Source organism: Chrysemys picta, unplaced genomic scaffold (assembly GCF_011386835.1).
Source record: "Chrysemys picta bellii isolate R12L10 unplaced genomic scaffold, ASM1138683v2 scaf251, whole genome shotgun sequence".
NCBI classification, from domain to species: domain Eukaryota; kingdom Metazoa; phylum Chordata; order Testudines; family Emydidae; genus Chrysemys; species Chrysemys picta.
In genome coordinates, this window is record NW_027052958.1 from 9,827 (window position 1) to 81,639 (window position 71,813).

Consider the following 71,813-nt stretch of genomic DNA (forward strand, 5'->3'; position numbering starts at 1 on the left):
TTGGAGGCGCTCCATATTAGTGACAAGTGTTACACTTTTGTAGAGGGTTTAAGCCTTGCTTTAAAAGAGAGAGCAGTGAAACTTAAGTGTCTCCTTATCGGGGTGGCCCTTTGCCCTCCAGTGGAGCCATCAGGTTCAGAGAGTACTCTGAGTGTGACACCATCAGTACAGAGCACACCTCCCGAGAAAGGCAGACTCGAGACGCGAGTTCACTCTGATGGCAGAGGAGGGCAAGCTCGTGGCAAGGACAGCTCTCCAGGACAGCTTGGATGTGGCAGACTCATTAGCATGATACATGGCATCTGCCATATCTATGAGGAGAGATCTGTGGCTGCAGTCGTCTTGTCCTTTGAGGGGGGGTCTCCTTTTTGGAAAACATGGACGATAGGCTGCATAGTCTAAAACATTCCAGGGCAACACTGAAGTTGCTTGGAATCTACATATCGGTGACAACTAGGAAGCAGTTCTGGCCCCAGCAGGCTCCCAGCTATCAGAACTTCATATCTCTGTCCCCCAAGAAAAAGAGGCAGGAATTACAGGAGGCAACCGCTGCACCATGCCTCTCCCCCACCCCCCATCATCTGCAACAGCAGGTTCTTCTGAACCAACAGCCCAGTCTAACCATGCATTTTGTTGGGTTTGTCAAGGACGGCATACCAATATTACAGACCAATTTGTTCCTACCCCTATCTTTGCCAAACATCTCTCCCACTTTTTTCATGCGTGGACTCAGGCTGTTGGCTTTTCTTCCACCCCATTGCTCTCCCCCAGGAGCTCCAAAGTCAGCGCCCACCAGTTTGGGATTTATCTTTCCTGCATGGACCTTTTCTCTTAACCCTCTTTTCCCCCCTTCATCCCTGCAGCATCTGCCTCAGCCTAGTTCTTGCGCTGCCGAGCGAAGGGGCCGGGAAGAAATGCTGAGCAGCTCACCGAGATGAGGGTGCAGCTGCCCCTGGTGCTGGAGCAGGCTGGGTAGAGGGAGGGAGGGTGGGGGAGATGCACCCAGCAGTTGGGATACACTGGGGGAAAGAGAATGAGGAGGGGAGCGGGCGCCAACACACACACACACACACACACACACAAGCGGAGAGCAAGGACACACACCCACCCACACACAGAGTTCTCGAAGCACACAACTGCACCCAGAGTCAGGCACCCCATGCCTGGTGCCTGAGACCAAGTGACAGAGCGGGGGCACAGACACTGCATGAGAACCAGGCACCGGGGCTGAGAGTAGACAGGCCCCCGCCCACACTGACAGAGGGAGGGATGTGGATATATACACACACACACACCCCACCGAAAGACACAGACACACTGAGATTGTGACAGACTCACCTCAGGGACTGGCAGCCACACACAGAAAGAGGCTGATACACGCACCTGGCGCCTGAGTGAGTCTCACACACACAGACGGTGATCACACCCACAGATAGGGTGATCTTTCTGTAAGATTCTTACACACACAGCCAGGGCCATCACACAAAGAGACAGGGTGATCTCACACGCACACCCTCTCCCTCTCTCTCACAGGGTGATCTCTCTCACTCTCACACACACTGTGATCGTTCACATCCCTCCAGTGACAGGGAGAATGCCAGGCTCTGCTCCGCGTGGAATCTGAGCTCAGCAGCAGCAAATCCGCCCTGGGTCTGGTCCTTTTCTCTCTCTCTCTTTCTTTTTCCATTTGGTCAAACGGCACCTACACAAGCCGTGAAAAAAATGCCTGCCCGTGAAGCGAGGAGAGGGCGCCGGGTCTGTAAATAAGAAGTGAGTACTGGCACAATAGCGTGCGTTTCTAGATCAAAGTCTGTCTGAATGCTGCATGCTCCCTTGCTTTCCCAATGCCTCCTCGCAGGAGGGACTCAGGGCTGCTCAGTCCCCCTTCACCCCTTTCCTTCCTGTGCCTCCGTCCCAGATTTTGCACGCTCGGTTAAACACCCGCCTGGCTTTTGTTTCTAACACTTCTCCTTTGTCTAAGGTGGGTGTAGCTCCCCCTGACCGGGAGGGTCAGGCTGGGCTCTGGGCTCCCACCCGGACCATTTCGCCGGCCAAACCCCGCTCTGCAACGATGTCTTTTGCAAGCGCTTTACATCCAGCACATCTTTGCGAGCTGGCTGCTGGGGAGAGGGGGAGAGGAAAGGGGCCAGGGCCCGTTCTGGCTGGAGCGTCCATGCTTTGCTCCTCTCGGGGGTGTGAAAACGTCCTTGTCAACTGCATTATAGATGGGTGTCAGCAGGAGGCTGGGGAAGTTGATGGGAGGGATGCAGAGCATCACTGGGTGGATCAGTTTAGGGCGCCTCACAGCCGTCCTGTTCGCCTTTGTTAGCTGCATTCAGCGGGCTGCAGGGGGAGTGTAGCAGGAGAACTGGGGGGGCAGGTCTGCCCTTCTTCATGGTGCTAGGATGTGTGTGTGTCTGTCTGCAATTGTCGAAGCCAGGCAGAAAGAGGAGCAGTTTCCTAGTCTACAGCATGAGGCTTGGCGTAGCCTGAGGTGCCCCCAGTTTTGGGTTTGGACAGAGGGTCGTGATAATATAATAGGAAAAATTCCCACTGGCAAGCAGAGCTCTGACTGAAAGAAAACGTGATGGCTCTCCCCTCCCCCCCCATCACAAGTCGTGTCAATCCGAGGAGAGAGCACAGCTTGAAGGAGCAGTTATTAAATCAGGCGTCCTTCCCAGACTTAGCCTCACACATCGATTTTTGTCCAGGGGCATATCAATAGCTTCATACAGTGTTCCATGCCCACTACACTTGAAGGGTATTTGCATGCTGATCTGGTGCTCCCAGTTAGTTAGAACCAGATTCTAGTTTTCTAGTAGCTGAACAGTAACTATTTCATAGCCGTGCACCGAGGCACGAGCGGAGCTTTTTCATTTGGGGCTGCCTTTTCATCCTCTAACCCTCCCCTCCCTCCTCCCCCCCCCCCCGGGTTCAGGTCCAGTATATTAATTTCCTAGGTCTGCCTTTCTTCTGACCTGTATTGCATGATTCTTTTTGAATGAGAGTTCCTGTAACCCTGTAGGTTAACCTCCAGCGGGTGTTCAAGAGAAGATCCTATCCCTGTGGAAAATGACACTCCCTTCCTCCTCTGGGGGCATTCCCAGCTTCCAGAGACCTGGGAGAGAGACTTTTGAATCTACATTTAGAAGTAGGCTTTCCTCACAACAGCTGAAAGTGGTGTTGCAGCCATTCAAAATATATTAATAATTTTAAATATTGTATTGTTGTTGAAATCTTCCCTCAGGGGACCTTTAAGTGTACGTGATGTGGATTATTCTTATATAATTACTAGTGTATTTACTTGTAATCACATGCGTTATGGGGCCACTCGACAACACACGCAGGTGATCATTACTGCGCCAGTGGGTTTCTTGTAGCAGTAAACAATCAAATATCCTATAATAAGATGATTGACTTTTCCAACAGGCATGCGCATGTGTTCCTGGTATTTCCTAAAAGGGTTTAGCCAACACTTTCAAAGTGTTAGAATTAATAATGAATCATTTTTATAGTTACCTGTGTGGGAATTTGAAAGTGAACTGCAAATATTCTAATGAGTGTCTGAATGCAGAGTTGAGGGTATGTAAGACTTAAGGAAAGAGTCCTGTTTTCCTGATAGTTTTTTAACGCTGACTAAAATGTAGTCTGAGAAGCATATTAGCAATGCCTAAGATTGTTCAAGATGTGAGGACGCTCTACAGAAAAATATCTTTTTATACTGATTCAAAGGAACAGAAGAAAATAGGGAAAATACTGCATGTTAGAACTACACTTGCAGAGTATTTATAGAGGACATATATATAGTAAACAATGCAAGTGTGTGTATGCATGCATGTGTGTTCATATAAATAGCATATTATTAGTCCTAGCAGTAGCTGAAACCAGTCATTCTGTAGTAATAGAACATGGTGTACAAGTGAAATGCATTTATAACACAGCTATCTATGAACTCTATTTTGAATTAATAGGATCTCTGTAACCTCCTGGCAAGAAGGGTGTACACCTCTGTCCAACGCTGTGGGCGTTAACATTCTTTTTCTGTTTTATTAGTGGCGGCACCTGACTTGCTGGATCCCAAATCTGCCACTCAGAACTCCAAACCACGGCTATTGTTTTCTACAAAACCCACAGTGCTCTCGTCACGAGAGGAATGTGATTCGGCTATTAATGTTATGAAATGGAAGACTGTCTCAATGATTTTTCTGCTGGTTGTTGTATATTTAATAATTGGAGCTACTGTCTTCAAAGCCCTGGAGCAGCCACGTGAAACTTCCCAAAGAGCCACCATTGTGATTCAGAAGCAGACGTTTGTATCTGAGCGTTCCTGTGTGAATGCATCGGAGCTCGATGAACTAATTCAGGTCATTCATGCAAAAAAGTAACTTGTTCCTATGTTTTAGAAGAATGAATTCTTCTATAGCAATGGTTCTGTAATAAATGGGACACCGCTGTATCAGCATTTGAGCTGCAAATGTAGCAAGAAGGCTAACTTAAGACAGAAAAGTTGGCAATAGCATTTTTAAATGAGGCTTCAGCTGAAAAGTCATTGCTAATTTTTGTTTATATTCAGTGTGCATTATAGACAACTTTTAAATTGAAGGCTCCTGTGCTAATTAAATGACTATTCATTAGCACTATGTACAATTTAATAGTTCACAAAGGAATGGGTGTATTGATTGAGCCTTACTTGCTTTGTCTATATTGGGAAAGCAGAGCATTGCCAACCATTACCTTAAGAAAGTTCAGATTTATCATTACTTTAGCAAACAATTCTCTCTTCTAGCTGGACGTTTATTTCCACAGTTTTTTGTTTTAAATACAGCAAAATAATATTAGCTAGCTATTGCCATTACAAATCTTGTTTTTTTTTTAATTTCAACATCGAAAGGCTAAATCCTCAGCTGATAGAAATCAGCATCACTCCGTTGAAGTCAGCTTATACCACCTCATGATCTGGCTCATCATATTCTCAGGTGTTTCAAATGGCACCGTGAACTCAGGGGTTGTACCTTATGACTGGAGAATTGCAAATGTAATACTTCTATTTTAGAAAGGGGAAAAAATGTGATTTGGGAAAGTACAGGCCTTTTAGTTTGGCCTCAATTGTATGCAATTTTGAAAGTAGTTAAAGACATAGAGGTAAAAAAGGCAATTGGGATAAAATACATGTTTTTACAAAAAGGAGATCGCTGAGAAGATAACTGATTTTCTAGACAAAGGAAATGCATTAGATGTAATCTACCTGGATTTCAGTAAGGCATTTGATTCAATTCCACAGGAGAAATGATTAGTTAAATTGGAGAAGATGGGGATTAATACAAGAACGAAAGGTGGGTAAGGAGTCGGGTAAAAGGAGACTACAACTGGTCATACTGAAAAGTGAACTGTCAGGCTGGAGGAGTTGTTGAGTTCCTCAGGAATCATTCTTGGAACCAATCTTATTTAACATTTTCATTAATGACCTTTGCACAAAAAGTGGGAATGAGCTAGTAAAATTTGTGGAGGACACAAAATTGGGATGTATTGCCAATACAGAGAGGACTGGAATGTCATACAAGAAAATTTGGATGACTTTGAAAATTGGAGTAATAGGAATGAGATGAAATGTAGTGGTATAAAGTGCAAGGTCATGCACTTAGGGACTAACAGTTAGAATTTTTGTTATAAACTGGGGACGTATCAGTTGGAAGCAACAGAAGAGGAGAAAGACAGGGATGACTATGTGCTGTCAATATGATGCATCTGTAAAAAAGGCTAATGCAATTCTAGGCTGCATCAGGCGAGGTATTTCCAGTAGAGTTAGGGAAGTGTTAGTACTGTTATACAAGGCACTGGTGAGACCATATCTGGAATACTGTGTGCAGTTTTGGTCTCCCATGTTTAAGAAAGATGAAATCAAACTGGAACAGGTGCAGAGAAGAGTTACTAGGATGACCAGAGGCCTAGTCTGAGAAGCATATTAGCATTTATATATATAACTAACATATTAACCAATCGTGGTGGGTTGGTTTTTTTGGTAGCACGGGAGAATCTGTCTCTCTTGTGGGATTTGCAGAATCTAAGTTTTTTGCAGCTGGGAGTGGGATAAATATAAAAGAAACAATGCAGGAGCAGGTGGGAGTAGATATTGGAGGCAGGATGGGAGTGGGATTAAAAAAATAGTCCCATGTAGGGCTTTACATCAGATGAGTGAAGTTTTGGAACATCTTTCCAAGGGGAGTAGTGGGGGACAAAAATCCTAACTTGTTTTAAGACTGAGCTTGCTAAATGCCCGGAGGAGATGGTATGATGCAATTGCCTACAATGGCATATGGCCCATCCGCAATGGCTATTAGCAAATATCTCCAATAGCACTAGACGGGGAGGGCTATGAGTTACTAGAGAGAATTCTTTCCCAGGTGTCTAGCTCAGGGGGGGCAAACTTTTTTTTGGCCTGAGGGCCACATCAGGGTTCAAAATTGTATGGAGGGCTGGGTAGGGGAGGCGGTGCCTCCCCAAATAGCCTGGCCCCTGCCCCTATCCACCCCCTCTGACTTCCCGCCCCCTGACTGGCCCCCTCAGAATAGCCGACCATCCACCCCCCCCGCTCCTTGTCCCCTGACTGCCCCCTCTAGTGACCCCCCCACCTTAACTGCCCCCCCCAGGACTCCGTCCCCTGACAGGTCCCCCAGGACTCCCACGCCCTATCCAACTGCTCCCTGTCCCCTGACTGCCCCGACCCATATGCATACCCCTGCGGTGTGACTGCCTACGGCAAATGGCAGGGTGGGGGGCAGTCAGAGAACAGGGGGCATTGGATGGGGTGGAGACTCAAGGGGAGGGCGGTCAGGGGAGGGGGAGCGGGGGAAGTGCCGGGGCTCGCCTACCTGGCCGGGAGCTCGGGTGCACCGGACAGGACGGTCTTGTGGGCTGGATGTGGCCCGCAGGCTGTAGTTTGCCCACCCCTGGTAGAGATCAACCTCCCTGAGCCACCCGCTGCAGCCCTGGCTTCAGCTGCATGTGTAAGCGGGGCCCATAGCAGGCCGCCTGTGCTCACAGGAAGTGTGCTGTGCTGGCCCCAGCCTGCACAGGTCACTGGCCAGTAGGAATAGATTTGCGGCAGACACTCCATAGCAAGTGCCAGCAGGTCACTGTTTCTCAAGCCCTCTTGTGCACACTCCTCTTTGGAAAACTGTCTGTTTGTGTGCAGGTCTTTGTTTAGCATCTTCTGACTCCTGTTGCACTGTTTTTTCTTGTGACTGCTGTCAACTGTTGTAAGAAAACTTCTTTCTTTGTAGCAAATGGCAAGCAATTTGGTCTGCTGGTAGGATGTTATCTCTTTTTCTGGTGCCACCTTGGATGACTTGGCTCCATGTCTAATTGGCAGCCGGTATCAAGTGGAGTGCCCCAAGTGTCGGTCCTGGGGCCGGTTTTGTTCGATATCTTCATTAATGATCTGGAGGATGGCGTGGACTGCACTCTCAGCAAGTTTGCAGATGACACTAAACTGGGAGGAGTGGTAGATACGGTGGAGGGTAGGGATAGGATACAGAGGGACCTAGACCAATTAGAGGATTGGGCCAAAAGAAACCTGATGAGGTTCAACACGGACAAGTGCAGAGTTCTGCACTAGGATGGAAGAATCCCATGCGCTGCTACAGACTAGGGACCGAATGGCTAGGCAGCAGTTCTGCAGAAAAGGACCTAGGGGTTACAGTGGATGAGAAGCTGGATATGAGTCAACAGTGTGCCCTTGTTGCCAAGAAGGCTAACGGCATTTTGGGCTGTGTAAGTAGGGGCATTGCCAGCAAATCGAGGGACGTGATCATTCCCCTCTATTGCACAATGGTGAGGCTTCAACTGGAGTACTGTGTCCAGTTTTGGGCCCCACACTACAAGGAGGATTTGGAAAAATTGGAAAGAGTCCAGCGGAGGGCAACAAAAATGATTAGGGGGCTGGAGCACATGACTTATGAGGAGAGGCTGAGGGAACTGGGATTGTTTAGTCTGCAGAAGAGAAGAATGAGGGGGGATTTGATAGCTGCTTTCAACTACCTGAAAGGGGGTTCCAAAGAGGATGGATCTAGACTGTTCTCTGTGGTAACAGATGACAGAATAAGGAGTAATGGTCTCAAGTTGCAGTGGGGGAGGTTTAGGTTGGATAGTAGGAAAAACTTTTTCACTAGGAGGTGGTGAAGCACTGGAATGGGTTACTTAGGGAGGTGGTGGAATCACCTTCCTTAGAGGTTTTTAAGATCAGGCTTGACAAAGCCCTGGCTGGGATGATTTAGTTGGGAATTGGTCCTGCTTTGAGTTGGACTAAATGACCTCCTGAGGTCCCTTCCAGCCCTGATATTCTATGATTCTATGACTTGTCCAAAGTCTTTACAAGTTCGTATGATTCAGGTTCAGTGATGTACACTTTGTATGAAGGAAAAAAGCTGATATAAAATGAGCTGGGTTGCGGAAGAGTGGTAAAAGGCCTTTCCACGAGGGCCCTTCAGAAGATTCAAGAGCTTGAAAGTCAACTAGACAAGCTTAAAAAAGAACGACAGAAAAGACAGTTTCAGCTTGAATCGCTGGCGGCAGCTTTGCAAAAGCAGAAGCAGAAGGTCATAGTCTTAATGCACCATGTAACTTTTAATACAATTTTGTTCTGCTCATATCCATTCAGAGTGCTGCTGCAAAGATTCCCCTGCCTGTCACTTTGACCACGTCATCTCTCTCGGCGCCCCTCCATTCCTGTTGCAACAAACAAGCTGCTTGTCTTCACTTCCTAGCTCCTTCATGGCCTACCCCAACCTAGGCATCCTTTTTTTCATTCACTATTGAAATGTCAACTCCCGCCTCTGACTGGCCCATAACACATACATTTTGTTAAATTTTTAAACACTCACCTTTGTGTTTTCTCCCATGCTGTCAACTTGTGCTTGGGAAGAGCCCCCCATAACCATCTGCAAAGTCACCTCATCTTCTTTCAAAGTCCTCCTTACAACTCTCCTTTGCTGTGATGCCTACAAAAAACTTGACAACAGTTAAGCTGTGGTCTCAGTACGCAAGCTGCCTATCCTAGTGACCAATGGTGTCTCATTGCTTCCTTGTACTCTCCCCTTTTTCTTTGTCTTGTACTTAAATTGTAAGCTCTTTGGAGTAGGGACCGTCTTTTTGTTCTATTTGTACAGCGCCTAACACAGTGGGGTACTGGTCCATGATGAGGGCTCCTAGGTGTTACGGTAATAGCAAACAGTCACTTATACAATGCATCTAGAATGCTGTGCAAACGTTAATCTTATGAGGCACAGTGGAAAAAGTATTTTTTTTTAAATACCTTTATGTAAATTGTTTTGATAAATTGATTGTACAGGGTGCTTTGTAAAACAAATTATTTCTACAAATGGACATCTGTGAACACTATATAAAAATATAATTTTTGTAAACATACCGAAATTGTCATGTTGATAATTTGCACCCAGTTTCTCATATCAGATACTCACTGGTATTTTGTGAACGATTAGCTCAACTTTTTTTGTACCCAACAACAGGCTCATTCAGAATTTACACCAACTTCTCTATCTGAGCGTGGTGGTTTTAAAATATTGGAGTACGTTCTATTGTAATGGCTTATTAAAAATTGCTGCTTTTATTTTCATGGATTCTTAGGCCAGAAGGGACCACTGTGATCATCCATTCTGATCTTTTATATAACACAAGTCACAGAACCTCCCAGAAATAATTCCTAGAGCAGATCTTTTAGAGAAATCTTGACTTAAACATTTAAAAATATTATGGACAACAGTAAGAATCCCCCACTTAAGCATCATCAGCATAGTTTGAACCCCAAACCTTCATCATTGTAGCACAGCCTGCTATCGCTTGAGCTAAAAGGACATAACTCTTAGGTACAGAGCTTCCAATTTAATCAGGGCTTTAGTCACAAAAAAGCCATAACACCTAGGTTGATAGCTGATAAGATTAATGTCTGCATAACATCATTGCTGCCATCAAAAAATTGACATACCGGTAAAATGTAGACTACTCACTAACAGTTTTTGTGCTAATACTCACCCTGTGAGCGGTGATTGACACCTGTGTAAAGTAGTGAAGGGAAATGACACTATCCCACTATCCAGGCCTTGCTGTGTATTCAGTCTTAAACTGTCACTAGCCTCTTGCTCTGGTAGTACTTTTTTGGGACCATTCTAAGTCCAGTATCTCATAAACTGTCAGGGATAGGAATGTATGCCGTATACTTTGCAAAGGCTGGGGATATCAAATCTGTTTTCCAATGCTACATAACGCAACACAGATCATGAGAGAGAGGATCTTGAAATTGCATTATTCTGATTACTATCTTGCATCCCTCCTTCAAATCAGACATGGCTGTTCCAGCTGCTATCTTGAGGAAACGCAACTTGAGCATTGATCTCTTACTCTAGTCATTCTGGAAATACTGGTTGCTAACATGGACAGATTTGAAGGGAGAGGAGCAAAATGATGATCAGAGTCATATGGCTTTTAAGTTTAGCTCTTCTGATGATGTGCAAGGGCTGTAAGCGCTTTACTGGTCAGGATAGGTGCTTTTTATAGCCAATAAACTCTTCCAAGAACAGGTGTGGGGCCACTGATTAGAGAAATCATTTTAATATTAATACCTAGGTGGAAATTAAATGACTTGTGGTGATTATGTATTTTGATTTTAAATGTTACACAGGGAAGCCTTGCGATACGGATATTGGTAGAATAGCAATATAGCTTTGCGTGTAACTAAAATGTTCAGTGCTGTCAGGGCTTTGAAAAGTAGTGAATAAAAATATTCAAATACCGCTTTTTTATAAAGCAGAAATTGTTTATTTTGTAAGTGCTCTCCACGCTTCACTCTGAATAAAGATGTGTATTCCCAGGCTTGATCAAAATCTTTATATATATATATATATATATATATATATATATTATAATTGACTAATTAAATTAGGTTGAAAATGGAAAAAAATGAAGGAGCAACACTAAAAAGAGAAAACCAGAGCTTGATGGAATTGTGTGATAATCTTGAGAAAACAAAGCATAAAATTTCATGTGACCTTCAAGTAAAAGAATCACAAGTTAATTATCAAGCGGGACAACTAACTTCAAGCAAGAAACAAATTGAAAGACTAGAACAAGAACTTAAAAGGTGAGACCAAACTGTTCTGCTTTAACTGAAGTGTGGCTGTTATCCCATTTAAGTATTATTTTGCTTAGACATGTAAATGACTGTCAAATTACTGTCTTTGTCCACTTTATCTTACTTTAAATGTACTCCATATTTAAATAGACGTTTGAGTTTGTGGCCAAAATTTTCAAACCTGGGTGCCTAAAACAAGGTTCCTGAGTCCCACATTGTTATACTTATAAGAAGCACAAGGGATCGTTATAGGGAAGAAGGCAGCATGCCGCATTTATTGAGACTACAACAGTTAGCATATGCTTTTCAATCTCTCTCACCGGGGCCGGCTCTGGCTTTCTGGCTGCCCCAAGCAAAAAAAAAAAAAAACCTGCGGCGCGGCCAGAGCCAGGGTACAGGGGGACTCCTGCCCTTGCTAGCAGGGGCAGGGGGAGGGAGCGGGGGGGAGAGAGAGAGAAGGGGGGTGCCCAGGGCTTCAGCGGGGCGCTGCCACACGGCCCCTCCCGCCATGCCCCCTGCTGGGAGGCTCCGCACCGCTCCGGTCGGCTGGGAGGGAAGGACGCGGACTGCCCTGCTGGGCTTGCTGCAGGGCGCTCCCGTCCTCTGCGCCGCCGCCCCCTATACAGCGGCTGGAGCGGAACAAACAAACAAACAAAAAAAAGCAGCCGTGCCGCCCTACGATTGGGCCGAATGCCGCCTCCTACTAGCTGCCGCCCCAAGCACCAGCTTGCTCGACTAGTGCCTGGAGCCGGCCCTGTCTCTCACACACACACATACTGTGCACACAGTCCTGCCAGTTGATGTTTATAGTTATCAGTCCAGAGTCTGGATCAATCTAGTGGCCAGCCAGATTGGTCGCAGAGGGGAGCAGGGCTCTGTCGGTCGCGATCCAATGCTCCGGGAGTGTGGCAAGACGAACCCCCAAAGTCTTATGGCCAAGCACCCTCTTCTTATACTCCTTTTTCTTTGTTGAAGTCTATGGATTTTGCTGTGTCACTTTGTGACCGGGTTACTTCTTAATTGGTGTATCTTTTGATGTAAACATTCCAATACACCTCCAAGAGAGTCATCCTGTCCTGGTTCCGATTTAATCAGTTGTCCTTAGGGGTGCCAGCCTTCACCTCAGGGTTGTCAATTTGCCCTTCCTCAATCATGGATACGTGTTGATGGTTCTTTGGCATCAACAAATCTTGATAAGTGTCTTCGTTCCTCCCTTCTTGACCATCTGCTTAACAATGGCCTTCCCACCAGGGCCGGCTCTAGGCACCAGCAAAACAAGCTGGTGCTTGGGGCGGCACATTTTTAGGGGCAGCATGGCTGGCGCCAGAATGCCGCCCCTAAAAAGGTGCCCCGGTCGCCCTAGCTCACCTCCGCTCCTGTTGCCATGGCGCGCGAAACAGCTGATTCGCGCGCCGCTACTTGCCCTTCCTCCCAGGCTCTCAAACCTGGGAGGAAGGGGGAGATCCCAAGCGGCCATTTCGCACGCCGCTGCTCCCCCTCCCTCCCAGGCTTGGGCACCTGGGAGGGAGGGGGAGAAGCGGCGCCCGCGCTTCTGCAGTGACCTGGAAGTTGTCCTTACCTCACTTTTATATGCCAGCGTGTTTCTTCACAGCGCCACCTGTTCCTGTTCCCTGCTACATTTTACATGACCTCTGTCATAGTGAGCTGGGTGCTATATTCTGGAAGGACCTTACCTCCTCCTTTTAACTCTGTAGATACTCTGTGTGTTCTGGTGAGGAGAAAGAAATCCCTCCCTGGAGCAATGGATGAACAAGAGGTATCTGGCCCTGACCAGGAGCGGGACAACAAGGAGGGATACAGCAAGGCGGGTGACAGCCTGGGGCTATTTCATACCTAGCCATGACACGCACCAATATGTTTCCTCCTTGGGTGAAGGGAGATTATGGTAGGTGAAAGTGATTATCGCATTAAATAAACGACTGAAAACGATTTTTACTGGGAAGGTTCTAACTGCATCAATAGCAGAGGCCGAGAACGGAAGCAAGTAAACACACATGAGTTGGCGCTCCATCAGTTGGTGTCTTGTGGTACTTTGAGGTACAGACAGAGCAGCCTGTTAATTTTTACACACAAAGCTTTCTGGTTTGTGGGCACAATTTCACAGAACTTTTTTTCAGTGAGTAGTATGTAAGACTTGCCCAAACATTATGTTGAAGATACGCTTTGGCCAGCCCACCGTGATATGGCACATCCCCGTGCCACTTTTCCAGGACCTCTGAGGGGGATCATTGCAGAAAACAGCATGACTGCATACTTCCATGGGCAGACTAAGACCTCTTAAACAGCTCTTTCTTTGTCACTTTGGGCTCATCAAGGAGCATGACTTCCTGAAATAAGTGCAGTTGTCTTGATGAAATACTATCCTTTTTCTATATCAGAATGAACCCCATCCCCTCCCCAAGGCATTGGGTTAAGAAATCCTGATCTACTCTTCATGTAAGGTCTAGCACTCATTATGCTTTAGTAATTTGGAGGCAATCCACATAGTTATGCTGTACAGGGTGGGAAAATCTGAGTAGCTGCGACAGTTATGTCAGGGAAGGCTGCCTCCCTTCCTCTCCACCTAACAGTTCTGTGTTTATCACTAACCTTGATAGTGGGGCTCTCCTCAAGATTCTCCCTAACACCTCCACAGCTGTCTGGTCACTGTCAGAGCCAAGAGGAAGCGCACAGAGAAGGACATGCTCTGTGAGGTTATGCAGGTCTAAAAGTGAAATGCAAGGGCAATGAGGCAGGGGTGTGAACTGCTGCTGAAGGGAGGGAGGACAAAAATCAAAAATAAATGCTGCTGCTGCTGACCCAGCTGCTCAAATGAATTGTTGATCAATTATTGATTAAGAATCTCACTGCATTAGTTCACCCACTCCAAAGCATGGATAAATATGGGGTGTTGGCAGGGATATAGACACCTCATCCCCTTGTGTCAGTTCCTGGTGTTTTCTACTCCCATGGACAACATGTCAGGGAACAAAGAACTTTGATTACACGTACAGTCATCTGTGATGCACTGACATCCAGGCTGCGTGTTGTACTTGTACCTAGTCAAATTATATAGCTAGTAAAGTCAATTATAAGTTATCTTTTTTTTTTGTATGTCTAGCATGCCGTGGTGGTAATAACGTACATACTTGAAAGTTGGTTTAACTTTATTGTGACTTTTTGGTATTGCGGTGCTAGAAAGTAATATAACCAGAAAGGCTTCCATACCTCTTAAAAAAAAAAAAAGGAAAAAAAAAGTCAATGCATGTATATTACAGAAGTGCTAGCCTTTATTGAGTCTAGAAATACACCACCTGTACTATGCTGATTGAAATAACTGTCAATTAGTCCAGTCATTTTCCATACTTCAATAACAAATTCCTTAAAAGTAATGTATATCACAGAAAACACACCTGTTCTATTAATAGTTTCATAGAAACAGGATTAGGCCATTTCCTACTGTCGAAGTAAGCTTTTAAGGCTTCCTTTAACTGAACTGTGTTAGCAATGCAACTGTTAGCTAGTCTATTTTAGATCCAGCCCGTCCACCTCACTCATCCACCCTGGCAATAGGGTCTCTCAGATAGTGCTGCATGCGGTGCATTGCATAAGAACTGAGAATGTTTTACTTGTTGATATGGAGCTTTGGCATGAGACCCCTCCACCTATCCTGTTGTCTTCCAACTCTGCCCACTTCACATTCCTTCTTCAGCTGCACAGGTGAGAGTCAAATCTTTCCTTGTTTCTGTCTAGCTTGCTAGTAGATGATTTCTTAAGCCAGAGAATTAAAGGTAGGCAGTTTCCATAAACTATGATTGGCACAGAAATGTCATTAATTCCAGTTGGATGGAGTGGGGAGTCTGCTTTCAATATGTCAAAAAGCACAGTGTTTCTAAAGCCGTGGTTGTCCTGAATTTCTCTGAACCAGCCAGTGTTTGTCAGTAACGTGTCCCTTCTGACCTACCAAAGCCTGCATAAATTTTGAAGGTACCTTTTTTTTAATATGCTCAGAAGCTGGGAAGGGGGAGCACAGAATGGGGATGCTTTTTTGTCTTGCATACCTCAGTGATGAGTGTCCTTACCATTGATCTTTTTTTGTAACACCAAATTGATTACCCCACTAATTGATAGCAAACTGGTGGTGTAAGATTCCATAGGGCAATCACCACTTGTTTCCCCACTGTAAGGGCAGCTCTCGCCTTGCTGTTTCTGTGCTGGGGGAGTGGGGTGAGCTGAGCATGCAACTCTAGGAATGAACTTCTGTGTCTAAAAGTTCTAGAACCACTGATTGTCCCACCACTCAATAGACAGGCTCAAAACTCCCACTCCACCAAATATGGTTGTTCCATGAATAGCCTCTGCATTTATTTTCCAGTTAGACTCAGTTGAGTCTTTGAATGCTGAGTCTTTGGGAATGTAACACTAGAATGCCTATCCAGAGTGCAGCATGTTTTTGCCAATACAATTCAATGCTATGCTCCAAGAGTGGTGAGGAAATTGAGGCAGGGAATTGCGTATAGGGTTTTATTATTTTTTTGTCCAGATCTGTATACTTATTGTGCTTGCCAACAGAGAGTGGTTTTTGGGAACCCTTGTAAAGTCTGTGTGTCTGTGTTCAACTACTACATATCATTGAAGAGGTGAACTGTGTACCCAGAGTGCCCACAATGTTGAAGCTTTGGGAAAAGGGTGTGTTTCAGTCTGCGGGGTCAGTGCTGGCCTGGGTGCTTAAGACAGCTAGGTCGTCTGGTCCTATTTCTGGGAAGTGGAATTAGGAGCCTGTGCCCTGGAAGTGTACCAGAGAAGCCAAGGGAAAAGGCAGTTGTTGCAGCCTATTCAGGCCAAGGGTAGCTTAAGAGCACAAATCAAGCATATTGGGACCCAAACACAGCAGTCTTGTGAATGTCCAGCAGAGGGAGCTTTATCAGAGCTGTGACTGGATAATCATTGTAATTGCTGTTCATCCATGTGTCCTTTTTGTGTATAATTCTTTTAGTTTTCAGTCTTCTGAAATATCAAACCTTGAGTGTATATATAAAATATAAACAAACTGTCTCTTTCATATAAGAACAAATTTAAACAACAACCCAATATCACTAGAAGTGAAAGTACAGATTCCAATATTTATTTGAAGGTGTCGTATTGTCATCTAGAATCATATTTTTAGTGATATATCTTTATTATGCCTAATTTTATATTTCTTGAGGAACCAAAATTGCCATTCAATGTGCATTTGGGGCTCTTAAAAATGTATGATTGGGCCCTATTTGTTTCTGTAACTAATTAATTGCACTTCCAATTCTCTTTTAAACAGGTACAAATCTGAACTTGAAAGAAGTTAGCAAACATTGATTACAGGAGACTTATCATTTAGGAGTACACCACAGAAGAATTTTGCTGCTCTTTTAACACCAAATCAAAATCACAATGGTAACCCCCCCACCCACCGTGTCTAGTATGCAATTGAATAAAATGTAAATTCCTTTGAAAGTACACGTCACTCCAGAAAGCATAAAAGAAAACAAAAGGTGAATTGTTTGGCTTATAATCTGCCAATGTCTGTAATTTTCCAATATTTGAAAATTAATTCCCATGAGTGAATATGTAGGAATTTAAGTGAGCATGTTTTATGAGTCCGAGAATATGCTTTGTCTTGATTCAGGGGAGGTACAAATGCAGATACTAATATGGACATAACATATGTACATCCTAACTAATTATGTTCTAGAACAAAATATTCAGGTGAAGTTTTCATTAAAAACAATTGAAATTCAGTTTTGCTGGCTGGCAAATCGGGGGCTTGAGGGATTTAGGAGTAAGTGCTCAGAGTTCAAAATGCTTACCAGTGACAATGTACCATCGCACAATTGGCTTGTGTTTAGGGTTGTGAAATTCAGAATCTACAATACAAAACAAAACACACAAATTTCATGGACACTAAAACAAGGTACTGCCATTTGACTTGCATTTGGCTACCTGACTAACTGGAGTTGGAGATCAGTCCTTGTTCTCATTTGAAAGCTGAGATTTCAGATGCTTTCGGAAGATGCAAAACATTCTGGCTATGGTGTTCCTTGAGAAAGTGGCTGCTACAGTTATGAAGGAAGTGGAGAGAAGCAAGATAGGAATCTGAGTGATGTGACTTTAGGCTGAGTTTTCAAATGTGTGGTGAGTCCCATTAGCAAGAAGTTAGGTATCCAACTCCCACTGACTTTTCTTTTTAAGCTCCTTTGAATCTCAATGCCTGATTTTTCAGTCAAGTTACAAACGAATGTTAATGCCAGGGGGACGGTGGGAAAAAATTCTTCATTCAGGCCATATTACAATATACATTTGTACCCCTGGTATTGGTCCCTGAGTCTAGTGATTGCATTTTCATTGTTGCACTGAGTTCCAGATCTCAGGTTTCAGTCCCTGAACTATTCAGTTTTATTGGTTTTAGAACTCCCTTTGAGTCGTTTTCTTAATATATCACTACAGATTAATGAGAGCTGTTGCTTTTATCACCCTTGTCTAATATTAGACATAAGAAATGGAATAGGAAAGATATTATGTATAAAATGAACCAGATTATTAGCAAATATTCATTGTCAATTTGTAGAGTCTAAGTCTGAAGAACTCCAAGAAAAATACAATAAAGAGTTGAAGAAAGAAAAAAACTGGAGGCAGATCTGAGAAATATCCAGATTAAAGTATGGGTATAGAGTATCTCAGCATTATAATCTCATTTAATGTGTGAAATGGAGAAAGGTGCAGTTCTTCAAAATTAGCCATATGATTTTTTAGGGAAACTGGTAAAATTAAATTTGCTCACTGGTCATGCCATTGAGATTAAAGTATAGATTTAAGAAGAGTAAGCAGTGGGTATGGTTAATTTCCTGGCAGCATTTTAGAAAAGTTAGTACTAATTAGAATACACAAAAAGGACTTTTTAAACATATTGTTTTCATGTAAATAATCACACAGTATTGGGGCCCTTAGTGCTTTAGGCAAAAACCCCATTCAAATGTTAGATGTATTGAAAAACCAAGTTCTGTAAGTATCAATAGCAGCTTTTTTGTATTTTTAGAACATAAGACTGGCCCTACTGGATCAGACCAATGATCCATATAGCCCATTATCCTGGCTTCCAGATGGTGCCAGATGCTTCAGAGGGAATGAACAGAACAGGGCAATTTATTGAGTGATCCATCCCCTGTCATCCAGTCCCGGCTTCTGGCAGTCAGAGGTTTAGGGACAGAAAAATATCTGATATTAGAGCCAAAACATGTTTTTGGAGTCCAGGTATTTTATAAAAGGAAGTGCAAATAAATGAGTCTCTTTTTTGTGTGTGGAATGATTTACATGTAGAATTCTTGCTAATGGGATCACCACACATTTGGAGATGAATAGAGCCCATAGTCTAAAATGTACAGAACACAAAGGAGGATCAGAACTAATTTACAGTAAGTCTAGAATGAAGTACAAAAATGAATGTTATGCATGTCAACATCTAGCTTTACAAAACTGATCTGATGGTGAGGAATGTGCAGGGAAGGTACCTCAATATTAATTGATAGGATGCCCAACAAAAAACTTGATCTACTAAATATAAGGAACCACAAGTCAAACTTCTTATCCTTGAGATGCTGGCCAGCTTAGATATATTTGAATTGCAGATAGTACTCTCCCAACGCTCTTCAGCTGCTTGTGATGTTAATCGGTAAAGTATTCCAGTCAGTTGACTGCTGGAGGTATAAAAGCAGACTCATGTGAATCATATAGTACTTTGTGTTGATGGATGATCTGTGTCGCTGACTCTGTTATCAAAAATTGTAACTGACAGCTTGACCAATTGCCCTATCTTATTTCCACCATACAGTAGTGAACTAATTCTCTTATGAATTGTCAGCTGTGTAAAGGTAGATATGCTTTCCCCCCCTCTTTTTAAATAGAAAATAAATCATTCTCATCCTCAAAGTACTAAGAGTCACAGAGAGATTGCTCGGCATCAGGCTTCTTCATTGGTGTTCTCGTGGCAACAAGAAAAGACACCAAGCTGTCCTTCATCCAGCAGTCAAGAAACCCCTTTAAAGAGAAGTTTTACTTTTCCCATTCTCCATGGGAACAAGAGGCAACTCCTAGCCACCGTGGCTTAAGATCAAAGAAGACAGATTTCAACAACAGTTTCTTTGACAATTGCAATAATTCTTCTGTCATCGAGCAATTAAAAACACAGAACCAAGGTATCTTGCAAGTGTAGTTGACTTTAAATCTATTTTGTAAATAAGAACATCTTATTTTTTTAAAGATAATTAAAACCCTCTGTGTTTAAGGAAACAGAGGGTCCTGTGGCACCTTTAAGACTAACAGAAGTATAGGGAGCATAAGCTTTCGTGGGTAAGAACCTCACTTCTTCAGATGCAAGTGTTTAAGGACTTCACCGAAGACTGTTTTATATATAAAATAGGGGTAAAATACCTACTCAATTTGTAAGATGTTTTGAGATCTCTGGGTAAAAAACACTATGTACATGTTTATTAATTATTTTATTGATTTATAAAGTTTTTCCAGTATGAAAAAATTAACGGAGCTAAGAAACTGACTTGTTTTATTGTGTTTTTGAATTTAATTCTTTGGAAGATTCTGTAGAGTAATCTGTTCTATCAAGAACTCATTTTTCATGGGGATCCTTGCCTGGTTAAACTAAAACCATAGTAGAATGAGCATCTGGAGCTTCTTCAACTGAGAAGTCTTTCCCCCCACGATCCTCCCTGCGGCTACCCTAGAGAGCTTAAGCTTAAGCTCTCTAGTGTAGCCACTCTAAGCCGATGGGATAGAGATCTCCCACTGGCTTAATTACTCCGGGCCCCGCAAGCGGTGGTAGCTATGTCTCCTGCCGACACAGTGCTGTCCACACTGACGCTTAACTCTGTGTAAGTTATGTTGCTCAGGTGGGTGACTAATTCACACGACTGAGCAACACAACTTATGTCGACTTAAGCTGTAGTGTAGCCATAGTGTCAGTGCAGCTGTGCAGAATATTCCCTTGGAAGTCTTTGTAAACATTTAATAAACACTATAGGATGAACCTTATCTTCAGCAGATAAGGTGACCGGTGACTTAAGGCCATTTCATGTCTTCTGCTCTGCCATCTGTCTTTGGTCTTCAGATTTTCTGTCAGTAAATTTTGTTACATTGTTGGGACAGTGTCTGTATCCTACATTTTTTTTTCAGTGACTGGATGGGTCTCCTTTCTTAGATTTCTACTTTAATCCAATTAAGCCCAAATCGTTGGCAAATGGTCTTCGGAAAAGATAATTTTTTAAATGGTAATGCTGTTCTGCAGGATAGTCGTCTCAATTCAAACACTCACCCTTTGCTTACCGTTAGTTTAAATGGGAAGAGTTTTCATTCAAGGCTTAGTTTATATGCACGGTCACATCGTAAAGTTAATTGCAAACCTAAGATGAAGTTTCAGCTTTGGAAGCATGAAGGTTGTTTTTTTGTTGTTGTTTGATTGGGGGGGGGTGATGGGTGGGGGAGGAGGAAGGGGATGGGGCAGGGTGAAGGGTCAATGACCGAAAAAAGGAAAATTCTCAACTGCTGTTGGCTGCCATCTGTTTGTTTGCAGATAGAGTAGCAGTGGAATAGGTCTTCAAAAAAGAATGATCAGATCATTTATTTCACATGCTAATAATCTGAAATTGATGATTACTGTTCTTCATGTGCAAAATTTCATTGAAGTCTGTGGAAAAGAAACTATAGATTCTGAGCCTCCCCAAACACACACATGTGTATCATGACAAAAGCAGTTTTGATTTTTAGATACGCAGTGTTTTAGTGATGTGAAAAAAGAGCCTATATTATATTTACTAAAGCCCCTTCCAAAAAGGGAGACATGCATTGAATAAGTTAAATGAACACCATTTGGTTAAATTTGGCCCAAAACACAGGTTTGTAATAGTTTTTCTTAAGAAGCAGCTTTTTCAAAACTTAAGACCAAATAGAAATGTTTCAATAACGTTTTAGAAAATTCCAGTGGAGGTAGTTCTTATAAACAAAGAGCAATGATTCTCAAACTTTTGTACTGGTGACCCCTTTCACATAGCAAGCCTCTGAGAGTTCCACCCCCCCCCCGTGTATAAATTAAAAACACTTTTTAATATATTTAACACTATTATAAATGCTGGAGGCAAAGCAGGGTTTGCGGTGGAGGCTGACAGCTTGTGACCCCCCACATAATAGCCTCAAGACCCCCTGAGGGGTCCCGACCCCCAGTTTGAGAACCCCTGACAAACAGCCTCTGCAAAATTTGTGGCCTAAACACTGCGATGTTGTGCCAATGCATAAGAAGCAGAAAATGAAGCTAGTAAAAAACAAAGTGAAACGGATCTACAGTCACTATCCAAGCTCAAAAAATAAACCTAAATTGTGCCAACTAGACTTTTAAAGGCCTTTCAATTTTCCTAATTTGATAATAGAGTCTTAAAATTTTTTATATTGCTACATATTTAACCTGATAAGCAGTTTTTAAGTAGTTATTTTTTTATTTGCATCTTATCAAGTGCATAGAATATGTCTAATTAGAATGTGTAGGCTGCTTTAAAGTACTAATACAGTAAATACCTTTTTAAGTAGAAGGCATCATATTAATCCTTTTTCTTTTAAATTAAGAATTAAACTTTAAAGTTCAAGAACTGGAATATCTGCTACAAGATCAAGAAAAAGAAAAGAAATTCCATATGAACAAACTTCAAGAAATTCAACTCCAGCTGGAGAAAACAAAATTGGAATTCACAGAAAAAAGATTCTGCTTTGCACAAAATTAGAGATGAATTGAATAGAATGACAGCACAACATGATCAAGGTACTGCCCAGGCACTGTACCATGTTGCACCAGGCCTCTTCTGGCTGCTTTTATAATGATTGTTAGCAGTAGTGTGTGTCAAACATTCAGTCATATTTACAAGATTCAAGATACTTGAATAATGTTTCTTAGAACATCCTGAGGATAATGAATTGAAAGTATGCATTATGTTGGACAACCTTAAGTTCTTAATTAGCTTGCCATTTTCTGCAAGGGTCCAGGCACTTCTTAGCAGGTACTTAGCATCTTGCAGCCTCATGCCTTCGGGCATGATTCACTGAAGATCTGGAACATCTTCTCCAGTAGGGCCCTACCAAATTCACAGCCATGAAAAACGCATCACGGACCATGAAATCTGGTCATTTGTGTACTTTTACCCTATTCTATACAGATTCATGAATGACACCTGGTGGCCAATTGTGACCTTAAAGGGACACTGTCATATAGTTTAACATTTTCAGCCTAAACTACCATAAATTCACGGGAAAGTTATTTGGATTCTAAACTATCGCAGGCTAAATACTTGGGTAAACTCGAGTTAAGAATGAGAGTCCCTTACAATAAATTTGTAGTAATTAAAACTAACAAGTATTAACTTTGAATTTCCTGTATTTTTAAGTTAAACGGAAATTGCAACCCAACATTTAAAAATTTGGAAATGTATCATTAAGGCTCTCAAACCACCTCAACTCTGCCTCGTCAGTGACTCTAGCCTCTAATCTTTCTTCCTGGAAAATGTGCTGTTTACAAGTCCTTCACATCAGAGTTTGCAAGATTAGGTCTCCATACTGAACTGGTGTTTTGATCAAGGGCTTTTTGTACTGGCTCTAGGACAATTTGTAAAAGCCAGTGTATTATCGGTTTAGTGAACAGACCACTGCTATCCCTTTGTAACTTTTTCCCCTTCGAGTGGTTATCCATATGCACAGTTTGCTGACGGTGTGCAATGTACCCCACTCACCCATGTTCAGAGTCTCATGCACCTTGAGCAGCCTCATGTCCTGCACCGAGTGCATAAAAGGGTGGAGCAGGCCAGCCACCACTCAGTTCCTCTCATGCCTCCTGGCTTCGAGAAGAACATGGGCAGTGAGCAGTGCTAACAAAATAACTGGCTCTTTTCAAATTTGTGCATAGTATAGATAGGGATAGTTAGTTGTTGCCCATTGGCATTTTGGTTTTTTAACCAGAATAGCTATTTCTTTCTGGTGCCAGGATGGCTTCTTCTAAGTCCCCTGGATTTACATACTGCCCATCAAACAAGGGCACTATACCCTTTAATGTTTGGCATTTAAAATATTTATTTTGTCTGGGGGAATATCTCTGGAAAATGTTCTATTTGCAAGTCCTTCACTTGCAGGACCTGCAAATCTAGAGAAGCCCTGCTCCAGATGTACTTAATGGGTAAAGCAATGAGACTAGCTTCAGGCCCTGGGTCATATAATCATAGAATATCAGGGTTGGAAGGGACCTCAGGTGGTCATCTAGTCCAATTCCCTGCTCAAAGCCCAACTTATGCTATCTTATGTCCGGACAAAGCGTCTTTAGGACACATCCTGTGTTCCTACTGACAGTTGTCACAGACTTATATCTGAACTAGCAGATTCATCTGCCTCTATTTTTCTCTGAACCACCCGCTTCTAAGGCTGCTGCTATGCTCTCTATGTTGCATGTCAGACGTGCTTTGGCATGTTAATTTGCAAAGGATGAAATCTTTTAGATCTTCATCCAGTTAGGTGCATAGATGACTGTGTGAGGGCCTGTTTAATAAGTGGTTAATATGGATTCTCCTGCTTCATTCAGTATTTATTCTACAGGGCTTAGGAATCATGGCTGATATATTTCTGTTGTGGAAATACGTAAAGCAGCTAGGCTGTTTGGGGAGCACAGTCTTCCTTACCCGACCCTCCATACAGTTTTGCACCCCGATGTGGCCCTCAGGCCAAAAAATTTGCCCACCCCTGCTTTAGGAGCAGAGGGACTTGCCTACTTTCAAATGTTAGGCTGTCTTTTATTTTGATCTTAACTCTGAATTACCTTGGTTTCTAATGCTTGATTTTGTTTGTTTTTAATAACTGCAGCATTATTATGAATTTAAAAAAACACTTACATGTACTGTCAACTTTACTCACAGATGTTAATGATTTGTTTGGTTTGGTTTGGTTTCTGCCTGGGGATTTTCTTGATTATTTTTTTAAGACATTTTGAAATCTTTTCCATGCAAAGAAAGAAAGCTGGCAGAGAGTCCCCGGTGTTATGCAGAGAACAATGGGGGAGCTAAGTAACAGGGAACATTGTAGTGCTTAGAAGTACGATAGGGGTTAACCAGTCTGTATTCCTCAGGTTCTGTTGTTACCAGGAGGACTGCAGGTGCTGGTGGAGCTTCTGAACTTTGCAGGCACTCTGAGTTGAGATTAGTGGAGAAACTCTGAGGGGCTACAGGAATTCCTGAGAACATGGGGAAGTCCAGCTGAATGTTTTGGCCTCTGCCAATTGCTGCAGCTCCACAATTTTCCTGTGCATTTGGTAGAACATTGTAGCTCATGCAAGTCATGGATTCCATGATTCTTCATATTTATCTTAAGCTTAACTCTTTTCCCATCCCCTTTGTGCCCCTCCATACACACTTAGATGAAAGAAGTTATGTTGCCGTGGAGAAAGGGACCTCCACATGTGTCTTCTGTAGATGTGATGGTTGTCACCTACCCTTTGCTGTCAGGGTTTTAATGGATGCATGCAGATTCTGCTGCCTACTTAAGAATGTTACACCCTATCTACAGGATGCTGAAGATTATACCATCAGATGAATGGGGGTTAAGAATTTCCCTCTGGAGAGGTACAGTAAGGGCTGTTCTTTGCTACCTCTGTGAGGAGCCCATCGAGAGACGGTCTTGGCTGGGAGAAGGTTGAGGCCAGGGACATTGAGCCAATCCAGTGTTATTACCATGTTTGTATACAGATGTTCAAGTAATTTAACAATGAGAACTTTTGAGCTGTGACTAGGCCCTCTCCACTTCAGTGACTGATAGCAAATTGCGAGGAAAGATTGATTGGTTGCTACTTCTGATGTCACAATGATGCTACTTATGAATCACCTGAGTTACTGAGCAAATTGCAGAGGAAAGATTGATTGGTTGCTACTTCTGATGTCACAATGATGCTACTTATAAATCACCTGAGTTACTGGCATAGCTCTGTCACCATAACCTCTAGGTGTGACTGTTAAGAGCTTTTCTTATTACAGTCTAGCTTCTTTAAATGAGTTGGAAATCTGATTGAATTACAAATTATATTATTAAATATGGAATATATGAAGAGTCTGGGGTGGTCTGTCACTGGAATATTCAAAGCCAAGAAAAAGGTGAGAGAACAAGTGGTGAATTTTAATAATATTGTGATTTTTTTTAAAATTGTTTTCTTTGGCAAAGTAAGAAACTACTTTATGCAGAAAATTAATGTCATCTAAAGTGTAACTCTGCTAAACTTGGAAAGTAGCTTAATTTATTATACTGTGAAACAGGCATTTTGAGTTCCATTTTAAATGCCAATGTCAACCTGTTGGGTGAGAACCAAATCCACTTCAATTTAGGCTGAAACAATTTATTTTAGCCTTTATTATATATGTTTTCAGACAATGCTATTATCACCTATGAATTACATAAACATGCAAAAAAAGATAAGACAAGAAAAGGAAATGCTCAAGTTATCTTTCTTGGGGACAGGGTGACTCTTTTCAAATCTCTGCTATGCTTGGCTATTTTTCCTCTGTATCTTCTCCACTATTATGTCAATCATCTATTTTTTTAATCCTCTGTTCTGTAACTTTGCACAGACTCAGTATAGCAAGCTACCTCATCTGTGTCTTTATCCGTATATATTCCACTCTAACCCCCTAATTAAAAGATTCTCCTGCATAAATCACAATAACTAACCCAAATTAATACATTTTTTGCTTATTCTGCTAAAACTTACTTATATCTATGTAGTTCCCAATGAATCTATTCCTTGCTGTCATGCTCACTGGCTCCATGCAGTTGTACTTACATTACAGCAATTTTTATTCTTTTTACTCATCTGTTTTTGTGGTCTTGAGTTTTTACTTGTTGGACGGGTGGAGGATGAGGGATTGTACCTGACTTACTGAAAGCTAACAGCTCTCTTCTCTACCCTGCTCTCTCCTTGGTCAAGAACTTTATTTCTGAGACACACAATCAGTTTTCTGATTTACAGACTGTTTCAGCAAAATCTGATGATCTAAAGCAGCAGAAATACATACAAAAAGCAAAAATTCCTTCCTATTTTCTTATAGTCTTATATATAATAATTTCTCTAACATTACTTAGTACATATTTGACTAACACAATTCATTACACAGTTCTCCAACAAAGGTTAACTATGTATGTGCTTGCTCATGGTGGCTCCATAATTTACAGTAGAACTTCAGAGTTACAAACACCAGAGTTACAAACTGATCAGTCAACCACACAAATCTCATTTGGAACCAGAAGAACACAATTAGGCAGCAGCAGACACACCCCCTTTCCCTCCCCCCACCCCGCAAAAGGCAAATACAGTACTGTACTGTGTTAAACTACTAAGAAATAAAGCAAAAGCAGCATTTTTTCACATCCTTTTAAAATTATATTCAAGTAAATTGTTCATCTTCTGTTTTAAAAGCATCCAACCATGAAGATGATTTAAATCTTAGCAGCAGTTCACTTTTTTATTACCTTTAAAAATAGTTACTTGTCTTAAAGAAAAGACTTCAGAAAATAAAAATGTGTTCTGTGGAGAGAAAAACAGTTATTCTGCTAGGACAGCTTTCTGGTAAATTGGTTGTAAGTCTCCCTAACATGCTGTGAATACAATGAAACTGTAAGAGGCAAAGGAGCGGCGGTAGTATTGTGTTCTGAGAAAATGTATAGTAGTGTGCTTTGGACAACTTTCAGACTTTTATCAGCAGATTGTTTTCACAATAGAAATTACACTGGGAATTTATTAAATGGGGTTTCAGTGTACTCTAGTTCTTTATAAACCACCAAAATTACAAGCAATATATTATTTTAATAAAATGACAGATACACTGAAACACTTCTAATAGGAGAATTTCCCCTAAAAAGGAAATTCTTAGCATATTGATTTTCAGTTTAAAATTTCAGTCTAACCTACTTTAAACAATGAAAATTCTTCTGTTCTTGCTGTTCAAAATAGTTCACTCATTTTTTTCAGTTGAATCAATGTGCTGATTCACTGTAAATTGAAAGTTGCATTGAATTTATCTCTTGTGCCTAAACACTTGTAGTTTTTTTTAGTTTTTGCTGCTCATTTATTGAAACTTAGCACACACTTGTACTATAGCCAAGTGTAATCTGTTATCAGTTTGGGATGGGAGACCTGTGTGGGTGTTCACTAGGTCATGGAAGACTGTAAGCAGTTTTGGGGCAGAGACCATGACTTCCTCGTATGTATGTGGTCTTTTTTTTTTTTTAACAGTGCCTACTAAAGTGGGGTTTCAATCCTGATTGCGGGGGCGGGATTGCTATTGTAGTACAAATAATAAGTATTCCCCTTGCATCACTGTGATTTATGATTAAACTTTTTATAGACTGAAATGATGGAGCAAACCATGGAAAGAGTACAGAAATGGCAAAGAGAAGTTGAAATTAATCGTCGCTCCTTAGAAGAGAAAAGAAAAGAACGGGAAAAGGTAAGACAAGACCCATTTTTTCACAAGTTTCAAGTTGCCTCCAGACTGCTGTTACCAGAGTGAACCTTGAGTATTTGTCCATGTAGATCCCACTCTAGGTGCATATGTGCCTCAGGCACGCAAGATTGGATTCTTCTTCTTTGAGTGCTTGCTCATGTCGATTCCATATTTGATGTGTGCGCGCCCCCTAGGGCCGGCTTTGGCAACCTCTGCAGCCCTGTGCTTATGCGCTGGTACATTGGGCCCTGCTAGTCCCATGCCCTCTCAGTTCCTTCTTTCCACCAGTGACGGTTGTTGGAACGCTTCCTGTTTTCACAAGTCCGATAGTGGTTTCTCTAACTTTGGACTCTGAGTTTTTCTTGTATATCGTTACTGTAGTGTTAGCAGTTAGCATTTAGGAGCGGAATCCCATTAGGGACATAGCCCCAAGGACGGGGTATGGCCGGGTCCCTGGGGTTTAAGCCATGGGCTGGGTGCAGCAAACCTATGTCTATTAGTGACATGAACACGAGCTGCCTTAAGTGCCTCAGAGAGGTACATATTAAAGAGAAGTGTAGGATCTGCAAAAACTTCAGACCTCGCACTCTTAAAGACAGGGATATCTGATTAAAAGCCATGTTGATGGAGGCTGCCCTGTGCCCTGCGTTGGAACCATGCCGCTGGAGATTGTGGTGCTCAAGTGTAGTTGGCTACAGCAACTACACTTCCCCAAGTGAGGGACCTTCCTGGGACCAAAGTATTGTCTTCCTGGACCTAATGATCTCCCCGCTGTCCCTGTTAGAGCCTTTATCGCCTCTCTATCAAGACAGGATTTTTGGTGACTGTTATCTCTGCTCAAAGGATAAGCTAGATTTAGGCATTAATGGCAGGACCTCTTTTACTATATTTCACAAAGACAAGATGACTGTTCTTTGATCTCGCCCTAGGTTCTTATTCAGAGTGGTCTCAGGCTTTTGTTTGCAACAGGGCATAGACCCTCAGGGTTTCCCCCAAAACCTCATTTGACTCCTGGAGAGGCAAAACTTCATATGAGTGGTGTCTTTAGGGCACTTTTCTATCACCTCCATAGAACAAAGCCTTTCCATAACTGGCCTAGAACTTTTTTTGTAATATTTGGGACAGGTCTAGAGGGCTCATTATTTCAACCCAGAGACTTTTGAAATGGATATTTGACTGCATAAAGATCTTCTGTGAACTAAATAAATTAGATCCACCTTCTCATATTATAGGGTTACCATATAGCCTTAGCAAGCAAAAAAGAGGACGGGAGGAGACCCGCCCTAGCCCCACCCCCGTCCCGCCCTAGCCCCACCCCTGCCCCTCCCACTTCCCACCCCCCTCAGAACCCACAACCCTCTCCCCAGCTCCTTGTCCCCTGACTGCCCCCTCCTGGGACCCCTGCACCTAACTGCCCCCCAGGACTCCACCCCCTACCTAAGCCTCCCTGCCTCTTCTCCCCTGACTGCCCCCTCCTGAGACACCCCCCCAATCCTAACTGGCCCCCTAGGACCCTACCCCCTACTTGTACCCTGACTGCTCCAACCCTTATCCACACCCCCACCCCCAGACAGACCCCTGGGACTCCCACACCCCATCCAACCACTCCCCACCCCCTGAAAACCCCCCCAGAACTCCCGACCCATCTAAACCCCTCTGTTCCCAGTCCCATTGACTGCTCCGATTCCTCTCCCCACTCCTGCCCCCTGACAGCCCCTCCCAGAACTGCCAAGCCCCCCCTTGCTCCTTGTCCCCTGACTGCCCCCTCCTGGGATCCCTGCTCCTAACTGCCCTACAGAACCCCACCCCCTACCTAAGCCTCCCTGTTCCTTATCCCCTAACTGCCCCTTCCTAAGACCCCCCCCAACTGTCCCCCAGGACCCTACCCGCTACCTGCCCAAAACCTTATCCCTACTCCCCCCAGAAAGCTCCCCAGAAAGGGGGGTGCGTGTGTATGTGCGTGCATATTAAGATACCTGCTGATGCTACACTGTGCACTGTCAACCCAAAAGAACCCAATCTCATGCGCATGAGGCACGTGCACACCTAGAGCAGGATCCATGTAGCCAAAACAGCTCAAAAGAAGCCAGTTAGTGTAAAGAAAATAACTTTTTTGTAACATGATATTCTGATTTTGCCACTAAGGGGCAAATTTTAGTAGCTCGTATTCAAATTGAGGGAAAGTTAGTGGGAAAATATTTTAAGTATCTCCACTCTGACCTTCCCTCTTTCATTTTTTTTCTCCTTTGTCACACTCTCCCTTGCTACTTTTATTTGGATTTTTTCTTTTCTTTTAGTTTGGCAGCTGGATGGATCTGCATTTGTTAGTGAAACAATTTATTGGCCTACCACGAATTAAATTGACTAAAGCCATGTTCCTTACCTGTTGATAATAGTAGTCTGGTGGTTATAACTTGGTAAGAGGAAGTGAATCCGTAGTTCTTCAAGGTAGGCTGGGCAGGCAGGCAGGCTACCAATTTGTTCACCTCTAATTTATAGTTAGATGATAAAAAAATCAGAAAAAAGCGTGAACATTTTGCTAGTAATTGGCTCACTTATTCCTGAGTGTGACCCTCCCCACCTGCCTTCTTCTGCTCCTGGCAGGCCAGCCCAGGGTAGGAGTGGGCCTTTGGAAAGGGTATGAGGGCAGAGGGGCTGGGGGTAAGTGGGGGAGACAAAGATTTGGGGAAATGGATCACTGGGATCCAAGAGGGTTGGGGACTTCATAGGATGGGTCTCTGGCTGGCAATGAGAGTGGGAACAGGCTGTGGGGGTACTTGAGGACATGGGATGGAGCAGGTGTCTTGCTAGAGGATAGGAGGGTGCTTAGGAGAAAGCAGAGGGGAAGCACTAGCACTTCACTACCTTCTCCATCTGACAAACCTGCTATGATTTGTTAGAGGGGAGTCCTGCAACTGCTGCCAAGAGAATTTTGGCAGAGAGGTTTGTTGCCAGGAGACGCCACTAGTGCTTTCCCTTCCCTATCTTCCTCCACTTTCTGCTCCCCCACTTAGCTCTCTCTTTTCCTTACCAACCTCAACACCCTCTACTAAAAGTTCCGTGCCCCTCATAGCCCTATTCCCCCACATAAATTCCCTCTCAAATTCATGTAGAGCCCCAACCATAAGGACCGTGGGGCTGGGAAGAAGCCTCAAAAACTAATTATACCTGGATGGATATCTACTTTGCATCTCCTAAAGATTGCAGGAGATGGGCTGGATTCCTAAGGATCTTCGGAGGTGTGCATTAGTGAAGTTCTGCTCCCCCAGAACTGAGGCGGGAGGAGTGAATGCCCCTCTACCAAACTTCTGTTGCTACTCAGTCTTATGTTAAGTCAAATTGAAAAAAACTAAGGCAGTTTCCTCACAAAAAACATTTTTACAGCAGTAAGTTAAACATGTAATCATAGCAAAGAAGGGAATTTTTTCCCCCAAAGGATCATGATTATTGGGGATTAGTCTGGTTGCTTAGTTGTAATGCTCAGTGTTGTTATGGAGATCTACTTTTGAATTGATATATAAGCTTCATTCCAATATTTGCTAGTATTTTTTTGATCCACCTGTGTTGGTGTAACAGATTCAGTAGGCTACTCTGATTGGCCACACTGAGTCCTGGCCATTAGTGGCCATAACCGAATTTAGGCTTTACTTAAAAATGGTTTTTAAACTCTTTTTGCTTCTGTAAGAGAGGGCTTTAGTGTAATTAGTAACTATTTACAGAGACTATTTACAGTCCCTCCCCCATGTTTTCCAGTGTTAATAGTTATAGTAACTTGACTAGAAACATGTAACAGGAGTGTGTTTCTCCCTCCTCCCTCCCCCTCCCCCATCTTCTACATTTCTAGGAAGTATTACGTCAGCTCCGTGCCTTACAGACAGTGGCCCAGCAGTGCAAGGAGATGAAACTCAACCAGGACTTGCAGCAAGCCAAGAACGATTCCGATGGTCTACGGGCAGAACTTGACAACGTAGGATTTTTAATATCTCAACTATTCAAATGGAAGTGGTGATGCTGAGTTTTTATTTCATGTAAAATTTTAACTGTCCTCTTTTTTGTGTTTAAAGATCTATACGTGACTAATATTTAAGTGCAACTAAATACATCACAGGTGAGAGCAAGCTGCGCTATGTTCCTGTCACAGGGTGAGCTGGTCCATTCAAAGACTGGGGCACAGCTGCACTTTTTCTCAGGTTTAGCCCATCTCCCTGTATGATGGGAATGAATACAAGGGTCATGTGACAGAAGCATGCGTCTAAACCAGGCCTGCTGGTTTAGATGCATGGCAGCCTGTAGTCATTCAAGAGAGAGACCCCCCCCCACGCGCCAAAAGTTCAGAGAGACACTCTCTCTCTCCTTAGTTCCCAGGCAGAGAGCCTGTGAAGAGGACAGGTGACAATTTTCCAGAACTCTAAGGCAGAAGACTTTGGGGGGAAGAGATTTACAAGGAACTGGAAACTGTGCAGGGATAAGCCTCCATTGATGGACCTGCAGGATGCAGAAATCCCAGCTAAGAGAGGGGCTGGACTGCAGGGATGGGCATGTTCTGATAAAAACCTGGAAAAACTTGAGGCATTATAAACGGAAAGGAATAATTGAGGCTGGTAAGGGTATATTTGAGTGTTGTGTTATGATAATAAACCAAACTGGAAGAGAGCACTACTGTAAAATCGCCACATGTGATAGCTGGTTTGATGCAAGATTGAAGGTAAACTGAGGTAGCAGATGGGCCCAAAGGCAGTTTGGGGGTAATGCCCTGGAACCCTTCCCTTTAGACTTGTTCGGATTTGAGCACTGCTTCTTTTCTACCCACACTCTCTAATAGAAAACTGCTTTTTTATTTTTGATACACATGGTCTACACTGACTTAATACAGAGGTTCTAAATTTGTCCACGATAGCTGTCCGGCATAGCTATGTGTCATCCTAGCTGTGTGAGCACATTAATCAAACATTTTCTACAGAGGAGAAAATATTAACCACTACACATACTCTTCTTTCCATGTTTACTCTTGAAACACTCGCTTCATACTGAAACTTGGACGTCTAAAGGTTTTTATCCAGAAAAGCGTACTCCTTTCTAGAATGGAACTAAATTATTTCATTCTCATTTTTTTCTCTCTTGATGTTGGTAATAAATTTACTTCCTTTTTAATTTGGAGTACTATAGAGCTCTTATGACAGATATAAAACAGATTAAAAAGGTTGAAAACCAGGTAGAATTTGGTGGTGTCACAGTTATGGTCTCGTTAACTTCCTGGTTTAGATAGCGATATAAAGTCAGGTGATAAATTTAAGATTGAGCATAGCACTACACTAATTTCCCTTATCCCCAAAGAATGTGGTTCTGGAGACAGAGGTGCAAGCTGAATGTCTTTGTTGGTCCATAAATACAGGGAATTAAGGTGTACAAATACTGGTTTTTAAGAACATGTAACCTATTCCTTGAATATATAGTAAGTGGGAAAGGTAGAGTAATTTGTCAATCTCTTGATATTTGTGTGAGAGAAATAAAGCATCTGACTTGCTGTACCCAAACAAAAAGTGAGAACTGTGTTTTTCTCCGACATTTGGATTGTACAGAACTGAGTCTAGTTTGGTATTGATCCTTTCTGTTTGTTGGCTGTTCAATGGCATATTTGGTGATAGCTGATCATCAGTCCAACACCTAAACGTTACCTCTCAAATGAGCAGTTGAGGACTGAGTGGGAATGGGGAAGCATCTTCTAAACCTAATAGGTGCTTGCTTTGACAAAATATGTTACGTTAAAAAAAATTTGATCAAGTGTTAAATCTGCTGCCCTTATGATTGAACTTAAAAGAAAGCTCTGGTTAGGATTCCCAATGATTAACAGACTGTACTATAAATATTGCTTAAATTATGAATATATTTATACATTACAACTATATACTTGAAAATGTGCCTGAAAATATTTTTCATATCCTTGCCCAGTCTTGAGTTAAAGATTTGTGTTACCTTAACATGTACTGGTTTTGGTATGATACAGAATCTAGAACCCGGGACTGGACAGTGAAAGGAGGATGGATTTTTCAGATATCTGGCCTATTTTTAATTGTACTTTTTTAAAGCCATCAGATTAAATATGACTACAAATAAAATGTGATGTGTTTTCCTCATAGGCAATAGCAGTGAAACATCATTTGGAAAACAACTCCAATGAGCTTACAGAGAGGCTGTGCAGAGCAGAAGAGGCTTTACTGGCAAGCCAGTCAAAGCAAAATGAGTTGAGGAGAAACTTTGAGGTAAAGAAATCAGAGGGGCAACTGGAATAATTAACAATTTAAACTGGAAATCAGTAAGAACTGGTGCCATGTAGGCCTTACTGACTCACAGGGGAACTCTGCAAGCTGTGTGTTGGAGAATAGTGTATTTCCACCAGAAGTTGTGTTTCGATACTGTCTTAATCTGGCTGTCCTTTTTTGGACCATCTTAAGACTGTGACAATGTTCCTCCTCTGCCTTGGTGAGCCCTGCGCTTATTGGCGGATTTGCTCACCTCAGAGATTCACGGCAGCCCTCAGTTTGGACACTTTTGTGGCTCAAACCTGCCATTCATTCAGCTAACCTCATCACTGGCCAGCATGGGGAAAAGGAAGGAGAACAATCCCCGTAGTCTCTCCTGACCCACCTTGGGTCATGGGGACAGGCCAGGGACCTTCCCCTCTGGTGGGACTCACAGTCCAAGTCAACTCCTCTTAGGGTGACCAGATGTCCCGATTTTATAGGGACAGTCCCGATTTTTGGGTCTTTTTCTTATATAGGCTCCTATTACCCCCCACCCCCTGTCCCGATTTTTGACACTTGCTGTCTGGTCACCCTGACTCCTCTTATATCCAATAGGGGGAAGGGAGAGGGGGGAACCTGGGCCTGCCCTCTACTCTGGGTTTCAGCCCAGGGCCCTGTGGATCGCAGCTGTCTACAGGGTTTCATGTAACACCTGTGTGACAGCTACAACTCCCTGCGCTACTTCCCCATAGCCTCCTGCCAACACCTTCTTTATCCTCACTACAGGACTTTCCTCCTGATTCCAGATAGCGTTTGTACTCCTCGGTCTTCCAGCAGCACGCCCTCTCACTCTCAGCTCCTTGCGCACCCTTCACTGACTGAAGTGAGGTCTTTTTTAAACCAGGTGCCCTGATTAGCCTGCCTATCTTAATTGATTCTAGCAGCTTCTTAATTGGCTCCAGGTGTCCTAATTAGCCTGCCTGCCTCAATTGGTTTCAGAAAATTCCTGATTTTTCTGAAACTGCCCCGTTATCTTACCCAGGGAAAAGGGACCTGCTTAATCTGGGGCTAATATATCTGCCTTCTCTCACTCTCCTGTAGCGGGCCCCTGCCCTGTGGACCCAACCGGCCTCCCCGCCCTTTCACCGTAAGCCGGCTATACGACTTGAAGCTGGTTCGTTTCCAGACTGCGCCAAGGAAATATCTATACACGCTCGTGCTCCACACCCTGCACTTCCTCACTCTCGCGTCACACCCCGACACAAAGTGGCGGGACCTCCTGCCACTTCTAGAGGGTGAGGAGCCCCGGTGGGCCAGCCTATACTCCCTGTTCCCAAGGCCTGCCGGGGATGTCAGTTGGCAGCTCCTTCATGGGGCTGTGAGCACGGGCATGTACTTGGCGCGGTTCACCCCCGTCCCGGGACACTTGCCTCTTCTGCGGCGTGAGGAAGACCCTGGCGCACGTTTACCTGGAGTACGCCAGGTTGCAGCCCCTATTCCGGGTCCTCACAGATATCCTGTTGCGTTTCTGGCTGCACTTTTCCCCTCACCTCCTTATTTATGCACTCTCTATCCGTGGCCCCACAAAGTCATGGGACCTCCTTGTCAACCTCCTCTTGGTCCTGGCTAAAATGGTCATCTATAAAACCAGGGAGAGGAGGTTGGCGGATAGAGTCTCCTGTGACTGTGGGGCCTCTTTCTGATCCTCCGTCCATTCATGCACCTGGGCAGAGTTCCTCTGGGCGGCGTCCACTGACTCCCTTGATGCCTTCGAGGAGCAGTGGGCACTGTCCGGGGTTCTCTTCTCATTGTCCCATTCAGGTTCCCTTCAGACCCTTTGACCGCACTCCTGTCCCTGTTATTTCATTAGTTGTCCCCCAAAATCACTTGGTTTCCAGGTCTTGTGGATCCCCCGCTAAGGCTGGGGGGATCTTTTAGCACTTCCTGGATCCCAATAGGATCACTCTCCTGTAGCCCTCTGGCCCGACCCTGTCACAAGACCTATAGAAGTGATACAAAATAAGGCCCTGATCTTGCCGTTTTTGCAATTGATTCCATGTGGACTGACCCCAGGCACAAAATTGGTTGTATGGTCAGGGTTTCAAAAAATTATTTTGCACTAGCTATACTACAGATAGGGTTACAGTTCATATGGAATTATTTGTCTAATCTAATTATGTCGTATGGTTCAAAAGACTCTTTGTTTAGTCCTAAAAATAAAATATATTAAATATCGGGTTGAGTTCATTTGGAAATTCTAGAATCATTAGCTGCTTCCTAAGTATAAGTGTGTTTGGCCTAATTCCAAGATTTCGTGGAGGAATGGGTACTTTTTTGGTCACACAATCAATTTAAAGCAAGAGAAAATCCCCAAAATGATTTGTACATTTTTACTTTTTCAAGCACTATAGACTAGCATTATCATCAAAATTCTAACTATGAAGCCAGATCCTGACCTGGAATATATCAGCATAGCTCCATTGAAATCAATAAAGTTATTCCAATTTACACGAAAAGGATTTGGCTGTAAATTTTGATTTAAAAAAAAACCTTGATTGTAGATTAAAAGATTTTCCTTTTAATTTGGAATTAGAAGGAAAATGAAAGGGAAGAGAAGTCAGAATAGTCATAGAAGCAACAGCCGAGATTTTTTTTTTTAAGTTCTTATATTGTGCCAATTGCTGGTGTATCTGAATGCTTTCCAGAGTTAAGAATAATTAAGGTGACTAGCATCTGTTATTTGAGGTTTCTATTTCTCCCATATCCCCCAGAGCAGTGGTTTTCAACCGCTGGTCCACAGACCCCTGGGAGTTTGCAGACTGTCTAAGAGGTCCTCGAAAGGTTGTCCTTACAACGGAACAGTGGTTTTCAACCCGTGGTCTGTGGGGATCCACAGACTATGTCTAAGATTTCCAAAGAGGTCTGCGCCTCCATTTGAAATTTTCTAGGGTCCGCAAATGGAAAAGAGGTTGAAAGCCATTGTCCCAGAAGGTAAAGGGTGTGTGTGTGGGGTGGGGTGGGGTGGGGGGAGTGTAAATATGAAAAATGGTGATGTTAGTTGTCATTCTAAGTTTTTGCAGGAGTGAATTTCATAGTATTGGGCCAGCTCCTGAAAAAGCCCTGTCTCCTGCATATGCTAGTTTTACTTCTGATGTGTAGACAGTTGTTCCTGAGGAACACAGCTACTGAAGTCTGAGAGAGTAAGATGGAATTTTGGGCCCATGTTCTTTATAACTTCAAAAATAAAGACAGATTTGATTGAGTGTTCTGTTGGGGAATCAGCGGAGTGAGTGAAACATAGGACTGATGTACTCAAGTGAACCTGTATTACTGAGGAGGTGTGCTGCTGTGTTCTGTAACTGTTGCAGATTTTTCAGGGCAGATGCATTCGAGTCTAAATACGTTGGATTTCGATTATTCAAGCAAGAGTTAATGATGGCCTATGTGATTGAGGCCAAATTATAATTGCAAATGATGGGATGGGATGTACATGAAGGTGGGAGAATGCATGTCTTGTAAATGGTTTTGTGAAAGTCCAGCATCAGAGCATGGGATTTTTTTGCAGCTATGTTAGGTTGTTGGTTCCAGATTTTTGTTGAATGCTTCTTAATCAGAGCCACTTGTGCTGAGTCAAGCAAGAGGGGCGGGCCTTTCAGCCATTTAAACCCCTTGAATTTCATTGGTATTTTGAACACAGGAAGCTCAGAATTCCTGCAGCTTTGAGACATTTTTCAGACATCAGCATTGTCTAAAAATTTTGTCTCTTGACAACTGTGTATTTTAGAATGATTGATAATAGAGTGTGTGTGTGTGTGTGTGTGTGTGTGTGTGTGTGTGTGTGTGTGTGTGTGTGTGTGTTTCTCGATATAACAGTTGGATATTTTGGACTAGGAGGTTGTGAAACAAAAGGAAAATAACTAGAAGCAGCAACGGTTTTATTCATGTTCTTTGGGTGACTTGTTTAAATAGCTGAAAATACAGACCTGCTGTGCCAGCAAGGATTTAGGTTGTTTTCCATCCAGACCCTCCCTTTTCTTGAATTTGGCTTCTGTGCACTGATGCCCATCTGCTAGTAGTAAGTAGATGAATAAATGATGGCTTGCTTCCAAGAGAGTCCCACCAGAGCCATGCCATCTGTTACCCAGCAATGCAGGAGTTTGGGTGGAAGGAGTTAGTTTCTTAGAAATCACTTTTATTTTAAGTTCCCAGGTAGGACATAGTTGTATGGGGTATTCTAACTTTTCTTAACTTATTTGGAAAAAAGATGCTTAGAAAATTTTCTTTCCCGAACCCCCAGGTATTATTGAGTAATAATACTTTGCATCTAATGCTATCTTGCTAACAAGAGCAACTTCATATATTTGAATCATCCACACAGAGATGGGTGGTCTGAGAACAGGAGCTGGAACTGGAAACTTCTCCTGTGTTCTGATACTGGCAGTGAAATTGACTCCCCTCTGTGGCTTTGGGCAAGTCACTTAACTTCACTGACTCAGTTTTTGTGGGCTAGATTCTATCCTGTGTCAAGATCTGCTATGGGCAGGCAACAGAGAACTGGTTGCAGCTCCCTGGTTCCATATCCTGAGCCAGCTAAGTACTGCTGTGATCTGTGCCAGCTGGGAGATGTCCCAAAAGGATTGTCTGCCCTCTGAGGATTGCCAAGAGTGCAGTTTGTGTTCCTAACCACTGTAAGTGCTTAGAAACCAAGGCCCAACTTTCCAGAGTCTTCATGGGACTCAGAGGGGTAGTATGCCACATCACACTACTCTCAGTTTATTGACTTAATCGACTGTTTTGTAACTAATGTTTTGTTGTAGGAAATGAAGAAGGAAAAAAACCTTCTTTGCTGCCAGTCTGATGAAAAAACACAAAAAATCCATCAGCTGGAAGAAGCACTTAAAATAGCCCAACACCTTCTAACAGAGACCCGGAAGAATGCTGAAGAGATGAAAAGTGAGTGACACATTTCTACCCATTTAAATCCCGTTACAAACTATTACTTCAGTGTGGGAGATCTGTAAACTTCATTATAAATGGTGATTTGAAGCATCCCCAAGAAATAATAAGTTCCCACTGTGTGATATAGTTCAATTAACTTTCAGCTAATACACGCAATTCTCTTTCCAAACTGAGATGGAACTTCTTTATACAAATATACTAACTCATAAAATTATATGGTTTTAAAGCGATTTAAAATGAGGAATAAATATGTCCCAAACAAAACTATATGGTCAGCAAATTAAATACTACAATGTGCTCCTGTGTTTTAAAATCCCAAGCAAACAAATATACCTCAAACTATTATCCTTTAGCTTGTATATGGACTCCATCAAGCTAAAACGTGATGAAATGTTACCCGCCGAGCCCTAATTTGACTTTTCCCTACATTTGTCTATCTGGTTGGGAAAATGCATTTTTCAGACTGAGGTTTGAGAGAACAGGTAATTCTGCTAAATAGCCATTGTAAAGAAGGAGACTGCTCCCACTTATCGCTGTAGAAGTCTAACCTCACTTAATGAGATTTCAAAATTAAATTTATGGACCTAGTCCTGCTCCTATTTTAATCAGTATTTCTGCACTCTCCAATCCATGAGGCCATCCAAATAACTGCTTTGCGTTTTGATCTTATTCTTGGCAAGTGGCAGCACTTTCGGCTAGCTAAGAAAATGTAATGCCTTCTAAGCCCATTTTCTTGCTTTCGCTACCTTTTATCTGTGGTTCTTAAGGTGTCAAATGGGAGCATTCTCTCAGTTTTCTGGAGGGAATAATTATGAACAAAAAAATAAGTCAGAAGATGTTTGTGCTGTAGCTCTTCACTGCAGCCAACAATAACTTGTCCTAATTGAAACATAACTGAATGTTGGTGCCCAGAGTCCTAGACTGTCACTCTTAACCCCCGGACGGTTCTTCCTCTCTAAGAAGTCTCTGATTATCCTCTCTAGTTATACCTTTTCCCCCTTGTAAGGGTGTGGGACTCACCCCTGCGGCGCCCCCTTCTGGTCATCCAGGGACTTAGCTCATTTCTAGCCAGAGCACCCTCTGATGGTCACCATCCTGCTCGACATGAGCCCCCGTGTCCCTCCCGGACCCTGGTGTCCTCCCCTGTCAGGGTCCTGCTCACAACAGTAACCCACTCTCTGGGGATTCCCACCCAGGGGAATCCCCACCCCCTATCCTCCACCTTGCCTCAGTGGCTACTGCCAGTCACCATCTAGCCCTGTTTCACTAGGACCGACTGCAGTCTGTAATGGCCACTCATCATTGGCAGGGGACTTTGGACCTGCTGCCTTTCCCTACAACTCAGTACCACTCTGGGCCTTGGACATGGCCCTGCAGCCTGGGGAGTTGTCAGCCTGGAGCTCCCCAGCTCCTCTGGCCTTTCCCTAGCCCTGCTTCACTCCAGTACCCTTAGCTTCCCAAACAGCTAGGTCCCTCTCCCTTCAGAGCTAGAGGAAGATTGACTGACTGTTTGGCTCACAGCCCTTTTATAAGGGCCAGGTGTGGCCTGATGGGGGCGTGGCCCAGCTGTAGCTGCCTCCCCAATCAGCCCAGGCTTGCTGCTTTCCCCAGCCACAGCCCTCTGCAGGGTTGTTCCAACCCCTTCAGGGCTAGAGCAGGCAACCGCCCCACTACACTCCCCTTTGAATCACCACCCTAAATAATCCTTCTCCATCCTATGTGTTGATATAGTTCAAATATCTGTTGATTGCTATCATTTCCCTTCCCCTCTCTCTGCCCCTCTTTCTCACCAAGTTCTGGGTCTTGGAGACATTGAATTTTCCTTGTCCTGTAGGAAGGGAATGCGTAGTCTTGTTTTATATGGTAAGTTGGTGTTATTCAATAGAATTCTCTTTGCAATACAGGAAATCTCTTGTATTGTCTGTCTCTCTTAATTTTACTCGATACATCAGTCCATCAAACACCTTGATCATTTTTATATATTCTGGATTTTGAAGACAGGAAAATGGACAAATAGGGCACCAAAATTCTTTATCTAGCCATTGATACTGTTACCTGTCAACCATGAGTTTCAGAGTACAAGCCATCAGACCTCAGTGAAGATGGGCTGTAGAAACAGAGTTACAATTATGAAGCATAGAGCGATTTGACTAGCAGTATGTTCTTTCTGCAAAACTGAATTCTGGCAATGCTATACAATTTCATGGTTTGGGAATAAAGGCAGTTTTAGAACACATACGTAATTATATTCTGAAATACTAAGAAAATTTATTGCTAGGTGAAAAATTGAAAATTGTCAATATTGCCATTTTATAGTGTTACCCATAAAAGCTAATATTGCATATTTGACATTGTTTGCTTTCATAAATTAACCACTTAATTTTTTTTATTACTATAGATAAGAGTTTGTCTCAGAAAATAGAACTGGAAGCACAAGAAGCCGAGCTTCAGCATTTAAAAAACAACAATAAATTGCTCCAGGATTCAGTCCAGGAGCTACAGCTTGAAAATGGAACCCTTAAGAAGGCTTTAGAAGAAGAAAAAGTAGACTTACTAGAAACAAACATAAGTTTTTCATATAGTTTAATAAGGCATTTTATACTTAAGCTTTTAAGAGCCAAAATATTTATTTGTGTCCTTTATAATATCTAGTCTCTATTCTAATATAACATTTGCTATAACTTCTCCATTAGTAGCATGGAAATCTCATTAAATCTGTTACCTTATAAACTTCTGGCTATCAAAGATACAGGAGGTCTTTAGCGGGACACCTGAAAACATGATAAAATGTGCACGTTTTGTCTGTTCTGTGGCCCAGCTTTTCTCCTCATTTGGAACAAAGAGGTGATTCCTCTCACCCGTAGAACTGGGAGGTGGACCAGTGTTGTTGCTGAAGGCTCCAGGACTAAGCTCCATCCTTCACCTCAGGCCACCAGAAATTGTGTCCACCAGCAGAACAAGTTGGCGGTTCAGTTTCTCCCAACAACTTTGTTTTATCATGAATTTTTGTTCATTTTTCTGCTACATTGATTTCATTTCAACTTCTTGCTCCTCTTTCTCTCTCCTCAAGTAAGTTCTCTGGATCCGCAAACACAGCACTTCTCAATAACTCCCTTTGACCACTAGTGCTGTGGTAGAAAAGCCCAGCAAAATCAAGCTAAGTCCAAGTAGTTCAGTGGGCAGCTTTTTAGGGGTCTTAGAGGGTAACCTACGTCTTGCTGCTACAAGCCACCAACCCTTGCTGTGTGAGGGGATGGGGCTTTGTTGGGCCAGCGCACTAGTGCCCTGCATGCGCACATAAACACACCCATTTGAAGCCCTGACTCCATTGTGAGAAGGAGCATGAGGATTCTCAAGGAGATGAGAACTCCACATAGTCTGCTCAGGAATAACACTTGGAAACTCCATATGCTCTGGGTCCCAAAAAGACAAATGGAATTGTCCCCTTTGTAAGGAAGTAATATGTATAATTAATGAGCAGGAAGTATAAACATCAGGCTTTAAATCTTTTCTCTTGCCTTCCCATCCTTAGGATGTGTTTGCTGGGGTTTTCTCCTATATGCGGGTCTCCTGGAGTGCTCTGTATCAGACTCACTGCCCCCTCCCACCCTGGAGTATATCTGGGTGTGCAGAGACATGTGTTACTTCTGTGAAGCCCTGTCTCAGGTGGCAGGGTAATGTAAATTGTTCATCTCTGCTTTTCAACCTGGGATCCTCTTTCAACCAGGGAAGGGGGCCCAAATTTGAGGTCACAATGGAGTGGGAATTGTCCCTGTCCGTTTATCAGGTCAAGGACCCAGGCTTTACCAGGGAAAGGAGTTTGGAGTCTCCTCCCCCTCTCCATAGGCTTGCTCAGCATTGAAGGATTAAAGAGCACTTTAGACAGTGTGTGCCCAGAACAGAGGCACATAAGAATTCCATTCCTTATGTAGCTGCACCATCAGGGGATTACAGAGGCATCAAGGAGAAATCCCTTCCCATGTTCAAAATGGCTCCTGCTTTACTGAGTAAAAACCCCCAAGTGGTACTAATTCTCTTCGGAAGGGTGTAGGCAGACACCCTTTCAGGCGCCTGGGGCCATCTAGCAAGCTATTCCAACAATCAGCATTTGTCTCAGTACCCCTACTTAGTTGAGAAATGCCCAGAGCAGGGTGATTAGCGTGCTACCTCACTTCTGTAAACAATTGGGGGAAGTACCCCATGTACACAACCACACAAAAAAGAAATCCCAAACCCACATGACTCTCTCAGCACTGGAAGCCAGTGTCTTGAAAAAAACCTCAATAATAATAAACTATCTAGTTTCTCATGCTTTCCTCCTTTGAGATCATCATTTCCGGTTAAAACTAGATGTTAAACTAAAATGTAAGGAAAATTTGAAAGTTTGGGGAACCTAAGTGCAGCAGTAGTCCTACCAGAGAGAGACATCGCCATGCCTCCACTTATGGTGCAAAGGAAACAATACCTTACTTGCCAGGGTCTGTACTTCAAAATTAGACCGTGTTTAAACATGTCTTTTCACTCTGCCCCTAAGATTAACCATAACTGACTGATGTGATATTAAACATAACAATGCAGTGTCTACACTGCATGTTGTAACACCATGTTAATGAACACATTAATTAATACCTTGTGAAACTTCCCACTGTAGACGTGCCCCAATTGTCTTTAAACTGCTTCTATTACCTCATTATGTCACACGCAACTTGTGAGAGCATATCAGTTCTGATGTATGCAGAATTTCCATCTAAATTATTAATTAAGTGATTCTTCTTATGACAGCACTATTTTTGCTAATAATTTAGATAGGCGTTTTTAGTTTTTAAACCTGTCCATCTAGGTGAATTTCTTCTTATCAATTCCCTCTGCATTTTCTAGCCTGCAGTCTTTTTCTACTTCCATTTGTGGTGAATGACGGACTGTAGTTCTGTGCTCTCGCTTCAGAAATAAACACATGAAAAAACACAGTGTGGAGCCTGTATTGTGGCAAGCAGGCACTGAGTTACAGTGCTCACTCCATGCCCAGCTAATGGAGCACTGTGCTTGATATTTACATTATCCTGAAGTGTGTTTTATAAGGCTGCCAGATATCCACCATCCCTTTATTTTGGCATTCCAATGCACATAGGGTGGACAAACCTGCCTGGACCACATGCTTTTCAGCTGGGTTTTGTCATTTGGTTATTTTGAATATTCTATTTAGATTATTATTTCTCTATCAAGGAAATCTACACACATGTAGCTTTCCAAGAAACATGACTTTAATGTTTCTCTGTTGGAATTAGAAGCTGCTATAATTCAATTGTATATTACTAAGTGAATCTACTATACAAATGCATATTATAACTTTTGTCTGGTTTTTTAGTTGCACTGAACTTTTAATGACAGGTGAGATGCCATTAGTGAGAGTATAATGCTTATACAGAAGAATGAAGTTTCCTATTAGCAACTACTAACAATTTTTTATTTTATAGTTGGACAATCTGAAGTCTAGAATTCAACTGAAAAAGCAAAATGGATTTGCTTGCAATGAGACGAAGACGTGGATGAAATCCTGTAAGCAGCTAGAGAAGGGAAAAAAAAAACATTGCAGAAACAAATTGCTGAACATGGTGCTCCATTAAAGGAGCAAAAGCCAAGTATGGGATAGTTTAAGAAGGAAATGCTCTACTAGAATGTTATTATAAGGCTGCAAATCATTCATGGAAGTCACGGTTTCCGTGACCTCTGTGAATTTTGCAGTGCTGGTGCAGCTGATCCCAGGACCACCCCATCAGCTGGGGAAGCCCCGGAGCCAGCCGCACTGGCCGTTGCTCCGGCAGCACTAGGCATGGTCCCAGGTGCTGCCCTGGAGCAGGAGTCTGGGACTAGTGGCAGTGGGATCCTGGGCATCCCCCCAGCAACAGCGTCACCCTGTTCTCTCTCCCCCACTCCTCAGCAGTCTTCAGGATTGTCCCCCTTCCCAGTAGGTAAGATTTAGTCACCAGTATTTTTAGTAAAAGTCATGAACAGGTCATGGGGCCGTGACTTTTTGTTTATTGCCCGTGACCTGTCCATGACTTTTACTAAAAATACCCGAGACTAAAACATAGCCTTAATCATGATCCTGTTTCTAACCTTAATGCATTTATTTATACAATATGTTTTCAAAACATGCATTATTACGTTTGATTCAGATGAGGCGCCAGATCCTCAGCTGGTGTAAATCAGTATAGTTTCTGAAGCTCTGCCATTCACACCAGCTGAGAATTTGGCCCAAGATCTGTCTCCTCAAATTTCAGAGTCTCCTTCTATGTTATGAATATAGATTTCCAATGCCTATGTTTTGAAATCAAAAATGACCTTAGGATGAAGGGGAGGCTATTTTTTAAAGAACATTAGAGTGGTGTGTATAACTTCTTACAATGCTTTGTTTGAGACATGAGAGTGTAAAATGTTGGAGTGTTTCTGTTCTTTCCGTTGCTGGCCATCACAACAAAGAAAATTCACATTCTGGGTATAGATGGCTGATAGTTCAGCATCCACCATGGAGAAATTGACATCTTTTAGAGTTTATACATATGTCCTTCCAAACAGCTTTTGGTGTCCTTCTGGCTTGTAGACAGGGAGAGAGGAGCAACTCTTAAAGTGTTATGATTCAGACAAGTATCAGAGGGGTAGCCGTGTTAGTCTAAATCTGTAAAAAGCAACAGAGGGTCCTGTGGCACCTTTAAGACTAACAGAAGTATTGGGAGCATAAGCTTTCGTGGGTAAGAACCTCACTTCTTCAGATGCAAGTAATGGAAATTTCCAGAGGCAGGTATAAATCAGTATGGAGATAACGAGGTTAGTTCAATCAGGGAGGGTGAGGTGCTCTGCTAGCAGTTGAGGTGTGAACACCAAGGGAGGAGAAACTGCTTCTGTAGTTGGATAGCCATTCACAGTCTTTGTTTAATCTGATCTGTTGGTGTCAAATTTGCAAATGAACTGGAGCTCAGCAGTTTCTCTTTGGAGTCTGGTCCTGAAGTGTTTTTGCTGTAAGATGGCTACCTTTACACCTGCGATTGTGTGGCCAGGGAGGTTGAAGTGTTCTCCTATAGATTTTTGTATATTGCCATTCCTGATGGCTGATTTGTGTCCATTTATCCTCTTGCGTAGTGACTGTCCAGTTTGGCCAATGTACATAGCAGAGGGGCACTGCTGGCACATGATGGCATATATAACATTGGTGGACGTGCAGGTGAATGAGCCGGTGATGTTGTAGCTGATCTGGTTAGGTCCTGTGATGGTGTTGCTGGTGTAGATATGTGGGCAGAGTTGGCATCGAGGTTTGTTGCATGGCTTGGTTCCTGAGTTAGAATTGTTATGGTGCAGTGCGTGGTTGCTGGTGAGAATATGCTTAAGGTTGGCTGGTTGTCTGTGGGCGAGGACTGGCCTGCCTCCCAAGGTCTGTGAAAGTGAGGGATCATTGTCCAGGATGGATTGTAGATCACTGATGATCACTTCAACCTCCCTGGCCACACAATCGCAGGTGTAAAGGTAGCCATCTTACAGCAAAAAAACTTCAGGACCAGACTCCAAAGAGAAACTGCTGAGCTCCAGTTCATTTGCAAATTTGACACCAACAGATCAGGATTAAACAAAGACTGTGAATGGCTATCCAACTACAGAAGCAGTTTCTCCTCCCTTGGTGTTCACACCTCAACTGCTAGCAGAGCACCTCACCCTCCCTGATTGAACTAACCTCGTTATCTCCATACTGATTTATACCTGCCTCTGGAAATTTCCATTACTTGCATCTGAAGAAACATGCTTCAGACAGTTCCTCCATTTTCTAACTATCATCAGCCTGGTACTAGTTGCAGCTTTCTGGGACCAGGAAATGCTGGAGTTTATTAACTTTAACAAATGTTTTTTAAGACACATACATTGGGGTTTTATTGATCACAAGCTTCAGTCATTTCAAGAGTTCTCAGGGGCTAAGTATAGAGCTAATAGGACAACAGTTTAAAGTGGTCACCACAGTGTGTAAAATATACTACAACTTGTCTGCCATTAGCTAGGGTAAGTTAGGCTAGCAAATATTCATGAGTGTCCAATAAGCAGAATCACTAGCGGTATAAAAAGAGATCTATATTTCTGAGACGAGCTATATTCAATTATATACCCAAAAATTGTTAAAATAATGGTAAGGTGGTAATGTTAAGCACTTAAAAGTTAGGAAATGCCAGAATTAATGTTGCCCATGCATTGTGTGTCCAGGGTCAGATTCCAACGAATCGGGGTACCTGGCACCCTGACAGTAAATATGGTATCAATAGAGATCTCTTCTGTAAAGTAACCTTTACATGATGTCTGGTTTGTTTTATTTGGTATAGTTTACTGTGGTTGCACAAGCACACATCTTATGTACTTAACTAACAAATGAATGATTGAGATCATTGCATTCTAAACTCATCTTTCCAGAGTCTCCTTAAAGTTATTTGTACAGGTAATGACTCTTTCCTTTGGTCAGGTGCTGATGAGGTTGCCATCTCCCTACATGAGAATGAGCCAGAGTATGAGCTAGACGGACTCCCAGAGGTGGTGAAAAAAGGTAATTGTTACTTCTTTAGAGGAGAAGAGACCACATTGGTGGGGAGTGTGTGCGCGCACGCTTATCTAGAGAATCGTGTTGTCATATGTGTGACTTGGAAGCATTGTAAAAACTTGGACATCATCGGCCAGATTCAGCCCTCGTATAGGTTGCATAAGTCCATTTAACTCAACTGCTTGTCAGAGCTGAGTTTAGCCGCATGTGCTTTAAAAAAAAGCCCTAGTATACAATTGAGGCTATAGGGGGCTAGTATATTTTGTTGTAGATGTATGTAATTTCTAGTGGTTTTGCTTTTTGGTCTGTGTGATGTCTTCCCATCTGTACAATTTTGTAGTATTTGATGACAAAAGCAAAACAGCCAAAAATTCTGAAATCCAGAATCCTAATATCAGGTTGTAGTTTTGAAAATCAGTCTAGATACATGTTGTTGACTTTGGGACTCCTCCAAAAACTTTGCAAAAGACCTCTGGCAAAAAGAGAGGGATTCTAGGCCCAGCCATTCCCAGTATAAAACACCTTTTTCTTCTGGTTGAGAGGAAGGGGGGAAATTTTTGCTGAAACATTTTTAACTGAATGTTTTTTCATTGAAATGTGCTGCATTGTCAAAGCCGAAATGTTTCACGGAGATGTATTGATTCAGACAAAGTTTTTGCTGGGAAGGTTTCTGAGGTGCAAAGTGGACTCTTGGAAGGAGGAAGGCCCCCAAATTGAAAACCTGATGTTTTTGATTCAATTTCATTTTGTGAAAGCATTTGAAAGGCTTATGTTTTCATTCCAATCTAGAATAAAAACAAATTTTGAAACCTCGAAAGGTGTCGCAAAACAGAATTGTCGCCCTCCGGCCAGCTCCACCTAGAACAGTAGAAGAGACATCATTTTCAGATGGAAATGATTTTCCAGTTAATGGTGTTCCTTTAAAGGAAAAAGAGAACATTTTCTTGGGGAAAACGCTTTTGGCCATTTTAGTAAAGCTGCTGTTGCACAGATCCACACCCTTGCCTGAGTTCACCTATAAAATTCTAGGAACGCAAGATAGTCCTAATAATTCCCCCATTATATTTTATTCAGTGAGTAAATGCCATTTTACTGTCTTAAATTATTACCAGTTGTCATCACCATCTTGAAATGAGCAAGATCAGATTGATTAGAACAATAAAGTAATTTAAGCAACCTTGGTTAATAGAAGCTGTTTATTTTTTAGGGTTTCCTGCTATTCCTATTGTGAAAACCGACCCTTACATTTTGTGCAGAACAACTTTTCACCTAAGGACCAGTCCCCGTCTTGCTGCCCAAAGCCAAAAATTGTCACCAGGTTCCCAACTTTTACGAAAAGGCAGGTCAGATAATCTTGGGGAGATCTGTAAACCGACAGCTGGTGGTAGCAAATCACAAAAGGTAACTGATCTTAAAAATGTATCTGAATGTGCAGGGCATGGGCAATCCACATCATGTATTTATCTCTCCAAGTGAGTTTGAAGATATGCCGTGTTATTCACACCTCCTTTCTATTTGCCATGAATATAGTGAAGACAAGGTCATCAATGTAAATACAATCAATAAAGCGTGGCATATAACAAAGATCTGGGCATAATGGTAAACTTAAAATTGTTGGTGTGATCAAATCTGTGATCTCATGCCAAGTGCTCATTAACTTGGTAAATAGAAATGAGGTAAATCTTCCCACTTTAATGCTCATCACAAATATTTGATTATTTCTTGAAAGACCTGGCTGCCTAGAGCAGGGGGTGCGTGTGTGCGTGCATAGATGGATTACACACAAAAGCACTCAAAAGTTCGGATATGCTGGAATGAAGGCTCCTTGTCCCAATCTCTCTGTTCAGCCAGCCCCAGTTCTCTTCTCCTCCTCCTCTTAGCTCTGTGTCTTCTCTCAGTGTCTCCTACACATTCCTTTCCCCGTACCCCCGCCTTCTCTCATAGTCTTCTAGCCCTAGCCTCGCCTACTGGCTCCCTGTCCTTGGCCCCCTCTCCTCACCCCCGTTCCAGTCCCAATCTTGGCATACTCCTTGTCCCAGTCTGCCCTCCCACCCTCCCACCCCCATTTGCCTTTTGTCCCATCTGCATTTGAGTCCAGTATCTTCCTCCACCACCGTGCATGTGCACCAGCTTGGAGGGGTCATTAGGAGTACAGGAAAGAAAGGTTCCTGTCTCAGTTCTGGTGCTTGGCCCAAAGCAGCTGGGAAGAACCGTTGCAGGGAAACTCTGGCGTTGACCCCTGTAGGCCTGGGTTGGAGCATATCAGTTGCTCTGTGAGGATGGCTCAGTGCTGTGTTTTCATATCCAGGAGCTGTGGGGGAAATGGCAGATGTGCAGTCACTCTGTGGGGAATAGCTCATGCGCAGTTTGGTTAGCACTAAGAGCTGTGCGAGATCCAAGTATACGCAGCGAGGATGAAATCTTCAGGGATTTTAGCTGCTAAAAATATAAGAATTCTCTCTGCTGAGCGTCTGTGAACTGTGATTTTTTTTCAAAGGCTTCTAATTTGGCCAAATTTGGGCAAGTTTTCCTGGGGATGGCAAAAAGCACATTCTCTGACACAAAGGCCACTCCCTGCCAAATGACAAGTCCCTGCTCCAACACATGGAGCTTTTCAAAGAAAAGTTGCCAGAATATTTTAATATGAGAAAAATGTAGATTTCCCTAGCCTTGCTCTTGGGAATAGCTTAACCATTTTGGCTGAAATTCTGCCTCTGTCCCCCACCCCCGATGAAAAAGAGCATGAGGCAGACATACAGCATGGAAAATTTCAGCCCAAGCAATTAAAGTTTGTAAAGTTATAAGCAGCAGATAACAGGGTCTTGTAATGGGAGGAGACAGGTAACCTTAATAATAAATGATCCTACTAGCTTTGCCAGTAATATATGTTGGTAACAATTTTGTTTTTGCTGTTGCATTGCTGTGAACAACACATAAAATCATTCTTTAAGTAACAATCTCTACAAAAACAATCATGCTTCAACAAATTGTTTGAAGAGATATTCTGTTCCCAGAGTTTTCATTTTTTAGGGCCAGACCCTGAAGTCGTTTCTCAGTCCTTATGCAAACTTGATCTGATTTTTTTCCTTTGCTTTTAATTATTGAGGACACTGGAATGAAAATTGATCTCATTCTTTAGAAGTTTTGGTACTGTACTTTGTCTTAATGCTTGTATTGTGATAACCTCAACCAGACCCTGGTAACTGCATGTCCACAATCGGAGATTTTGCCCATTGCTAGAAAAACACTGTTAGAGTGACGGAACAATTAGAGAGGTGGCACACTATCTCCACAACTCTTAGGTCTAAAAAGGAATGCTTCCACAGTGTCTGCTTTCAGTGGTAAAAATCATTTATTTTTAGACTTAGCCGTATATTTCTCAAGCTACTATTACAATTACGGAACTGTAAGGACTGTCTTCCCTTTTTCCACTTGACATCAACATTTTTACAGCTTTTATTTTGATAAATATCGGCGCTAGAAGGATAAGCCCTGATGCTCATCTCTCACACAGGACCCACATCAGTGTAAGTGGGATGAGAATTGAGACCAATTACCTACACTATCAGAAGCTGTGGCATTTGGGATTTCAATTGTCGTGAAGCACACATTTATAACTACTTAAGTTTTAACTAATTAATGCTAAAATCATGTCAGCATTTGGTGGGAAGTGCAGGGGAGACAAGGATGATTGTAATAGCAGTGGGGACTGGAATTTGAGATAACTCCAAAGGTATAAATATTGTGAAATTTTTTAACAGTTTTACAAAGCTAGTGTTGAACAGCAGAACATCTGGACAAGATATCCTCTGCAGGCCAGTGTAAATGCTTCAGGACAAAACAACTTTTTCAAGTGTTATTCTATTTACAGAATAAACTATAGGACATTTACAAATTCATTATGAAATATCAGTAATTAAACTTAAATTACATATCTCAAAATACAGTTCTGCAGATTAGTGATTGAGCAAGAATAGACTAGACAAGGAATTACTGTGTACTACTCCTTAGCTTTGCCTATACCTTGTTATATTATGTGACTTGCGATTTGTAAAACTTGAACGTGGTGAGGAGTAGGTAGTTGCTGTAAAGCATTCTGCACAGCACTGTTGTATTTTCAAAGTGATCAATATAAACACTGAAGATTCTTGCATTTAGCGGGTGTCTGCTAATTCATGGTATTTGGTTACTTGGAATGCGTCTCTCACTTTCTGCTGGTACTTAACAAGACTATTTTTTGTTGTGTTGCAGGTAGATGATACTCAACAGTGCGAAGCAGAAACAGCTATTGAACCCATGGAATCTAGTTCAAGATCTTTGCATAAATGAACAACCCACAAAAACTGTTGCTCAGACCTCTAGGGAGAATATTAACACTCACAAAGGCAGATGTTCCTTGAGCACACAAACATCACCTGAGCAAAATGAAGAAGGCCAAAACTGTATAATACTGTAAACCTGAGTAGTATAAGGGCCCTACCGTCAATAAAACCCTAACCCTGCCTCTTGACCCCTTTACCCTGCCCCTTGACCCCTTAAACCTCACCCACCTGTCACAGGAAGTCCCGCCCCAGGGGGTGTTAGTTCCGGGGTCAAGACGTCCACATGACCGGCAGCAAGGTGTGTCATGTGACCCTCCGCCTACGAACTCCTCCTCGGTATTGGTTTTACCCCGATAGGACCACCCTGAGAGGAGATTTGACCAGTCAGGGTGAGTCCTAGGGCGGGGTGACCTGTCCGGATGTGGGTCGTGTGACCCCTCTAAGAACTCCTCCCAACACCCTCTGCCAGTCAGAGTGCAGCACCATTACCCCATATGTCCCAGCTCCGGGCAGAGGAGGCCATCTCTTACCAAGGACACGTGTTTTAGAAATTGTGGAAAGGCTGCTGAGCGGAAACATGGACTCCTTTCCCACCGCTGTGAGAACTTCAGACTTTGTTTTAGCCCCAAGCACCTTTGGACTTGTGTGGAGAAAGCGCTACATCCGTGACAGTCCCGAGGAGGACCCTTTGACTCAACCGTTGATGGATACGTTGGAATCCGACCCCGAAACCCTTGTGAGGCACCCCGATGAGTGTGACGGCCTCTCATTGTTCAACCCCCTAGAGGTGGAAGGCGATCATAGCTTAGGGGAGTCACCAGCTAACAAGCTGAACAGAAAAGACGTCGCTCAGGTAAATGAATGATTAAGAAGCGACGGTCGAGGATGGGGTATAATGGGGCTAGGAACCAGGGATTGCGTAAATTAACAAGCAGCAGTGGGGTGCTTACACTGTTGCTTTTCTGAAAATCTCTCAACAGCTCGACGATGCTGTGACGGTACCTCCCATAAGGCTTTAATTTGTTAATTTACGCAATCCCTGGTTCCTAGCCCCATTACACTCCATCCTCGACCCAGGGCCGGCTCCATGCACCAGGCGACCAAGCACGTGCTTGGGGCGGCACCTTACAGCGAGGCGGCGCTAGGATTTTTATTTATTTATTTATTTTGGTTCAGCGGCGGGGCGCTCGGGGGGCTTGGCATGGCGCTCAGAGGGGGAGCAGGGTCTTGGCATGGCGTGTCGCTGGTAGAGGTGCGGGGGCTTCAGGCGGCGCGGCGCTTGGAGGGGGCGGGGCTTCGGGTGGCGCGGTGCCGAGGGCGCGGGGGCTTGCGCGGCGCACGGGGGGTGGGGCTTCGGGCAGCACAGCGCTCGGAGGGGGGGCAGGGGCTTGGCACGGCACTCGGAAGGGGCAGGGCTTCGGGCGGCATAGCGCTGGGGGAGCGGGGGCTTGCGCGGCTCTCCGGGGGTGGGGCTTTGGGCAGCATGACGTTCGGAGGGGCGAGGGCTTGGCGCGTCGGTCGGAGGGGGGGCAGGGTCTTGGCACGGCACGTCGCTGGGAGTGGGGGCGCGGCACTTGGAGAGGGCGGGGCTTCGGGCGGTGCGGCGCTGGGGGGCCAGGGGCTTGCTCGGGGGGTGGGGCTTCGGGCAGCGTGGTGCTGGGGGTGTGGGGATTTCAGCGGCGCTGGTCGGGGCGGGTTCAGCTGTGCGTCACTCACTGGGCGGGGTACGGCGGGGCGGCGCTCTTCTTTTTTGCCTGGGGCGGCAAAAAAGTTAGAGCCGGCCCTGCCTCGACCTTCGCTTCTTAATCATTCATTTACCTGAGCAACGTCTTTTCCGTTCACCTTGCCCGCCGGTGACTCCTCCAAGCCATGATCACCTTCCACCTCTAGGGGGTTGAACAATGAGAGGCCGTCACACTCATCGGGGTGCCTCACAAGGGTTTTGGGGTTGGATTCCAACGTATCCATCAACGGTTGAGTCAAAAGGTCCTCCTTGGAACTGTCACTGATGTAGCGCTTTCTCCACACACGTCCAAAGGTGCTCAGGTCTAAAACAAAGTCCGAAGTTCTCACGGGGGTGGTAAAGGAGTCCACCTTTCTTCTCAGCAGCCTTTCCACAATTTCTAAAACACGTGTCCTTGGTAAGAGACGGCCTCTTCTGCCCGTAGCTGGGACTTCTGGGGTAATGGTGCTGCACTCTGACTGGCAGAGGGTATTGGGAGGAGTTCTTAGAGGGGTAACACGACCCACTTCCGAACAGGTCACCCCGCCCTAGGACTCACCCTGACTGGTCAAATCTCCTCTCTGGGAGGTCCTATCAGGGCAAAACCCATGGTGATTGGTAGAGGGAAGTGGGAGGAGTTCTTACAGGGGTCACAGAAGGCACCTTGCTTATAATCATGTGGCTGCTTTGACCCCGGAAGTAATACCCTCTGGGGCGGGACTTCCTTTGACAGGTGGGCGGGGTTTGATGGGTCAAGGGGTGGGGCTTAATGGGTCAAGGGACAGGGTTAGGGTTGGATTGACTTTAGGACACTTATGTTACTAGCCTGCATGTAGTGACTCGGGGTGGCTCCCCTCCTGCCCAGCAGAGGGAGAGCCCTTACAGACACCCAAGTGGGCGGAGTCACCGACGCCTGTTCCCGCCCCCCAGAAGTCAAGGGGCGGTACAGGAAGTGTAAAAGCTGGCCGCCAGAGCTCAGTGAGGCCTAGCCACCGCAGGGAGCAGACGTGCGGCCGGGAGACCTCCGAGGCCCGAGGCTGTTGCCCTAACTAGCTTGAGCTACCCCGAGCCCACTACGAGGAGGAGCCGCTGGAGCCCGTCCGCTCCCGTCATTGGGAGGAGCAGTCAGACCTGCCCCACGCCAACTACGAAGGCGAGGAGCCCCCCAGAGCCCCTCCACCCCTGCTGTTACCCGGAGGAGCCGCCGGAGCCTCAGTGGCCGGATTTCCCCGAGGAGCTGCCAGACCTGCCCCCAAGTCCCGAACCAGAGGAACCGATGTGGCTGGACTGGCCCGAGCCCGGCGTGTTTCGGGCAGGATACCCCACTGACCAGCAGAGGGTGATAGCCGCTGCTAGGGCCCCGGGCTGGAACGCAGTGGAGTGGGTGGGCCTGCGTCCCCCCCCTGCAGGAGGTGTAGGAGCCTGCGCTTACCCCAACTGGGATATTGTTTGCTCAGCCCCTGCACCAAAGGGCCTGAGCTGTGACTGTTTGTGCCCCGCCCTGATCCAGGGCCTGGGCCCTACCTGAACTTGCTGCTTGTTTGCTCAGCCCCTGCACCAGAGAGCCTGAGCTGTGACTGTTTGTGCCCCGCCCTGATCCGGGGCCTGGGCCTCCCAACTGGCTGTTATATTGTTACTCAGTCCCTGCACCAAAGGGCCTGAGCTTCCTAACTCTATACGGTTGCTCAGCCCCTGCACCAGAGGGCCTGAGCCCTGAACTAACTGGTTGTTTGTTCCACCAGTAGTGAGTCGGTGTGGCTCCCCTCCTGCCCAGGAGGGTCGAGCCCCGGCACGAAACTTCTACACTGCAGTTATATCACTTCAGATCAAGATAACCTTTGGAAGATAAATAGTTTTCATGACTAGGAATGAAAACTATATGCTCACTATTTTTTGTCAAAATAATTTGTATAATACTTTGAACACTAAATCATTTTTACAGGTCTTGTTGTTAAACATTTCCTGAGAACTATGTCAGGAAAGCTATCTTGAAAGAATGGTCATATCCATTTTTATTTCACAACATGTTGGTAATATAGCTGATCGCTGTACAATGTTCTGTAAATAATTCTGTAGAAACTTGTTTGAGATAAAATTTAATAGAAATGCAGTTAAATACCAAACCACATATTACATTAGCAGTATTCCTTCTGTATATAGATGTTTCATTAAATTTCCAAACACATTTCTGAGACTATTCATTACTAGAAGTTCACCTTGATCACCTTGATCGATTGGTCCTTCAGCCCTCGTCTCGATTGCACCAATCACAACACGTCTTCCATTCTTCTTGTATCATGGCCTTCCTTCTCCATGTGCGGCCATGTCTTTTCATGGTAACATCTTCCCATCTCTTTGGAGTTTGGCCGAGTGCAGCTGCTAGTCCATCGATTGTCAGTGAGCCTCACTATATGCCCGCCTATCGCATTTTACTATGCCTGCTCTCAACAACGACGTTCAGCACTCCACTCTGCTGTCTGATCTCTTCATTGGGGACTCGGTCGTGGATTGAAATTCCCAGAATTCTTCTTTCCATCACACTCTCCATGACAACAGTTGCTGCTCCTCTGTCAGCACCCATGTTTCACTACCATACAACATTGCAGTACAGTAATTCCTCGCTTAACGTTGTAGTTATGTTCCTGAAAAATATGACTTTACGCGAAACATTGGAAAGCAAAACCAATTTCCCCATAAGAATTAATATAAATGGGTGGGGTTAGGTTCCAGGGAAATTTTTTTCACCAGAGGAAAAACTATACACACACACACCATATTTTAAACAAACACTTTAATACTGTACACAGCGATGACGATTGTGAAGCTTGGTTGAGGGGGTGGAAGCGAGTGAGATATTTCCCCAGGGAATGCCTTACTGCTAAATGATGAACTAGCTTTTGGCTGAGCCTTCAAGGGTTAAAATGTTGTTAATGTAGCCTCACACTCTACAAGGCAGCACCAATGGGGGGAGACAGCATGGCAAACAGAGACACACACCCTGTGTGTGGGAGAGGGAGAGAGATATGCACATTGCCCCTTTAAGTATGCTGACCCCACTCGTAAGTACATTGTCTTTTTAAGTCTATCGGGAGTTGAGACAGCAGCTGCTGCCCCAAGCTCTCTCTGTCTCTCTCCATCAGTGTCCCCACCCTGCTCTATATGGAGAAGGGGTAAGTGGGGTGCAGGAGCAGGGGAGAGGGGGAAACCCTGACATTAGCCCCCCGCCCCTTGCACAGCAAGCAGGAGGCTCCCAAGAGCAGCTCCAAGGCAGAGGGCAGGAGCAGCACATGGCAGTGGGCGGAGGGACATCTGAACTGCCCGCAATTGATAGCTGGCTGGGCAGCTGCTGCACAGGGAACCTAGGGGAGTGGGGAGCTGAAAGGGGGGGCTGCTGGTCCACCCAGATTCTAAGCCCTCAGCAGCTAGCTGCAACAGGCTGCTCTTCCTGCAAGCAGTGGACAAAGCAGGCGGCTGCCAAACGAAGTTATAAGGTGTCCTAAGTTTCATCCCCACTCTGGACTTTAGAGTACAGAGATGGGGGCCTGCATGTGAACCTCTAAACTGAATTACCAGCTTAGATCTGGTTTTGCTGCCACCACTCCCAAGTGCTAACTCCCTTCCTGGGTACCTGTAGTGAGTCGGTGTGGCTCCCCTCCTGCCCAGAAGAGGGAGCCCACGTGCAGGCACCAGAGTGGGTGGGACCACCACCGCCTGTCCCCGCCCCCCGGAAGTCAAGGGGCGGGACAGGAAGTATAAAGGCCGGCCGCCAGAGCTCAGTCGGCGGCCAACCACCGCAGGGAGCAGACGTGTGGCTGGGAGCTCCCGGCCAGGAGACCGCCGAAGACCGTGGCCTGGACCCTAGCTGGCCCGAGCTACCCCGGGCACGCTACGAGGAGGAGCCATCGGAGCCCGTCCGCTCCCGTCACTGGGAGAATCCCTGGGAACCCCACCCCACCAACCCTGAGGGTGAGACTGTACCCGAACCCCTCCGCCCCTGCTGCTACCCAGAGGAGCCGCCTGAGGACCGTTGGCCTGACTTCCCGGCAGAGCTACCGGACCTGCCACCGAGCCCTGGCAGAGAGGAGCCCATGCAGATGGACTGGCCCGAGCCCGGCGCGACGAACGAGGTAGGCTTTGAGGGGGATCGTGGAAGTAGCCCGGGGGTAGCCGACCCCGGTCCAGCTGCAACCGAGTGTGAGCCTATGTCAGTGTGTTGCGGTCTGGATACCCCACTGACCAGCAGCGGCAGTAACCGCTGCTAGGGCCCCAGGCTGGAACGCAGTGGAGTGGGTGGGCCTGCGTTCCCCCCTGCCACCCCTGCTCACGGGTGGCAGGTTTCCCCCTCACCCAACGCTCGGCTACAGAAAGCCTAGGCGTGCCTGACCTGGGCTTCTGAACTATTTGCTCGCTCAGCCCCCTGCAAACAAGGGCCTGAGCTTAACTGTGTTTGCCCCGCCCTGATCCAGGGCCTGGGCTTCTGAACTGCCTGCTCGCTCAGCCCCTGCAGTCAAGGGCCTGAGCTTAACTGTGTTTGCCCCGCCCTGATCCAGGGCCTGGGCTCTGAACTGTTGGCTCGCGCGGCCCCTGCAGTCAAGGGCCTGAGCTTTAACTGTGGTCGCGCCGGTCCTGCACCAAAGAGCCGGAGCTTCAAGACTAACTGACTTCTTGTTCCCACAGTAGCGAGTCGGTGTGGCTCCCCTCCTGCCCGGAAGGGTCGAGCCCCGGCTAGGACCTATTACAGTACCCTTGAGAGACTTCTTCACCAATTCCCTGGTGAACACCGATCCAAACCCTTGGATCTTAAAACAAGGAAAAATCAAGCAGGTTCTTAAAAAGAAGGCTTTTACTTAAAGAAAAGAAAGGTAAAAGAAAACCCTCTGGGAGAGATTAGCATACCAGCTACTCTCACAGACAACAGCTTCAAATCACAGAGGATGTTCCCCTGGGCAAAAACTTAGTTACACAAAAAATACCCAATTTGATTATTCCCTAATGCCCAAGACAAGTTACAAAGAAAATAAACATAAACCTATTTATTTCCTTCACTAATACTCACTACTTGATAAGAGGCTGAATTCTGGAGCTTGCCCACTCCGGTCAAAACTTAAACTGAAACTAAACAAAGGAAACTTCCCTCCTTCCTTTTGAAACATCTTATCCCCCCATTGGTTCCTCTGGTCAGGTGTTAGCTAGACTAGGTGAACTTCTTAACCCTTTATAGGTAAAAGAGGCATTAACCCTTAACTATCTGTTATGACATAAGGCAGCATTGTGTAAGGGGACCGTTGCCCCTTACTAACATTCAGTGGGGGTGTTTTGGTTGGCTAGCTCCCAGCACTAAAAGGGGAGGGGTCGATGGGAAATCAGGACCCTGAGACTGACAGTCCCCAGGAACAATGGCGAGAGGCCAATGCTCAGGTCAGCCTGATTGACAGGGCAGGCAGGCTAATCAGCATGACAGGAGGCCAGGGTGGGTCCCGTCCTCCGTGTGAGTTGGAATTGCCTGGGTCAGACTGAGTGGGGCCGAGCTAAGGAGAAAGCAGGGGCCCAAGCTGAGCTGGAGAGCAGAACTGTGCCAGACCCAGAGGGGCCAGAGGCGCAGCCAGAGACGCAGCCCAGGGAGAGCAGATCCTGTGCTGGGAGCAGAGCTGCAGCCACAGAGCCAGGTGTGGTGAGCAACTGGGACCAGCCAAAGGGGGACCTCGGGCAAAGGGCCCAGCACAGAAAGACACCCCTAGCCAAGGGCCCTTGCAGGCCAGACCGGGCGGGGGACCTTAACCTGACGGGGGGCTGACGCTGGAAAGAAGGGTCCCACCACTCAAAGCCCGGAGGTGTGTGGCCACCACCATTGCAAGTGTCCAACCCGCAGCATACCTGCAGCACAGCCAGGGCCTGAGAAGGAAATCTGGGACCTACAAGGAACAGACTGCGAAGTGCCCTGATGTCCAGAGACACTGTTTGTGATGTTCCCTGCCACAGAGCAGGGTGATGTGTTTTCCTTTAACCTTTCCCATTTTTCCTTGTTCTTTTCTTTAGATTAATTGTTAATTAAACAACTTGTATTTGCTTTAAATTGTATGGAATAATCAGTGGGTCAGGGAGGTGCCCAGTGCAGAGAGGGTACCCCAGAGTGGGGACACCCTAACCCCTGTCCTAGGTGACCACAGCCGGGTTGGGGGTTGAGCCCCCCAGGAATCCTGGGCACAGCAATCCTGGGCCCAGCCTTGTTAGGGTTACGAGGACTCTGCCAGACAGGAGAGTGGAAGGGGAGCCCTCAAGGGCAGGGAGGCCTCTGGGTAAAGGGAGTGGGAGCGAGGACTCAGATCCTTTCGCTAGCCCACTTCACCGGGGTAGTGCAGAAGCCAGGAAAGTTCCCCACAATAGCGGGACCATTCCCCCACTAACAATTGCACAACTTTAAACGAGCGTGTTCTGTAATTAATGAGCAACATAACAATGAAACACCGTTAACAGGGATGACTTTAAATGAGGAGTTACTGTACTGTTTAGCTGAAGAGGCTGGCACGTGTTGCCTTGTTGATTTTTCCATGGAGGACATCCTTGATAGAACTGAATGCACACCAATGTGCGTTCTTTCTTCGCGAGAGTTCAGCTTCCTGATCGTGGCGCATGTTAATTCCTTGGCCCAAATAGATATATTGCTCAACTTCTATTTGTTCTCCCTTCATTGTTATTTGGGCTTTTGGCAAGGTATCATATCGTATACATTTTGTTTTGGAGCGGTTAATTTTCAATCTGACTTGGCTGCTTTTTGTGTTGAGTTCTCGCAGCATTTTCTGTAGTTTTGCTAGCATTTTTGGCAATCAACACAATATAGCCCATGAATCCAAGATGGTAAAACTGCTCTCTGTTGATGTTGATTCCACCCTTCCAATTCATCTGCCTCATTACTATTTTGAGGCAGGCTGTGAAGAGTTTCGGTGAAACCATGTCGCCTTGTTTCACACTGTTCTTAACTGGGATGGGGAGTATCAAATAAGATTGTATCAGTTGTGCCGTCAATTTGCTTCCTTTAATAGTTTGATATCGTTTGTGTCGATGCCCTGCTCTGCAAGAGAATTCAACACTGTATTGATCTCTATGCTGTCCAACGCTTTTTCATAGTCGACAAAGGCAATACATAAAGGGAATATAGTGAAAATATGGTCCATGTGCTGAAATTCCTCCGAAAACCTGCCTGTTCTCTGGGCTGTTGCTCGTCCAGACTCTGTGAGAGTCGGTTTGTTATTATTTTGGTGAACCGCTTGTAGACATGTGAGAGCAGGCATATTGGACAAAAGTTCTTTAGATCTTCACAATCACTTCTTGCACAGCAGAATGGTGTTGGACTCCTTCCAGTTACTTGGAAAGGCAGAAGATACCATCTAACGGCTAAACCTCTGAGCAAGGGTTTCCCAGAGGTCTTGGCCTCCAGCTCTTATCATTTCAACTTCTCAGTCCATCTTTACCTGAGGCTATTAATAGAATGTACTGTAAATATAACAAAGTTTAATGGACAAAGGATGACATACAAGTGGATGATTAAGTCCACAGTAGAATGTCTACAAGCCTAGCTGCATTTCAGTAAAAATGGGAATTCCACTTTGTTCATCATAATGCATTTGAGTTTGGGATAAATCATTCCAAATAAACTCTACATTAAAAAAATGTATTCATCACTTCAAAAGGCCTCAGTGGGCTCAATCTAGCAGCCCACCGCAATGCAGTGGAACATATAAAGGGTCACATCAGCCGAATCAATTAAAATCAATAATTGTCCAACTGAGTAGAAATGACTTTTCCCAAAGCATTGCTGATCATGTTTCCCTATCCAGGCCATGTATTAGAAAAATCAGATCGGCTATGACACTAATATTAACACTGTAAGACTGTAACTTGCATAATATATATAGATGATTTCATTTTTTCTTTGTATCTTCTACTTTTTACAGTCTCTCTTCTTCAGTTGTTACTGATCTGAGTTGGAAGAAAAAATTAAGCATAATTCAGGTTGAGCTTTAGACTCAAATAAGGATTCAACGTCTTTTATGTATGGAAAACACAGCATTATCCTGCCTGCTCAAACTTACAGTACTTTCCTTTTGAGCACAGAATGAATTTTCTGAGAATTACAAGAAAATAAATTAATTAGTTAAATTAATTGAAAACTGGGACCCTTAAGAAATTTAGCATTTGTATCACTCTCTTCTATGTCCCAAATGATCTTAACACAAACTCTTCAAATGTTTTATATAGTTAAAATTAATTGAAAACTTGTGTGTAGGCTATATTGCAAGAAATTAGGTTGCAATTAAGCTATTTTAAGGATTTTTTTACTCTAATTGTTATATAGACTACACACAGGGTCAGTTCAACCGGTCAGGTAACTTTTAATTGGGACCATTGTGACATCAGATGCAATTTCACCAATCCCACCCCCCTTTCTCTCAAGTTATTTTTCATGCAATAGTTCTATGGGGTGTAATGACTCTGGATGAAGGAGACTGGACATGAGTGGAGTGCTCATTGGTAGATTAGTTGGCCCAATTTCGCAGCTCTGTGAAGGTTCCATGCTGGCACACGAGCTTGGGTATCAATGCCTGAAAGGCTCCCGATGACACTGCTGCCTTAGCTCTATTGTGCACCCAGGCAGCCCCTGCAGGGAAACTGAGGCGCATAGGAGGAGTCTTTAAATTTCACAGATATTGAGACTTGCAGACTGTGCTTTACCCACCCCCTTTTCACATAGCATGAATCTCAATAATACCGCTCTCTAAAGCAACAAGTCAATTGCAAATTAAGAGACAGATTCACCGCTATACTTTATCGGCTTTGTGTTGTTCTAGTGATGCCAATTAGCATTAAGTTTAAATGGCCAATGCGTCCTGGCTGCTTTAGGCTGTTCTGGTATGCCAGCAAATCTGACCTTGAAAGTTAAAATTAAAATAAAATGATTAAAGATTGACACTGCATATCGTCTAATAATTAGAAATATCGTAGTAGCATTTTCTTTTGATTCCTCGTTTGGTGATCATGTGTGAAATTTTTGGTAATTAAAAATTAACGAAACTCATACAAAATGTACATTAAGATGAAGTTATGGTTGTGAGTATATATCAGTAATGTAAGGGTAAAAAAGATTATAGGGGTTTTATAATTTTTCCCAACCCATCTTGACTTTGTAGTGACGACAGGAGGGAGACGAGTTTGGAAAAAAGTCTTTAAAAAAAATCAGTTTTAGCTGAACTGAGGTCACAAAAACGAAAACATTTATTGTCCTACGGTTATTGCATGGTGTCACTACAGGGAAGAGTTAAGGTTGTGTTAACTGTGTATTTTCATTTCTTAACCTATTTGTACTACTTTTTCAATGTAACTTTAACATTGAATTTCCTGCATTTGTGGTGCTTAGTTTTGGGAAAATTTAAAGCATTCCTGTAATGTGTTTTAGTGCTATGGACTCTCTACCTTAACTCCCTCTAAACTTAATTTTTTTGTATGATAAAATTTTCAAAGGCTCCCAAATTGCTTAGGAGCTTAAGTCTCTGGAAACAAACGGGACATGATCTCCTGAGTTGTTTAGGTGATTTTGAACATTTTACCCTCAGTTCTTAATTTCTAATCTATCTCTAATCAGGTGTGTGGTACATAAAACAAGAAGAATTCCTAGAGTAAATTCCAGGTAAGATGGTTGTATAAATTAAGGCAACTTTCTGAGCCAGGGCTGATAAATCATCAGTGAAAGCACACTTGTCCTTAACACTCCATTTTGATTTATGAAAGTCTCCATACAAATGCTGTCATTGGCACTCCAGTATTGTTCTGTGTACAGTAATCTGACTATTACAACCAGGGCCGGCTTTAGCAAGAGCGGGGCCCGATTCCTGGGGGCGGGGCTTGCTGCAAGCCCCACCCCCAGGACCCGCGCCGCCGGGGGCCGGGGGGGCCCGAGCCGCGCCGTGCCGCCGGGGGGGCTGGGGGCGCCCCGAGCCCAGCCGCGCCGCGCCGCAGGGGGGCCGGGGGGGCCCCGAGCCGCACCGCCGGGGGGGCCCCGAGCCGCGCTGCGCCGCGCCGCCGGGGGGGCCGGGGGGCCCCGAGCCGCGCCGGGCGGGGACCCGAGCCCAGCCGAGCCGCGCCGCCGGGGGGGACCCGAGCCGAGCCGCGCCGCCGGGGGGGCCCCGAGCCGAACCGCGCTGCCGGGGGGGCCGGGGGGGGGACCCGAGCCCAGCCGCGCCGCAGGGGGGCCGGGGGGGCCCCGAGCCCTGCCGTGCCGCGCCGCAGGGGGGCCGGGGGGGCCCCGCGCCGTGCCGCAGGGGGGGCCCCGAGCCCAGCCGCGCCGCAGGGGGGCCGGGGGGGACCCGAGCCCAGCCGCGCCGTGCCACAGGGGGGCCGGGGGCCGGGGGGGCCCCGAGCCGCGCCGCCGGGGGGGCCCCGAGCCCAGCCGCGCCGCAGGGGGGCCGGGGGGGCCCCGAGCCCAGCCGCGCCGCAGGGGGGCCGGGGGGGCCCCGAGCCCAGCCGCGCCGCAGGGGGGCCGGGGGGGCCCCCGAGCCGAGCCGCGCCGCAGGGGGGCCGGGGGGGGACCCGAGCTGCGCCGCGGGGGGGGACGGGGGGGAACCCGAGCCGCGCCGCGGGGGGGGACGGGGGGGCCCGAGCCGCGGGGACCGGGCCGGAGCCGGGCCACGGGGGCCGTGCTGGGGCCTGCTGGAACGGGCCGCGCCTCCCCAGAGCCCTTCTCCCGCCCCCACCCCAGCTTACCTCGTGCTGCCGGCCGGCCCGCCCCTGCTGCTTAGTCTCAGACTTCCCGCGAATCTCTGATTCGCGGGAAGCAGGGGAGGGGGCGGGGCGTGCAGGGCAGAGGAGGAGGGGGAAGTGGGTGGGGTGAATAGCTGCAGCGCGGGGCCCTCTTGGCGCGGGGCCCAATTCAGCCGAATCGGCTGAATCGGTCTAAAGCCGGCCCTGATTACAACAGTGATATTAAACAATTGTATATTCTGTTGCAGAGAATGCATTGGCTGGATTTTTCCTTTTTGTGCAAGGCTCGCAGTACAATTCATGCTAATTAGTCTAGTTTGCTGTCTTTCTATGTTTGTCTCCTGAAGTGTCTGGAAATGGAAAAAAAATCAATGTGACTTGATAGTAATACGCTAAAAACATGTTTTAAAGGTGCTGGTATCACTATGCTGTATGCCAGTGTAGCTGATGGAAGGGTCTAGTTGATAAGTGCGGGTTCAGCTCATCCTTCAGGTCTTGAAATAGTCTTCTCATTTTTACCTAGTAATGAAAGAAAAAGCACAAAACTGAGATTTGTTTGGCTGCTGCTCCTTTGTAGGATTATTACCAAGGATGAATGTTTTGAGTTAGATTCTAGTACTTTGGATTTTTAAAGTTCACTAGGATTTCATTGAAATCATTGAAAGCAGTGGGGGTTATCTTGAGACTGAACTTGAAAGACAGAGAATTAATCTGGCTCTTGCACCCCAGAGGAACACAGGTGACTGAGTCCCAGGACACCTTTCTGACCTGTAAAACGAAGATATCCCTTTGGGAATAGAAAGAACAGAGAGACTCTCCATCTTGATCCTGCACCTTAAGGAGACAATTAAACCAAGTGATCGGATCTCTGTGATGGGTCCTGGCCAGGCCAGGCCGTAAAAAGCTGGAAAGGAGACTCGGGGTAAGAGAAACTATCTTGCTAGATCAAGTTTTTGACTTTTAAATGTGTGTTTTCACTTTTATTTGCTTGTAACCATTTCTATCTTTATCTCTTTTACTTGATATACTTAATCCATACTCTTCTGTTAATAAACTTTTCACTTTTACTATAAACCAATTCAGCGCTGTGTTTGAAGGGAAGGGAGTATTTACCTCAGTTAAATTAATAAGCTGTGACGTACTGACTCTTTAACAGAGCAGCAAACAATCTCTTCTGTGAATGAAGACTGAAGAATGTAGGGACTGTGCATTGCAGAGAAACATCTTTGAGGAACTTGGGGGGCTGGAGTTCACTGATGGTTATCTGCTAGGCAAAGTCTGGGCTGGACGAACCTTGAGGAGTTTGCTACTGAGGAAGACAGGCTGGTGTGGCAGGGAGCTGACACACACTCTAATTGCCAGCTAAACTCATTCTTGCTCAGGCAGAGAGGTAACACAGTGACTCACAGTTCTGCGTATCCCCAGCAGTGTGTTACAGAGGGTAAGAGCTTAATCCAGGATTGCAAGTTAAACAAGGTGCTGAGTGTGGTGAGACAGGAGGTTAGTGGGTCAGATGCAGACTTCATCTGTAAAAGTTCTGATTTCCTCTTCTCCACCCATCCCCTTTATAAGCCCCTTGATAACACAGAACATCTTCATTTCCCCCCCTCTTTCCACTGGAAAGTTTGTGTGTCAACAGGGGCCTACTATGCAGAGAGGAGCAGGCCACAAATAAACACAAGGTCCTGAGCCTTGTTTGTAGAACAGTGGTTCTGGACAATACAACAAATATAAATCTATACAAAAATCTGGAATGCACAATACTGGTAACTGATTTTGTTTCCCTCTGCAGGATTTCTAAGTGTACCAACACAATCACTGATGTGCCAGCAAACTTTATAATGTAGAGGGTGTGATGCCTCCCTGTCACATCCCCCTATAGATACATATTTGGGATTAGGTTGTTGGACACTCTCATGTTCCTCCATTAGTGCCATTCCTGGCTAGAACAGTTATTTTCAGATGTAGACCCAAATTAGGACTTCCTCAGGATTCAAGGAGAACTGGATTTGGTGTTTCTATTTGGGCCTGGAGCATCCCTCGTGTAAAAGAAGAGACAGGACTCAGCTGTAATGAAGCTATGGGGAGTTCTTTACTACCTCAATGAAGATTATTGTTTACATCAGACAGAAAGCTGTATTTCTCCCCAACCCTGCTTACGCTGTCTGTCACAGTTCCCAGGCAAACTGCATCCCTGACCTCTGGTCTTGTCGAGTGCATCCCCTTCGTGTTTTTAGGCCTCCAGCTGTCACCTGGCTTTGAGTGGAGTCATGCAATTCTCCCACTCCGAGACTGGGCCTTGGCTGCAGTCCCCAGGCATTAACCAGACCTCAGCAGGCCTGACTTAGGCTCAGACTCTGAAGTTTTGTTCTCTCCACGAGCAATGACAGCAGTGACTGGGAGTGAACAGCCTCCTTGGAGCAAAGTATTATTTATTTTGAACAAAAACATTTAAGAGAAAATGGATCTTAAAACAACAAATATACTGAAAGCATTTCTGGCTTTTCCCTAAGTCTTACCATTCCCTGGATCTGGGAAAGAAACCTTCTTTAGGCTCCCTCTACAGCATCTTTCTCTCTCTACCTGTCTTCCTAAACAGCTGCTGACACTCCTTTCTTCCCTTGAGAAGTACTTTTAAACTCTTTAGTGTTTATTTCATTTCAAGGCTCCTAGCGTTGGCAAAAAAAGGCTTGCAACTTGATGGAGACAGCATCCTTGGAGATGATAGTTTGTCGCGGAGTTTAAAATGTGTGCTGGTGGTGTGTTCTTATTTAGATATATTGTGTTGCTTTCTTGTTTGCTTTTCCCACTACCCCCTATTAAGTTAGATCCATACAGGTAATTCTAATAACCCAACATAGTTATACAATAATTTTACCTGATTGACTAGGTCATTTACAATATTCAAACCATTATTCCATATCAATATTCATAAATTAATATATATCAGTTCCTTGTCTGTCACACTGCCTTGTTTCATCAGATAGTGCCTCTGCAAGTGCTGGCAAATAGACCAAGCAGCTATGACAGGGACTGCTGGGTTGACTACAGAGCAAATCTTTCTCCTAAACCTATAAGAAGTTACAAAGACCAACAACGTGATCAACTTACAGTTTCATAAAGTTTTCAGTAGCTTTAGGAGTGAAAGGTCAACTAGAGCTTTTATTGTTAATGAGAGAGCAGGAGAGGGGTGTGTGAGAGAGCGAGCGTGCTGTTATCAAGATCGGAGCATATTCTTGTTACCAATATGCCACCATATTAATATACCATCTACTATACTGAACAGCATTTCTCTGATCAAACTTCCAATGAAGGCTGTAACATGACAGTGTAACAAGTCCATACTAAATACTGTGACAAACCCAGAATATCTACTGAAATCTTATTTACTGTAACTTTAATAAAGTGCTAAATAAACACACAAGCCCAGATTGCTACAAGCCGGCAGGATGTAGACATACGGATAAATGAGCTTTGATGGTAACTTCAATGCATGCTAATTTCTGGCTGTAAAGAATGTGCAATAAACACAGCTGCCAGAAATGTGATCTGAAATTAGACACTAATTAAATTAAATTCCCACTGGAATGAGAGTAGCTGTGCACCTTGTAGTCTATTTTTTGTAACCAGAGTAACTCAAATGATAATGACTTTTTCTTCCATGGCTAGGCAGGGGACCAGCAGCCATTAGTGAAATCTATTTTGGTTTTTGTTTATTTCTTATAATTAATTTTTTTTGCGTTGAGATGATCTAATTGTTCACAAAGCTACTGATGGAGCCAAGTGTTCCTTTCACTTTTACTCTCACCCTCTCTTTCTCTTCGTTTATTTAATACATTCATGTTTTATATCTTAATCAAGGTTACAAACTCTTCAGGGTAGGGACTCTCCCTCTGTGTCAGTGGTGTCAAACGCTTGGTAGGCAGGCTACACGGGACCCAGATAATGTTTGGAATTTAAGATTTAAATAAAACAAAAAAGAAGTTACTAGGCCTTATGGTCAGAGAGAGAGAACCTTCTTTCTAAATGTAACCAAGGGTAAACAAAGTAGTGTTGTCTTCCTGAGTCTGCAGCCAGCTTGAAACAATGAGGCTGGGGGGTATGAACATCTTCAGATTCTCCCCACCAAGTAATCTCGATGAAGTGTTAATGCTAAGGTCCAACAAGGACACTTTAATGTAAGCATGAACTATTTCATTTAGTGGATGAAATAGGACTGGAGCTGGGGACAGGAGCTGGGAGTTGCTGCATGGAAGGAAATATAGAAAACTAAGGCCAATAAAAAGTTAAGTATACCCATCTACATCGCTTAGGGGTGTGATAAAACCACACCCCTGGGTGACGTAGTTAAACTGATCTAATCTCCCCCCCGCTCCCCCGGTGTAGACAGCACTAGGTCAGCGGGAGAATTCTGCTGTCAACCTAGCTCCTGACTTGTGGGGAGATGGATTAACTAGAGCAATGGGAGGACCCCTCCCATCTCTGCCGTGAGTGGCTATACTGAAGCACTACAGCAGCACAATGGCTGCACTGATGCAGCTGTGCCATTCTCAAGTGTAGCCATTCTAAGCTGATGGGAGAGCTCTCTTCCATCAACTTAATTAATCCTCCCCCAATGAGCGGCAGTAGCTGTGTCCGCAAGAGAAGCTCTCCCGCTGACATAGCGCTGCCCACATTGGTGCTTAGGTCGGTGTAACTTATATCGCTCACGGGGTGGCTTATTCATATCCCCGAGCGACATAAGTTATCCCGACATAAGTAGTGTAGACATAGCCTCAGCTAAGGTGCAGAGAGAAACAAGAAAGGAACGTGGGGAAGAAAGAAGGGGGAAAAAGCAGAAATAGCTTTGGGCCTAAAGGGGAGCATCTTTTCCCATTGATTAATGCTGAATGCAACTCTAAGGTACAGGAGAAATAATGTCCCTTTATTGTCGCTTTTAAATACAAATATTAATATTTGTTAAATTCTTATTCCATGTGTGGTGCCATAAAAGCCACGGGAAGACACGGTCCCTACTTATGGAGATCAGCATCTAAATGGATAAGCAGAACAATACAAATTCCCTTGGATCACCAGTGGAATTCTATCAGAGTGGTTTAACTAGAAAATAAAAAGTATTGTGCAGTGGTTCTCAAACTTTTGTACTGGTGACTCCTTTCCCATAGCAAGCGTCGGAGTGTGACACCCCCCCCTTTATAAAATAAAAAGGCTTTTTAATATATTGAACACCATTGTAAATGCTGGAAGCAAAGCGGGGTTTGGGGTAGAGGCTGACAACTCACCCCCCCCCATGTAATAGCCTCACAACTCCTTGAGGGGTCCCGACCCCCAGTTTGAGTACCCCTGGTATTGTGTGTGTAGCAGCACATACAAGTTGCGTGTGCTAACTCGGGGTGGGAATGGAGGAAGAATTGTATTTTACGGAGGGATTTGAATGAAGAGAGAATGGCAGCATTTTGTGTCAGGCATAAAAGGGCAGCCTGGGGTGTGGCCCAACAATAGAAGTAGTGCAGGAGGGATAGGCAGAGCATGGCCAGATGAAATGAGATCATTATGAAGACATTAACATTTACAATCAACTTCTTCTAGACTAATTTAGGGCCTATATATGCAATAAGCCTTGGATTGGGCCTTTGACCTTTATGATCCCAATCTTTTCAGGGGCTTCAGGGTGAAGTTTGGTGACAGGCTTGAGGTGGTGGGTTTCTTTTGTGATTGTTGCCTCTGCTATGGAAAAGGTTGCTTAACTACTGATAATGGTGGAGCCAGAAGCAAATTATCGATATACACATTTGATACATTACTAGAATTGATTTCAAATATTGCAAAGTGTCAGTGTCAGAAATTAGTGCCATAAAAATCTAAATAAGTAAATGTTACTACCCATTGATGATTCCCATACAAGCAACATACTGTATGCACAAGCATAACATTTTTGCATCTGCCAAAATGCTATTAACTTACAATGATAAACTCAATTTGTAAAACTCATTCATTTCAAAAATGTTACTTATTTATCCTGAAACTACTTATTTATCTGACAAGAAGCTCCATTAGTTACATTATACTTATATCCGTTTCTACATCTAGTCACTAGATGGCACTGTCTGATAGGAGATAAATATTTCTTAACAGACCATTTTAAATTTCCGAAAACGTGATGTGTTCTGCCACAAAGAGTTAGCAAAAGAAAGACACTGAAGCCCAAGTTATATTCACTAGATACACTTCATTAAATTTAGTGAAAAGGCCATGAGAATTACATAATCTACTAAAATGATTGTGATAGGTAGGGGGAAACAGACTCCAATCTGTAAGAAAAGCTAGAGACATCTAGGAAGATCTGAGAGTAACAGCATCCCACCCTCTGGCTGTAATTAGCCAATGAAACATTGTTCTCATGATGTAACTGGTTATCCTTCTGAGAAGCTTTGGTGGGCAAAGTTTCTGTAGAACCAGACAAAACTGGAATTCTCCTTATTCACCTCAAATTAATTGAATTATGGCTTTCTAAATTCACTTGCTTTTTCTAATTTACCTCCACACTCTTCAAGTGTAGCTCCACCCCAAAAAGTGACATTAAAATGTAACTTTCTTCCGCAGCAATTCTACTTCCTGGATGTATTCAAAGTCTTATTTGCTTAACTTAATGACTAGTATGTCAAACATAAGTTACTGGGCTCCACAACAGATGCAACAAGGTGAAATTTAACAGCCTGTTACATACAGGTCAGGCTAGATGATCTGATGGTCCCTTCTGGCCTTAAACTCTATGAATATATGAGACAAGGTGGGTGAGTTAATATATTTTATTGGACCAACTTCTGTTGGTGAGAAAGACAAGCTTTCGAGCTACACAGAGCAATTCTTCAGGTCCGGAAAAGATACTGACGTTATGTCTACACTACAGCTTATGTCGGCATAATTTATATTGCTTAGGGGTGTGAATAAACCAACCTGAGCGACGTATGTTACACCAACCTAAGCCCCGGTGTGGACTGCTCTATGGTGGTGGGAGAGCTTCTCCCACTGACATAGCTACTGCCTCTCGTTGCGGGTGGATTAATTAAGCTGACGGGAGAGCTCTCTCCCATTGGCAGAGAGCTTACAGCGGCGCAGCTGCATGATACTGTAAACTCTCTAGTGTAGTCATGCCCACCACTAAAGCACAAGATGGAACAGATAGTGTATATTCTAAGGGATCATTCAAGGTGAAGTGGCCCATTAACCCCCCTGTAGTCCTATGTTAATGGGCCACTTCACCTTGAATGGTCCCTTAGAATATGTGCTAACTACTTACAGCTAAATACAAGATGGAACAGATAGTTTAGCACGCCACACCTGGATTATGTCTACACTACCACTTATGTCGGCAAAATTTATGTCACTCCAGGGTATGAAAAAAACGTAAGTTTCGCCAGCATAAGTGGTAGTGTGCACAGCGCTATATCAACAGGAGAAGCTCTCGCCCGTCGGCATAGAGCGGCTACACAAGTGATCTTACAGCAGCGCAGCTGCATCACAGCTGTGCCACTGTAAGCTCGCTAGTGTAG

General features: G+C 44.4%; 1 protein-coding gene and 1 long non-coding RNA gene across 5 annotated transcripts; both read left to right on the top strand.

Moving 5' to 3' along the window:
- Positions 1–1,194: 1,194 nt before the first annotated feature.
- LOC135978417 (uncharacterized) lies at positions 1,195–5,274 on the top strand. The gene is made up of 2 exons (XR_010595807.1): positions 1,195–1,770; positions 4,054–5,274. It is a non-coding gene; the product is annotated as an uncharacterized LOC135978417 (long non-coding RNA).
- Positions 5,275–21,782: 16,508 nt separating this feature from the next.
- LOC135978418 (centromere protein F-like) lies at positions 21,783–48,954 on the top strand. Of its 4 annotated transcripts, XM_065579362.1 has the most exons (9): positions 21,793–21,992; positions 27,595–27,696; positions 31,538–31,660; positions 33,831–33,953; positions 38,753–38,888; positions 41,293–41,438; positions 44,369–44,450; positions 47,389–47,469; positions 48,671–48,954. In XM_065579362.1, exons 1-9 carry the CDS (start codon positions 21,984–21,986, stop codon positions 48,937–48,939), a joined length of 1,071 nt encoding a protein of 356 aa, XP_065435434.1. In that variant the 5' UTR covers positions 21,793–21,983; the 3' UTR covers positions 48,940–48,954. The 4 variants fall into 4 exon arrangements, with proteins under 4 accessions (XP_065435436.1, XP_065435435.1, XP_065435434.1 ...); XM_065579363.1 differs by lacking the exon at positions 33,831–33,953 and having other exon boundaries at positions 21,792–21,992; XM_065579365.1 differs by lacking the exon at positions 44,369–44,450 and having other exon boundaries at positions 21,809–21,992; positions 48,671–48,806.
- The last annotated feature ends 22,859 nt before the right edge of the window (positions 48,955–71,813 follow it).

What these genes read in the sequence shown, in the direction of transcription:
- LOC135978418 (XM_065579362.1), top strand. An exon ending in TACGGGCAGAACTTGACAAC is followed by an intron (nt 31,661 to 33,830) that starts GTAGGATTTTTA and finishes TTTTCCTCATAG; the next exon opens with GCAATAGCAGTGAAACATCA. An exon ending in GAATGCTGAAGAGATGAAAA is followed by an intron (nt 38,889 to 41,292) that starts GTGAGTGACACA and finishes TTATTACTATAG; the next exon opens with ATAAGAGTTTGTCTCAGAAA.